At 45.9% G+C, this 72,089-nt stretch overlaps 3 protein-coding genes and 1 long non-coding RNA gene across 8 annotated transcripts; 3 read left to right on the top strand and 1 right to left on the bottom strand.

The window, feature by feature from the left end:
• Window positions 1-17,808: 17,808 nt before the first annotated feature.
• LOC123745171 (uncharacterized) lies at window positions 17,809-26,495 on the top strand. Of its 3 annotated transcripts, none has more exons than XM_069302926.1 (4): window positions 17,809-17,917; window positions 24,065-24,159; window positions 24,743-24,884; window positions 25,779-26,495. In XM_069302926.1, exons 2-4 carry the CDS (start codon window positions 24,113-24,115, stop codon window positions 25,902-25,904), a joined length of 315 nt encoding a protein of 104 aa, XP_069159027.1. In that variant the 5' UTR covers window positions 17,809-17,917; window positions 24,065-24,112; the 3' UTR covers window positions 25,905-26,495. The 3 variants fall into 3 exon arrangements, with proteins under 3 accessions (XP_069159027.1, XP_045581550.1, XP_045581471.1); XM_045725594.2 differs by lacking the exon at window positions 17,809-17,917 and adding an exon at window positions 23,956-24,045 and having other exon boundaries at window positions 24,084-24,159; XM_045725515.2 differs by lacking the exon at window positions 17,809-17,917 and having other exon boundaries at window positions 23,969-24,159.
• On the top strand, window positions 17,857-20,344 carry LOC138349543 (uncharacterized). The gene is made up of 3 exons (XM_069302793.1): window positions 17,857-17,993; window positions 18,577-18,718; window positions 19,669-20,344. Exons 1-3 carry the CDS (start codon window positions 17,947-17,949, stop codon window positions 19,792-19,794), a joined length of 315 nt encoding a protein of 104 aa, XP_069158894.1. The 5' UTR covers window positions 17,857-17,946; the 3' UTR covers window positions 19,795-20,344.
• Window positions 26,496-30,366: 3,871 nt separating the features above from the next.
• LOC123745295 (uncharacterized) lies at window positions 30,367-33,135 on the top strand. 3 transcript variants are annotated; one of them, XM_069303021.1, is made up of 4 exons: window positions 30,367-30,515; window positions 30,554-30,629; window positions 31,213-31,354; window positions 32,345-33,135. In XM_069303021.1, the coding sequence occupies exons 2-4, from the start codon at window positions 30,583-30,585 to the stop codon at window positions 32,468-32,470; spliced, it is 315 nt and encodes a 104-aa protein (XP_069159122.1). In that variant the 5' UTR covers window positions 30,367-30,515; window positions 30,554-30,582; the 3' UTR covers window positions 32,471-33,135. The 3 variants fall into 3 exon arrangements, with proteins under 3 accessions (XP_069159122.1, XP_045581779.1, XP_045581687.1); XM_045725823.2 differs by having other exon boundaries at window positions 30,376-30,477; XM_045725731.2 differs by lacking the exon at window positions 30,367-30,515 and having other exon boundaries at window positions 30,535-30,629.
• A 5,970-nt stretch (window positions 33,136-39,105) lies between these two features.
• Window positions 39,106-42,702, bottom strand: LOC123745395 (uncharacterized). Its single transcript, XR_011222368.1, has 3 exons — window positions 42,574-42,702; window positions 40,857-40,998; window positions 39,106-39,974 (listed from the first exon to the last, which is right to left on the bottom strand). It is a non-coding gene; the product is annotated as an uncharacterized lncRNA (long non-coding RNA).
• Window positions 42,703-72,089: the final 29,387 nt, after the last annotated feature.

Genomic DNA, 72,089 nt, shown 5'->3' with positions numbered 1-72,089 from the left:
TCTGAGCGAGCACCCACAGGTCTGAGCGAGCACCCACAAATCTGAGCGAGCACCCACAGGTATGAGCGAGCACCCACAGGTCTGAGCGAGCACCCACAGGTGTGAACGAGCACCCACAGGTCTGAGCGAGAACCCACAGGTGTGAGCGAGCACCCACAGGTCTAAGCGAGAACCCACAGGTCTGAGCGAGCACCCACAGGTGTGAATAAGCACCCACAGGTGTGAGCGAGCACCCACAGGTCTGAGCGAGCACCCACAGGTCTATGCGAGCACCCACAGGTGTGAGCGAGCACCCACAGGTGTGAGCGAGCACCCACAGGTGTGAACGAGCACCCACAGGTGTGAGCGAGTACCCAATGGTGTGAGCGAACACCCACAGATGTGAGCGAGCACCCACAGGTATGAGCGAGCACCCACAGGTGTGAGCGAGCACAAACAAGTGTGAGCGGGCACCCACAGTTGTGAGCGGGCACCCACAGGTATGAGCGAGCACCCACAGGTCTGAGCGGGCGCCCACAGGTCTGAGCGGGCACCCACAGGTCAGAGCGAGCACCCACAGGTGTGAGCGAGCACCCACAGGTGTGAATAAGCACCCACAGGTCTGAGCGAGCACCCACAGGTGTGAATAAGCACCCACAGGTCTGAGCGAGAACCCACAGGTCTGAGCGAGCACCCACAGGTCTGAGCGAGCACCCACAGGTCTGAGCGAGCTCCTACAGGTCTGAGCGAGCACCCACAAAACTGAGCGAGCACCCACAGGTGTGAGCGAGCACCCACAGGTGTGAGCGAGCACCCACAGGTGTGAGCGAGCACCCACAGGTGTGAGCGAGCACCCACACGTGTGAGCGAGCACCCACAGGTGTGAGCGAGCACCCACAGGTGTGAATAAGCACCCACAGGTCTGAGCGAGCACCCACAGGTGTGAGCGAGCACCCACAGGTGTGAGCGAGCACCCACAGCTCTGAGCGAGCACCCACAGGTGTGACCGAGTCCCCACAGGTGTGAGCGAGTACCCACAGGTGTGAGCGAGCACCCACAGGTCTGAACGAGCACCCACAGGTGTGAGCGAGCACCCACAGGTGTGAGCGAGCACCCACAGGTCTGAGCAAGCACCCACAGGTGTGAGCGAGCACCCACAGGTGTGAGCGAGCACCCACAGGTGTGAGCGAGCACCCACAGGTGTGAGCGAGCACCCACAGGTGTGAGCGAGCACCTACTGGTGTGAGCGAGCACCCACAGGTCTGAGCGAGCACCCACAGGTCTGAGCGAGCACCCACAGGTGTGAATAAGCACCCACAGGTCTGAGCGAGAGCCCACAGGTGTGAGCGAGCACCCACAGGTTTGAGCGAGCACCCACAGGTGTGAGCGAGCACCCACAGGTGTGAGCGAGCACCCACAGGTGTGAGCGAGCACCCACAGGTGTGAGCGAGCACCCACAGGTGTGAGCGAGCACCCACAGGTCTGAGCGATCACCCACAGGTCTAAGCGAGCACCCACAGGTCTGAGCGAGCACCCACAGGTCTGAGCGAGCACCCACAGGTCTGAGCGAGCACCCACAGGTGTGAATAAGCACCCACAGGTGTGAGCGAGCACCCACAGGTGTGAGCGAGCACCTACAGGTGTGAGCGAGCACCCACAGGTATGAGCGAGCACCCACAGGTCTGAGCGGGCACCAACAGGTCTGAGCGGGCACCCACAGGTCAGAGCGAGCACCCACAGGTGTGAGCGAGCACCCACAGGTGTGAATAAGCACCCACAGGTCTGAGCGAGCACCCACAGGTCTGAGCGAGCACCCACAGGTGTGAATAAGCACCCACAGGTCTGAGCGAGAACCCACAGGTCTGAGCGAGCACCCACAGGTCTGAGCGAGCACCCACAGGTCTGAGCGAGCTCCCACAGGTCTGAGCGAGCACCCACAAAACTGAGCGAGCACCCACAGGTGTGAGCGAGCACCCACAGGTGTGAGCGAGCACCCACACGTGTGAGCGAGCACCCACAGGTGTGAGCGAGCACCCACAGGTGTGAATAAGCACCCACAGGTCTGAGCGAGCACCCACAGGTGTGAGCGAGCACCCACAGCTCTGAGCGAGCACCCACAGGTGTGACCGAGTCCCCACAGGTGTGAGCGAGCACCCACAGGTGTGAGCGAGCACCCACAGGTCTGAACGAGCACCCACAGGTGTGAATAAGCACCCACAGGTGTGAGCGAGCACCCACAGGTGTGAGCGAGCACCCACAGGTGTGAGCGAGCACCCACAGGTGTGAGCGAGCACCCACAGGTCTGAGCAAGCACCCACAGGTGTGAGCGACCACCCACAGGTGTGAGCGAGCACCCACAGGTGTGAGCGAGCACCCACAGGTGTGAGCGAGCACCCACAGGTGTGAGCGAGCACCCACAGGTGTGAGCGAGCACCCACAGGTGTGAGCGAGCACCTACTGGTGTGAGCGCGCACCCACAGGTCTGAGCGAGCACCCACAGGTGTGAATAAGCACCCACAGGTCTGAGCGAGAGCCCACAGGTGTGAGCGAGCACCCACAGGTTTGAGCGAGCACCCACAGGTGTGAGCGAGCACCCACAGGTGTGAGCGAGCACCCACAGGTGTGAGCGAGCACCCACAGGTCTGAGCGAGCACCCACAGGTCTGAGCGATCACCCACAGGTCTAAGCGAGCACCCACAGGTCTGAGCGAGCACCCACAGGTCTGAGCGAGCACCCACAGGTCTGAGCGAGCACCCACAGGTGTGAATAAGCACCCACAGGTGTGAGCGAGCACCCACAGGTGTGAGCGAGCACCTACAGGTGTGAGCGAACACCCACAGGTATGAGCGAGCACCCACAGGTGTGAGCGAGCACCCACAGGTGTGAGCGGGCACCCACAGGTGTAAGCGGGCACCCACAGGTCTGAGCAGGCATCCACAGGACAGAGCGAGCACCCACAGTTGTGAGCAAGCACCCACAGGTGTGAATAAGCACCCACAGGTCTGAGCGAGCACCCACAGGTGTGAGCAAGCACCCACAGGTGTGAATATGCACCCACAGGTCTGAGCGAGCACCCACAGGTCTGAGCGAACACCCACAGGTCTGAGCGAGCACCCACAGGTCTGAGCGAGCACCCACAGGTCTGAGCGAGCACCCACAGGTCTGAGCGAGCACCCACAGGTGTGAATAAGCACCCACAGGTGTGAGCGAGCACCAACAGGTGTGAGCGAGCACCTACAGGTGTGAGCGAGCACCCACAGGTATGAGCGAGCACCCACAGGTCTGAGCGGGCACCCACAGGTCTGAGCGGGCACCCACAGGTCAGAGCGAGCACCTACAGTTGTGAGCGAGCACCCACAGGTATGAGCGAGCACCCACAGGTCTGAGCGGGCACCCACAGGTCTGAGCGGGCACCCACAGGTCAGAGCGAGCACCCACAGGTGTGAGCGAGCACCCACAGGTGTGAATAAGTACCCACAGGTCTGAGCGAGCACCCACAGGTCTGAGCGAGCACCCACAGGTGTGAATAAGCACCCACAGGTCTGAGCGAGAACCCACAGGTCTGAGCGAGCACCCACAGATCTGAGCGAGCACCCACAGGTCTGAGCGAGCTCCCACAGGTCTGAGCGAGCACCCACAAAACTGAGCGAGCACCCACAGGTGTGAGCGAGCACCCACAGGTGTGAGCGAGCACCCACACGTGTGAGCGAGCACCCACAGGTGTGAAGCGAGCACCCACAGGTGTGAATAAGCACCCACAGGTCTGAGCGAGCACCCACAGGTGTGAGCGAGCACCCACAGGTGTGAGCGAGCACCCACAGCTCTGAGCGAGCACCCACAGGTGTGACCGAGTCCCCACAGGATGTGAGCGAGCACCCACAGGTGTGAGCGAGCACCCACAGGTCTGAACGAGCACCCACAGGTGTGAATAAGCACCCACAGGTGTGAGCGAGCACCCACAGGTGTGAGCGAGCACTCACAGGTGTGAGCGAGCACCCACAGGTCTGAGCAAGCACCCACAGGTGTGAGCGAGCACCCACAGGTGTGAGCGAGCACCCACAGGTGTGAGCGAGCACCCACAGGTGTGAGCGAGCACCTACTGGTGTGAGCGAGCACCCACAGGTCTGAGCGAGCACCCACAGGTGTGAATAAGCACCCACAGGTCTGAGCGAGAGCCCACAGGTGTGAGCGAGCACCCACAGGTTTGAGCGAGCACCCACAGGTGTGAGCGAGCACCCACAGGTGTGAGCGAGCACCCACAGGTGTGAGCGAGCACCCACAGGTGTGAGCGAGCACCCACAGGTCTGAGCGATCACCCACAGGTCTAAGCGAGCACCCACAGGTCTGAGCGAGCACCCACAGGTCTGAGCGAGCACCCACAGGTCTGAGCGAGCACCCACAGGTGTGAATAAGCACCCACAGGTGTGAGCGAGCACTCACAGGTGTGAGCGAGCACCTACAGGTGTGAGCGAGCACCCACAGGTATGAGCGAGCACCCACAGGTGTGAGCGAGCACCCACAGGTGTGAGCGGGCACCCACAGGTGTAAGCGGGCACCCACAGGTCTGAGCGGGCACCCACAGGTCTGAGCAGGCATCCACAGGTCAGAGCGAGCACCCACAGTTGTGAGCAAGCACCCACAGGTGTGAATAAGCACCCACAGGTCTGAGCGAGCACCCACAGGTGTGAGCAAGCACCCACAGGTGTGAATAAGCACCCACAGGTCTGAGCGAGCACCCACAGGTCTGAGCGAACACCCACAGGTCTGAGCGAGCACCCACAGGTCTGAGCGAGCACCCACAGGTCTGAGCGAGCACCCACAGGTGTGAACGAGCACCCACAGGTGTGAGCGAGCACCCACAGGTGTGAGCGAGCACCCACAGGTGTGAGCGAGCACCCACAGGTGTGAACGAGCACCCACAGGTGTGAGCGAGCACCCAAAGGTGTGAGCGAGCACCCACAGGTGTGAGCGAGCACCCACAGGTGTGAATAAGCACCCATAGGTCTGAGCGAGAGCCCACAGGTGTGAGCGAGCACCCACAGGTGTGAGCGGGCACCCACAGGTCTGAGCGGGCACCCACAGGTCTGAGCGAGCACCCCGAGGTGTGAATAAGCACCCACAGGTGTGAGCGAGCACGCACAGGTGTGAATAAGCACCCACAGGTCTGAGCGAGCACCCACAGGTCTGAGCGAGCACCCACCGGTCTGAGCGAGCACCCTGAGGCATGAATAAGCACCCACAGGTGTGAGCGAGCACGCACAGGTGTGAGCGAGAACCCACTGGTCTGAGCGAGCACCCACAGGTCTGAGCGAGCACCCAGAGGTATGAATAAGCACCCACAGGTGTGAGCGAGCACGCACAGGTGTGAGCGAGAACCCACTGGTCTGAGCGAGCACCCACAGGTGTGAATAAGCACCCACAGGTCTGAGAGAGCACCCACAGGTCTGAGCTAGCACTGTCGGAAAATCCGACACCATTTAATATATCATACATACAGATAATTGTAGCTGTGTTGTATAAACAAGTTAACCATAGAAAACGTAACTTGTAGTGGAATTACCGTCTATAGAAAACGGGATATCATCACCACATACTATTATAATTCACCACCTATTATGGTGGGAATTATTCTTAAATACATTAGTCTTTGGACTTTACCATTATAAAAACATCTCATATAAATTAACTTAATTATCAATATTAAAGTAGAGTAAATGTGACCCTTCTATCACTTATTGACATCTGGACAATGTAGACCAGGCGTCAGTGGGGAAGGAGGGCAGCCATTGTTGTTGTCACCTCCGAGACGCGTGGAGCAAATTCGACTCCTATCATATCTGGACAATGTCGGCCAGTAGCGTCAATAGTATGGAGTGTTAGGCAGCCATTGTTTATACTGAGACCAGAGGCGCAGGGAGCAAATACGGCTCCTGTTAATTTTACTTGGACGTAGTGTTATGGAAACCAAAGGTGTACCATTATCAACACGCTGTCAACAAATCAAGTTAAGTGTTCTTTCCGAAACCCATGTATCTTTCATTTGTGGCTATTAATGTCATTATATAGGGTGACCCGGTTAGAGCACGTGGTAGCCTCAAACTAAAGGTAATTAAGCCAGGTCTTCATTGTTCCATGTACAGTATTTTCTCTGATAGCTTGTCATATATAGGTATCTGGCTTTACAGCTAGCGCCCTTTTGACAGGTCAAGACGAGGAAGCATGCTTTGTACATCAGTTACCAGGGTGATGGAAGCTACCTCAAAGAGGGAAAATGTGGTGTCTACATCCTGGTTATACCTGCTGTACAAATAAGATAAGGAACCTCTTCAATGTATGTAGTCTATTACTGTAGTTTGATTGGCTGCATATATATTTAATTTAATATAAACCCCCCTAATGTGTAGAGGATCGATTTGTGAGATTATGACATTATTGCAGAAATACAGTCCACTTATCATTATACAAATTGCTATCGAAGTATATAAATTAACGTAAATATAAATTCATATAAATTAAATAAATATAAATCTCACAGGTCGGTTCCCACAAGCACCCACAGGTCTGAGCGTATACGGATATATACTGAGACGGGATGGGTATATACCGAGGATTGGTAGCTATATTCCGAGGCAGGGTGAATATATACTGTGGCAGGGTGTATATACCGAGGCAGAGTGAACATATACTGTGGCAAGGTGTATATACCGAGGCAGGGTATATATACCGAGGCAGGGTGTATATACCAAGGCAGGGTGTATATACCGAGGCAGGGTGTATATATACCGAGGCAGGGTGTATATACCGAGGCAGGGTGTATATACCAAGGCAGGGTATATATACCGAGGCAGGGTGTATATATACCGAGGCAGGGTGTATATACCGAGGCAGGGTGTATATACCGAGGCAGGGTGTATATACCGAGGCAGGGTGTATATACCGAGGCAGGGTGTATATACCGAGGCAAGGTGTATATACCGAGGCAGGGTGTATATACCAAGGCAGGGTGTATATATACCGAGGCAGGGTGTATATACCGAGGCAGGGTGTATATACCGAGGCAGGGTGTATATACCGAGGCAGGGTGTATATACCGAGGCAGGGTGTATATATACCGAGGCAGGGTGTATATATACCGAGGCAGGGTGTATATATACCGAGGCAGGGTGTATATACCGAGGCAGGGTGTATATACCGAGGCAGGGTGTATATATACCGAGGCAGGGTGTATATATACCGAGGCAGGGTGTATATACCGAGGCAGGGTGTATATACCGAGGCAGGGTGTATATATACCGAGGCAGGGTGTATATATACCGAGGCAGGGTGTATATACCGAGGCAGGGTGTATATACCGAGGCAGGTTAGGTATATAGTGCAACAGTGTGACCTCTCCTTGTATAATGCAAGAATGACATAAGAGCCGTCATGGTAATACAAAGTTTCCTAGAGTGAAGAATTAAGAAAGAGAAAAAATATCTCAGGATAGTTAAGAACATGCTTGCTTTTACCACACACAAGCACACACTGTGTGTGTTTCACTCCGCCCTGGCATGCAGTGTGTGAAATGTTTTTGTTCCAAAGTGTACGTTGCCTATACGTTCCAAAGTGTATGTTGTGAATACGTTTCAAAGTGTACACGCATTGTGTATTAATTTGCTGCCACTGTACAGTAGTATCCAATCAATATGTATGCTGTCACCGTAAAATAGCCAATAATACGTATTCGTTCACCGTTTCAGCGCCTACAATACGTATATTTTCACCGTAGCATAGCCCGCGAACGTATGCAAATCAGCTCAACCTATCAACGTGGTTCTCGTTGGTCCACAAAAGCGTACATATCCAGCGGTCGGTAGTGACCGTGAAAGCCAAGCTAGCGTTCATACCAGCCCAGCATACCAGCCCAACATACCCGCCCAGCATACCAGCCCAGCATACCAGCCCAGTATACATATTTGAGGTCAGCCCATCATTAGTAATTCTTCGCTGCTCTCGACTAATCCCGACGAAAAGTTCATATACGGTGAAGTGCGCACAAACTGCTTGGTTGACTTGAATATATTGGTCTGAAGCAGCACCAGCCTGTCACCGCCTCACCCTCTTAGCACCTCATTAACACCATGCCAAACCGTCTTCGTATACCCCTGAATAAGATATGAGGCCATACATCGAAGCCGCATTGGTATATACCGAGAGGTGGAGGGTATATAGCGAGAGGTGGAGGGTATATACCGAGAGGTGGAGGGTATATACCGAGAGGTGGAGGGTATATACCGAGAGGTGGAGGGTATATACCGAGAGGTGGTGGGTATATACCGAGAGGTGGAGGGTATATAGCGAGAGGTGGAGGGTATGTAGCGAGAGGTGGAGGGTATATACCGAATAGGTGGAGGGTATGTAGCGAGAGGTGGAGGGTATATACCGAGAGGTGGAGGGTAGATAGCGAGAGGTGGAGGGTATATACCGAGAGGTGGAGGGTATGTAGCGAGAGGTGGAGGGTATATAGCGAGAGGTGGTGGGTATATACCGAGAGGTGGAGGGTATATAGCGATAAGTGGAGGGTATATACCGAGAGGTGGAGGGTAGATAGCGAGAGGTGGAGGGTATATAGCGAGAGGTGGTGGGTATATACCGAGAGGTGGAGGGTAGATAGCAAGAGGTGGAGGGTATATACCGAGAGGTGGTGGGTATATACCGAGAGGTGGAGGGTAGATAGCGAGAGGTGGAGGGTATATACCGAGAGGTGGTGGGTATATACCGAGAGGTGGTGGGTCAAAAGACAGAAATGACCCAAGGGAGGGAAGGCAAGCGAGAGAAGGGAAGGGGAAGAGGAAGGAGAAGAGAATGGGAGATGGGGGAAGGGCAAAGGGAAGGGGAAAGGCGGAAGGGGAAGGGGCTATGGCGTGCATATACCATTACAATATGATTGTTGTGGCGGATTTAAAAAGAACGTGAGTACAATTATCATTGTGTAATAGTGTGTTGAGGACCGGTGGAAATCCCGGTAATAGCTGTATTGTCCCATAGCCCTGCCAGGCTAGGGAAGCAGCTGAGTGACAGCTGTCAGTGGCACGTCCAGGTGACTGGTAGGGCGGTACCTGGAGATGGATGTTGTTCACGGGACCACACTCTAGATATATAAAGTTTATATAAGTGTGTAGACTGACTCGGGTATGTAACCGGTCAGTGTAGAGGTTTACCATATAAATGATCCAGTTGTCGATTCTATATAATCGGTCAGACTGGATTAGTGCTATGGAGTACCAGCATGTAAAATTATTATCATTTGCAGAGGTAGGCAGGCCAGTGTTGCAGGGAGGTCAGTGGGTACCCTGAGGTCTGTGTAGTTAGAGATACATTTATCTGGTGATATAATTTTCATTGATTATGTGAATGCCATTTCTATGTGTTCATTTGCATGTTTTATGTACTGTGTTGTGTGGTGAGTCAGTAGATGTGATTGCTGACTGATTGCCTAATGATGTCATTAGCATGTGGGGTATGCTGACGGCATCATTATGTTGTAGGTTTGTGCAGTGTTATCAGTTTATACGATATTACTGTCCTAGGAGCTGTGTTGAGGGTTTAAGGGACCTCTATGATTATTTAGGGGAATTCACAGTACTTAATGAGAGCAAGCAATTGATTGTTAATTGCCTTGCTGAGGTAAGTGTGTGCTCACAGTAGTCCTTTGCAACGGTTGCAAGATAAGGGGGGGGGGGGGCAGTAATATTGGTATACTCTTGTTGTTGCACAACCGTGTGTCATTACTGTGTGGGCACAGTAATTAACGAGTTGCAGTAGCCGCAACCGTATGTGGGCAGTGCATTTGTGTTGATTATGCATGCCGTAGTAAGTGTGACCTATGTAACACTGGGGTTACTTTGTTTCTTTAAGTTGTGTTGAGGACTTAAGGATTCAGTGAGTTAATAATTGGGGTAATTAACTGGATAAGGGGTGCACACTTATTGTTGAGTGAGTGAGGGCTGTTATGGGAGAACAGTGTTGAGCTTGAGTGAGATACGTCTCGGGTGCAATTAATTGTCCGTGTGACAACTAATTGACCACTCTAGCTAATTATGTAATTAGCCTTCTCATCATGAATTCACGTAGTGGGAGAGGATCTGTCAGTATTTGTGTTAACGGAATTTGCTCGGGACTAATTACCTTTCGGGGGTATAGCAATTAGTGGCTCATGATAATTAGTGGAGTAATTAACGTCTGGAGTCTTGAGGGCTCAGATGACTCGGTAAAGCGAGGTCATGGAGCTAGCATAACTCGTTATATTAATCATATCCTGTCTGAGGACAGTGTATTAATTGCACTCATGTTAATTAGGGTAATTAACTCCTCTTCCGTGAATTCACAGTGTTTGATGAGACCTGCTTAGGCAGTGCGGAGTGAGACGTATTTATGGATGATTAATTATAGGTCCTGGTGACAGTTAATTAATTGTTCGGAGTTAATTAGGGTAATTAACGCTCAGTAAAGTAAATTTTTGACACAGACTGTTGAGAAGCTACCAAGTTTGGGTAGGCTTAGTTATCGTAACTCAATGGGGATGTAATTAGTGGTCCGTTTGACCTTAATTAAGAATTACTGAATACTTGCAAGGAGTCAAGTGTGATGTAATATAAGAGAGTTTTGAGTTATTGTTAACAAGATGACTTGTGTTAAGAGAGACAAGTGTTAATGATTAACGTAGAGTACCATCATGTTGTTGTCTATGAGAGACAATTGGTTGTGATTAACGTAGTACTTTGTTGCTGACTGCTGTGATCAGTCAATTAACGTAATTAATCACATAATCAGTTTGGTAATAGATTAAGGCAATTTCTTTTGTTTATCGTCTGGTGACGAGAGTAGAGTAACTTAGGGATTACTGTAGCTGTGTCCCAGAATCCCATCTTGCCTGACTTTGTTTACTGTTTACAGTGCAACTTCTTGTAGGGAGTTGCAAAGAGTGTTCACACTAGGTTGTGATAGGGGGAGTCACTGTTGGACTACCCGCCTAGATACGTGGGTCTCTCCTGTTGGGCGGGAGGACCCTTAAGCTTGTGATTAGAGTAGCTGTCAGGGAAGCCGCGACACTATTGATTGCATGCTTGTGTCTCCAGTGGGCATCATTGTTCAGTTAGTTCACTTGTTAGCCCGAAGTGTCAGCAGGATGGAGCCTGCTGTCATTTCTCGAGGGGCTGTTGAATAGCTGTGTCGCAATTGCCACTGGATGGACAATAACGTAACCACTCGCTGTGGTGTAACTTAGTCTGTGATATTTTTTTTTATTTGCAATATTGCGTCATCAGTGGGCACACCTGTGTTCAGGTTAGTTCAGTATGCAGCCTCACAGCAAGGGTTGCTATTTAGCTGTTTGTTATCGTGCCACTGGATGGACATTAACGTAACGTAAACTTGGTAATGTAGTAGTTAGTCTCTTGTTATTAATAAATTGTTATGTTATAGAAAACGGTCTTTGAAGTCAACCCTTTAACCATTCTTTTCCACCCATGTTCTGCTTTATACGGTTAAATGTTGATCTGATCTTGATATGACGGCTGTTCTTGGGAATTCGAATTCCAATTCATAGCGCCACATCAAATATAAATATTTGATTGTGAGAGCCCGTCGGTTACCCTTTATTAGTTTTAACGTCCTGTTTAACTAGGAGGAACCAGCGGCCTATTGTGGACAGGTTTTCGCCCCTAGTGGTGGAGGCCTGGCGGTTTGCTCCCGCTTTTCCTTTTTCTATTGGACTCATGCTTAACTACCGTGAGCAGCCTTTAAACTTGTAGTCCACCTCCTAAGGGAGGTAGGCGTAGAAAAAAATCTCACACCAAGAGGTGGAGGGTATATACCGAGAGGTGGATGGAATATATTGAAAGGTGGTTGGTATATACCGAGAGGTGGATGGAATATATTGAAAGGTGGTTGGTATATACCGAGAGGTGGTGGGTATATACCGAGAGGTGGTGGGTATATACCGAGAGGTGGTGGGTATATACCGAGAGGTGGTGGGTATATAGCGATAGGTGGAGGGTATATACCGAGAGGAGGTGAGTATATACCGAGAGGTGGTGGGTATATACCGAGAGGTGGATGGAATATATTGAAAGGTGGTTGGTATATACCGAGAGGTGGTGGGTATATACCGAGAGGTGGTGGGTATATACCGAGAGGTGGTGGGTATATAGCGATAGGTGGAGGGTATATACCGAGAGGAGGTGAGTATATACCGAGAGGTGGTGGGTATATACCGAGAGGTGGATGGAATATATTGAAAGGTGGTTGGTATATACCGAGAGGTGGTGGGTATATACCGAGAGGTGGTGGGTATATACCGAGAGGTGGTGGGTATATAGCGATAGGTGGAGGGTATATACCGAGAGGAGGTGAGTATATACCGAGAGGTGGTGGGTATATACCGAGAGGTGGATGGAATATATTGAAAGGTGGTTGGTATATACCGAGAGGTGGTGGGTATATACCGAGAGGTGGTGGGTATATAGCGATAGGTGGAGGGTATATACCGAGAGGAGGTGAGTATATACCGAGAGGTGGTGGGTATATACCGAGAGGTGGATGGAATATTGAGAGGTGGTGGGTATATAGCGAGAGGTGGAGGGAATATATTGAGAGGTGGAGGGTATATACCGAGAGGTGGCTGGAATATATTGAGATGGAGGGAACATATTGAGAGGTGGTGGATATATACCGAGAGGTGGAGGGTATATACCGAGAGGTGGAGGGAATATATTGAGAGGTGGAGGGTATATACCGAGAGGTGGAGGGTATATACCGAGAGGTGGAGGGTATATATTGAGAGGTGGAGGGTATATACCGAGAGGTGGTGGGTATATAGCGAGAGGTGGAGGGAATATATTGAGAGGTGGAGGGTATATACCAAGAGGTGGAGGGTATATACCGAGAAGTGGAGGGTATATACCGAGAGGTGGAGGGTATATACCGAGAGGTTGAGGGAATATATTGAGAGGTGGAGGGTATATACCAAGAGGTGGAGGGTATATACCGAGAAGTGGAGGGTATATACCGAGAGGTGGAGGGTATATACCGAGAGGTTGAGGGAATATATTGAGAGGTGGTGGGTATATACCGAGAGGTGGTGGGTATATACCGAGAGGTGGAGGGAATATATTCAGAGGTGGAGGGAATATATTGAGAGGTAGAGGGTATATAGCGAGAGGTGGAGGGTATATACCGAGAGGTGGTGGGTATATAGCGAGAGGTGGTGGGTATATAGCGAGAGGTGAAGGGTATATACCGAGAGGTGGAGGGTATATACCGATGCACAGTGGGACTTAATATACAATGCAAGCCTGACATAACAGCCCTTGGATACAAAATTTCCTAGAGCGAAGAATTAAGGGAAACACGAAAAATATATTTGTATATTTAGGAACTAATAAACATCGGATAATTTCGGTTCAGTTAGCCATGATGTGACCGTGACAATGCTAGAACAACGGGCACTCGACCCAGAAGGCCCATATTGGCCCGCACGAGACAGCGCCTAGACTCACATCCTCCCAAACTCACTCACATCCTTAATGAAATGACAAGAACATGATGGAATCAACCGGGTAGTACTTGTCCCCGAGGAGTTCACGGTAGAGGGTTCGATTCCACTGCATTACCTCAATAAATTTATCCACATGCACGTGTGAGGCCTGAGATCGTTCAGAGATGCCAAGTTCACCATTGCATCCGGCAACATTCTCCATAAATCAACAACTCTGATTGCAATCTCAGCACTCACCTAGGTTTTTCTCGAATCCAAACACATCCGTCACACACCTGTTTCATGCTCTACGATGGCAGGTGTGCTGAGTGTAGGCGAGAGAGTGAAGGAACATGTGGTAACCAAGATAATAGTTCCATTTCTTATGATTTAATAACAGATTACAGATCAATGAAGAAAAGATATAGGTTAGATGCAAGTTACATTTGTTGCCATAAAAACTCTAGTCAAAACAGCTTCCTACCCTTGGTATAACCAATTCTCACTTTAGTCGCCACATATTTCCAATCTTGGTATAACCAAGTACCACAATGGCCAACACCTCCTGAGAAATGTGTTGATAAATGTGATTAATGTAAATGATAAATATTACTCTTGCTATAAATTTTGTCCATATAGATCAGTACATTATCATAAGGTCAACACTGACAGGAGGGTGTATCTGGACTAGCTATAAGGCCAACACTGACAGGGGGGTGTATCTGGACTAGCTGTAAGGTCAACACTGACATGAGGGTGTATCTGGACTAACTATAAGGCCAACACTGACATGAGGGTGTATCTGGACTAACTATAAGGTCAACACTGACATGAGGGTGTATCTGGACTAGCTGTAAGGCCAACACTGACATGAGGGTGTATCTGGACTAGCTATAAGGCCAACACTGACATGAGGGTGTATCTGGACTAACTATAAGGCCAACACTGACAGGAGGGTGTATCTGGACTAACTATAAGGTCAACACTGACATGAGGGTGTATCTGGACTAGCTGTAAGGCCAACACTGACATGAGGGTGTATCTGGACTAGCTATAAGGCCAACACTGACAGGAGGGTGTATCTGGACTAACTATAAGGTCAACACTGACATGAGGGTGTATCTGGACTAACTATAAGACCAACACTGACATGAGGGTGTATCTGGACTAACTATAAGGCCAACACTGACATGAGGGTGTATCTGGACTAACTATAAGGCCAACACTGACATGAGGGTGTATCTGGACTAACTATAAGGCCAACACTGACAGGAGGGTGTATCTGGACTAACTATAAGGTCAACACTGACATGAGGGTGTATCTGGACTAGCTGTAAGGCCAACACTGACATGAGGGTGTATCTGGACTAGCTGTAAGGTCAACACTGACATGAGGGTGTATCTGGACTAGCTGTAAGGCCAACACTGACATGAGGGTGTATCTGGACTAGCTGTAAGGCCAACACTGACATGAGGGTGTATCTGGACTAACTATAAGGTCAACACTGACATGAGGGTGTATCTGGACTAGCTGTAAGGCCAACACTGACATGAGGGTGTATCTGGACTAGCTGTAAGGCCAACACTGACATGAGGGTGTATCTGGACTAGCTGTAAGGTCAACACTGAGAGGTGGGTGTATCTGGACTAGCTGTAAGGTCAACACTGACATGAGGGTGTATCTGGACTAACTATAAGGCCAACACTGACAGGAGGGTGTATCTGGACTAACTATAAGGCCAACACTGACATGAGGGTGTATCTGGACTAACTATAAGGCCAACACTGACATGAGGGTGTATCTGGACTAGCTGTAAGGCCAACACTGACATGAGGGTGTATCTGGACTAGCTGTAAGGCCAACACTGACATGAGGGTGTATCTGGATTAGCTGTAAGGTCAACACTGAGAGGTGGGTGTATCTGGACTAGCTATAAGGCCAACACTGACATGAGGGTGTATCTGGACTAACTATAAGGCCAACACTGACATGAGGGTGTATCTGGACTAACTATAAGACCAACACTGACATGAGGGTGTATCTGGACTAACTATAAGACCAACACTGACATGAGGGTGTATCTGGACTAACTATAAGGCCAACACTGACATGAGGGTGTATCTGGACTAACTATAAGGCCAACACTGACATGAGGGTGTATCTGGACTAACTATAAGACCAACACTGACATGAGGGTGTATCTGGACTAACTATAAGGCCAACACTGACATGAGGGTGTATCTGGACTAACTATAAGGCCAACACTGACATGAGGGTGTATCTGGACTAGCTATAAGGCCAACACTGACATGAGGGTGTATCTGGACTAACTATAAGACCAACACTGACATGAGGGTGTATCTGGACTAACTATAAGGCCAACACTGACATGAGGGTGTATCTGGACTAGCTATAAGGCCAACACTGACATGAGGGTGTATATGGACTAACTATAAGGCCAACACTGACATGAGGGTGTATCTGGACTAACTATAAGGCCAACACTGACATGAGGGTGTATCTGGACTAGCTATAAGGCCAACACTGACATGAGGGTGTATCTGGACTAACTATAAGGCCAACACTGACATGAGGGTGTATCTGGACTAACTATAAGGCCAACACTGACATGAGGGTGTATCTGGACTAACTATAAGGCCAACACTGACAGGTGGGTGTATCTGGACTAACTATAAGGCCAACACTGACATGAGGGTGTATCTGGACTAACTATAAGGCCAACACTGACATGAGGGTGTATCTGGACTAGCTATAAGGTCAACACTGACATGAGGGTGTATCTGGACTAACTATAAGACCAACACTGACATGAGGGTGTATCTGGATTAACTATAAGGCCAACACTGACATGAGGGTGTATCTGGACTAACTATAAGGCCAACACTGACATGAGGGTGTATCTGGACTAACTATAAGGCCAACACTGACATGAGGGTGTATCTGGACTAACTATAAGGCCAACACTGACATGAGGGTGTATCTGGACTAACTATAAGGCCAACACTGACATGAGGGTGTATCTGGACTAACTATAAGGCCAACACTAACATGAGGGTGTATCTGGACTAACTATAAGACCAACACTGACATGAGGGTGTATCTGGACTAACTATAAGACCAACACTGACATGAGGGTGTATCTGGACTAACTATAAGGCCAACACTGACAGGTGGGTGTATCTGGACTAACTATAAGGCCAACACTGACAGGTGGGTGTATCTGGACTAACTATAAGGCCAACACTGACATGAGGGTGTATCTGGACTAACTATAAGGCCAACACTGACATGAGGGTGTATCTGGACAAACTATAAGGCCAACACTAACATGAGGGTGTATCTGGACTAACTATAAGGCCAACACTAACATGAGGGTGTATCTGGACTAGCTATATGGCCAACACTGACAGGTGGGTGTATCTGGACTAACTATAAGGCCAACACTGACAGGTGGGTGTATCTGGACTAACTATAAGGCCAACACTGACAGGTGGGTGTATCTGGACTAGCTATATGGCCAACACTGACAGGTGGGTGTATCTGGACTAACTATAAGGCCAACACTGACAGGTGGGTGTATCTGGACTAACTATAAGGCCAACACTGACATGAGGGTGTATCTGGACTAGCTATATGGCCAACACTGACAGGTGGGTGTATCTGGACTAACTATAAGGCCAACACTGACATGAGGGTGTATCTGGACTAACTATAAGGCCAACACTGACATGAGGGTGTATCTGGACTAACTATAAGGCCAACACTGACATGAGGGTGTATCTGGACTAACTATAAGGCCAACACTGACATGAGGGTGTATCTGGACTAACTATAAGGCCAACACTGACATGAGGGTGTATCTGGAATAAAGATGTGAAAAACTTCAACATAAATTATAAAGGGGATGTATTTCGTGTCGTTGAAACACTGATCATCGTGATATTAAATAGAAAGATCTCATCATAATTAAAAAAGGGGTGTATATGTATACTTGAGATGGATGTAAGACTCCTGCTTCAAGACAATCATCTACAAAATAAAGGAATGTCCTTAATCTGCTTATTTCAAGATGGAAGAAAATGAACGTATATATGGAGTTCAATAATGTATTCTAACTTCCAAGTGTTACCACAGACATTTTTTTGTATGTACTGAAATAGTTCTTAGCTTTATTTTATTTCCCGGTATTCCTAATTCCCTCTCGTCGAGTTTTTTATTTTTTTAGTTTTCGTCTAAAAGTCGTGATGTTGGCAACGCAGCGCGAGGTATAAAACGGGCCGGGGTACCGAGCAGGGTTCAGTGAGTGGCGGTGAGAGCGGAAGAGCAGACACAAGGAACCTTCTACCTTGTCCATCATCACAGGTCTTGTACACCATCACAGGTCTTGTACACCATCACAGGTCTTGCACACCAACACAACTCCATCAAAATGCTGCGCGTCGTTCTTGTCGTCTGCCTGGCCGTCTGTGTTCTCAGGTGAGACCAGAGTCATGTTCGGTATTGTACCGACTTCTCTTCTCCTGTCCTGTCTACTGCTGTCCTTCCGTTGATACGAGGAAGGAGTCGGTTAGTGGCCAGAAACCGGCATTAGCAGTGTCTTGCTGTCACTAGTAGCATTGGAGAGAAAGATGAATTTATCGTGTTATATTTTAATAGTGAGTTCTGTTCATGATAGTTGTATTTTGTAGGCAAATTTTCTTATTTTAAATACAGTGGGAAAAAGTTTTTCTGCAAAACGACTTGACTGGCGTCAGTTCTTTGATTACTGTTAGAGATCTTGTAGTAATGGGCGATTAAATGTTGGTGTTTTATTAATATTTCAAGCTTCAATGGGATCTGCTCTCTCACTTCTTATTTTAAGAGTTATTTCTCACTTAGTCTTCTGCCTGTTGTGATGCTCAAGGTCCAGTAATTCTGAATGAGGTCGCTAACTTGCGCTCAACACACCTGCCTCCCCCTTCCCTTCTCCACCATACCTGCCACCCGTCCACCACATGTGTTTCCTGTGACACATATATGTCTCCAGTCAAATACACCAGTCTGTTGTCCACACCTGCAGCCAGGCACCGCCCCAGGGGGAGGAGAAGGTGGTGCACGACTGTACCAAGTGTGACCCCAACAAGTGTGTGGACGTGTCACCATACTGCCGGCCAGGCGTCACCCTCGTCAAGAATGAGTGCGGCTGCCTCGTCTGCCCTGAGGTAATCCTCGCCACATAAACATTATAGTAATAACATCAACAGTAATATCATTAATAATGATAACGTATCACATCAATAATAACAGATGCAAATTTAGCATATATGACGCAGAGATTAAATTTATTTGCCCTTGATTCCCTATTATCGGAGACAGGAAGCCAATTATTGACCGTTCCCAGGATGCATACCAAAACAGTTGCCTAACTCTCGAATACCTAGTTACTACTGGATGAACAAAGAAGCATCAGGTGAAAGGAAACGTGCCCAAACGTCTCTTTCCTGTCGCGGAAATCGGGCCCGGAGCCGTGCGGTGGTGAACCGACTGCCCCTAGCCAGCAACTACAAAAGCTAAAACCACATGCACTCTAAGCACACACACATCAGTACATATACATGTACAATGCTTACATACAAATGCACAGGTGCAAGGGCTTGACGGCTGAGTGGACAGCGCTCGGGATTAGTAGTCCTAGGGTCTGGGGATCGATTCCGGCGGACCCGGAAACAAATGGGCTGAGTTTCTTTCACCCTGATGCACCTGTTCACCTAGCGGTAAATAGGTACCTGGGAGTCAGACAGCTGCTTCCTGTGTGTGTGTGTGTGTGTGTGTGTGTGTGTGTGTGTGTGTGTGTGTGTGTGTGTGTGTGTGTGTGTGTGTCTGTGTGTGGGGGGGGTGTGTGGAAAAAACCCGTTGATTGATTGGCAGTTGAGAGGCGGGCCCAAAGAGCCAGAGCTCAACCCCCGCAAGCACAACTAGTTGAGTACAACTAGGTGAGTACAGGCAGGCACAAACATATGAGCACTCTACAGAAACACACACACACACACACACACACACACACACACACACACACACACACACACACACACACACACACACACACACACACACACACACATGCACTCAAAAGATAAATACAATTTGTTTCACAGACTTACTTTGTCCACAGCTCCACGGAGACCTGACGCATGCCCACCACGACCATTGCATCAACTCCGGCGACAACCACCATGACTTCGATCACGACCACACCGGACACGACGCGTTCTGCTGTGGTCTTGGACACGAAGGGTAAACCACCACTTAGGAAGACTCCTTGGAGGTCCCCAAAGTAATGATCTCCCAGAGAAGAACCTTACTTGGGAACCTCTAGGGAAGAGTTCGAGGACAGGCCCTAGCAGATAACGAATAGAAGACTAACCCTTGGAGAGTTATATCCTCATAGAGTTATATCCTCATAATTATAGAGTTAACCCTTATAGAGTTATATCCTCATAGAGTTATATCCTCATAATTATATCCTCATAGACACCAACCCAGACCAGACTCCCTTAGGTCACTAAGGACAGACCCCTATGTCACCATGGATAGACCCGCAGGTGCCGAAGGACATACGCCTTGTAGAGCCTCCAAAGTAATACCCAGCCAGGAGAGACCTTCATATCGGGACCCCATCAAGAAGACTCGGTAGAGGGAGCCACAGAAAAAGCTCAACAGAAGCTTTTCCTAGTGAGGAGTCCTTACCTATTTTCCTGATTTGTCTTGGGTATTTATCCAGATATAATTTGACAACTACTTGTTATTTCTAAATAAATAAAGATTTATAATTGACATAAGAAACTTGATTTAGCAGCTGTCATTAGACCTAACTTGTGTAATGTTATGTTCTGAAATAAATGTTTAATAAAAAAAGTTACTCGTTTATTATATCTCCAATATTTTACTTGTTGTTTATGAGTTACATGTTAATTAATGTATCAAATTAGTTATGAAAATTCCTATAGAGTAGAAATTTAATCAATATAAATAAAAATGGAAATGTTCGTTTGTTCAAAAGTTCTTCACCGGTTGCTTTGGAATTTTCACACAACGTTCCATTCGCATCCGAGCGGGTTTTTATATGCATACTATATAGATGTCACGTCTGTAACGGGAAAAAACATGCTTTTTGGAAAAACTGTGTTTTTCATGTGAGGAAAATCTTCGAAACCTCTTTACCAATTGCTTTCAAATTTTGACACAACGTTGCATTCGAATAGGCGCGTGTTTCTATATACCTACTATATACATGCCTCACCTTTGACAGGAAAAAAAACATGCGTTTTTTTAAAAACACAACGCCATCAGTTGGAAGAACAATTTTTGCTGCAATCTCCGAAAGTTCTTCACCGATTGCTTTGAAATTTTGAAACAACATTCCATTCGAATAAGCGCGTGTTTTTATATACCTACTATATAGATGCAACACCTATGACAGGTAAAAACAATTTTTTTAAACAGCGCCGTCTGTTGCACGCAAGAGCAACATACGCTATACTAGATATGTTACAATTCTATTTCAATGTTTCCGATAGTATATATAAATTGAATTTTCATAGATTTTGATTTATTTTCATTTTGATTTAATTATTTTGTGTGACATTGCCTTGGAATTGAGCAGTGTTGTTTACCATACCGTTCATTTCATGAGTATAGTTTATTTGTTAATTTTTTCATTGTTTTTCATGTCCTTTTTTTTAAATGTTCTTTTTATTTTCACTGATGGGAACATCAGATCATTTGATGTTCCCAATTTTCTGATGGGGAATATCACATTATTTGGGAATGCATCGAACGAGGGAGTGGGTGATGGTGGGGAGGACGAGGGGACGGGAGAGTTGGTTATGGTGGGGACGAGGGGAAGGGGGAATGGAGAATGTTGGGGAGGACAAGGGGACAGGGGAGTGTGGGATGGTGGGGAGGAATAGAGGACTGGGGAGGGGAGGAATGGTAGGGAGGACGAGGGGACGTGAGAGTGGGAGATGGTGGGGTGGACAACGGGACGGTGGAGTGGGGAGGACGAGGGGATGGTATAATGGGGGAGGGTGGGGAGTACAAGGGGTCGGGGGAGAGGGGAATGGTGGGAAGCACGAGGGGAACGGGGGAGAGGGGAATGGTTGGAAGGATGAGGGGGAAGGGGGAGTGGGGAATAGTTGGGATACACCCACCTGTCAGTGTTGGGCCAACACTGACATGAGGGTGTATCTGGACTAACTATAAGGCCAACACTGACATGAGGGTGTATCTGGACTAACTATAAGGCCAACACTGACATGAGGGTGTATCTGGACTAACTATAAGGCCAACACTGACATGAGGGTGTATCTGGACTAACTATAAGGCCAACACTGACATGAGGGTGTATCTGGACTAACTATAAGGCCAACACTGACATGAGGGTGTATCTGGACTAACTATAAGACCAACACTGACATGAGGGTGTATCTGGACTAACTATAAGACCAACACTGACATGAGGGTGTATCTGGACTAACTATAAGGCCAACACTGACATGAGGGTGTATCTGGACTAACTATAAGGCCAACACTGACATGAGGGTGTATCTGGACTAACTATAAGGCCAACACTGACAGGTGGGTGTATCTGGACTAACTATAAGGCCAACACTGACATGAGGGTGTATCTGGACTAACTATAAGACCAACACTGACATGAGGGTGTATCTGGACTAACTATAAGGCCAACACTGACAGGTGGGTGTATCTGGACTAACTATAAGGCCAACACTGACAGGTGGGTGTATCTGGACTAACTATAAGGCCAACACTGACAGGTGGGTGTATCTGGACTAACTATAAGGCCAACACTGACATGAGGGTGTATCTGGACTAACTATAAGGCCAACACTGACATGAGGGTGTATCTGGACTAACTATAAGACCAACACTGACATGAGGGTGTATCTGGACTAACTATAAGGCCAACACTGACATGAGGGTGTATCTGGACTAACTATAAGGCCAACACTGACATGAGGGTGTATCTGGACTAACTATAAGGCCAACACTGACATGAGGGTGTATCTGGACTAACTATAAGGTAAACACTGACATGAGGGTGTATCTGGACTAACTATAAGGCCAACACTGACATGAGGGTGTATCTGGACTAACTATAAGGCCAACACTGACATGAGGGTGTATCTGGACTAACTATAAGGCCAACACTGACATGAGGGTGTATCTGGACTAACTATAAGGCCAACACTGACATGAGGGTGTATCTGGACTAACTATAAGGCCAACACTGACATGAGGGTGTATCTGGACTAACTATAAGGCCAACACTGACATGAGGGTGTATCTGGACTAACTATAAGGCCAACACTGACATGAGGGTGTATCTGGACTAACTATAAGGCCAACACTGACATGAGGGTGTATCTGGACTAACTATAAGGCCAACACTGACATGAGGGTGTATCTGGACTAACTATAAGGCCAACACTGACATGAGGGTGTATCTGGACTAACTATAAGGCCAACACTGACATGAGGGTGTATCTGGACTAACTATAAGGCCAACACTGACATGAGGGTGTATCTGGACAAACTATAAGGCCAACACTGACATGAGGGTGTATCTGGACTAACTATAAGGCCAACACCGACATGAGGGTGTATCTGGACTAACTATAAGGCCAACACTGACATGAGGGTGTATCTGGACTAACTATAAGACCAACACCGACATGAGGGTGTATCTGGACTAACTATAAGGCCAACACTGACAGGTGGGTGTATCTGGACTAACTATAAGGCCAACACTGACATGAGGGTGTATCTGGACTAACTATAAGGCCAACACTGACATGAGGGTGTATCTGGACTAACTATAAGGCCAACACTGACATGAGGGTGTATCTGGACTAACTATAAGGCCAACACTGACATGAGGGTGTATCTGGACTAACTATAAGGCCAACACTGACATGAGGGTGTATCTGGACTAACTATAAGGTCAACACTGACATGAGGGTGTATCTGGAATAAAGATGTGAAAAACATCAACATAAATTATAAAGGGGATGTATTTCGTGTCGTTGAAACACTGATCATCGTGATATTAAATAGAAAGATCTCATCATAATTAAAAAAGGGGTGTATATGTATACTTGAGATGGATGTAAGACTCCTGCTTCAAGACAATCATCTAAAAAATAAAGGAATGTCCTTAATCTGCTTATTTCAAGATGGAAGAAAATGAACGTATATATGGAGTTCGATAATGTATTCTAACTTCCAAGTGTTACCACAGACATTTTTTTGTATGTACTGAAATAGTTCTTAGCTTTATTTTATTTCCCGGTATTCCTAATTCCCTCTCGTCGAGTTTTTTATTTTCTTAGTTTTCGTCTAAAAGTCGTGGTGTTGGCAACGCAGCGCGAGGTATAAAACGGGCCGGGGTACCGAGCAGGGTTCAGTGAGTGGCGGTGAGAGCGGAAGAGCAGACACAAGGAACCTTCTACCTTGTCCACCATCACAGGTCTTGTACACCATCACAGGTCTTGTACACCATCACAGGTCTTGCACACCAACACAACTCCATCAAAATGCTGCGCGTCGTTCTTGTCGTCTGCCTGGCCGTCTGTGTTCTCAGGTGAGACCAGAGTCATGTTCGGTATTGTACCGACTTCTCTTCTCCTGTCCTGTCTACTGCTGTCCTTCCGTTGATACGAGGAAGGAGTCGGTTAGTGGCCAGAAACAGGCATTAGCAGTGTCTTGCTGTCACTAGTAGCATTGGAGAGAAAGATGAATTTATCGTGTTATATTTTAATAGTGAGTTCTGTTCATGATAGTTGTATTTTGTAGGCAAATTTTCTTATTTTAAATACAGTGGGAAAAAGTTTTTCTGCAAAACGACTTGACTGGCGTCAGTTCTTTGATTACTGTTAGAGATCTTGTAGTAATGGACGATTAAATGTTGGTGTTTTATTAATATTTCAAGCTTCAATGGGATCTGCTCTCTCACTTCTTATTTTAAGAGTTATTTCTCACTTAGTCTTCTGCCTGTTGTGATGCTCAAGGTCCAGTAATTCTGAATGAGGTCGCTAACTTGCGCTCAATACACCTGCCTCCCCCTTCCCTTCTCCACCATACCTGCCACCCGTCCACCACATGTGTTTCCTGTGACACATATATGTCTCCAGTCAAATACACCAGTCTGTTGTTCCCACCTGCAGCCAGGCACCGCCCCAGGGGGAGGAGAAGGTGGTGCACGACTGTACCAAGTGTGACCCCAACAAGTGTGTGGACGTGTCATCATACTGCCGGCCAGGCGTCACCCTCGTCAAGAATGAGTGCGGCTGCCTCGTCTGCCCTGAGGTAATCCCCGCCACATAAACATTATAGTAATAACATCAACAGTAATATCATTAATAATGATAACGTATCACATCAATAATAACAGATGCAAATTTAGCATATATGACGCAGAGATTAAATTTATTTGCCCTTGATTCCCTATTATCGGAGACAGGAAGCCAATTATTGACCGTTCCCAGGATGCATACCAAAACAGTTGCCTAACTCTCGAATACCTAGTTACTACTGGATGAACAAAGAAGCATCAGGTGAAAGGAAACGTGCCCAAACGTCTCTTTCCTGTCGCGGAAATCGAGCCCGGAGCCGTGCGGTGGTGAACGGACTGCGCCTAGCCATCAACTACAAAAGCTAAAACCACATGCACTCTAAGCACACACACATCAGTACATATACATGTACAATGCTTACATACAAATGCACAGGTGCAAGGGCTTGACGGCTGAGTGGACAGCGCTCGGGATTAGTAGTCCTAGGGTCTGGTGATCGATTCCGGCGGACCCGGAAACAAATGGGTTGAGTTTCTTTCACCCTGATGCACCTGTTCACCTAGCGGTAAATAGGTACCTGGGAGTCAGACAGCTGCTTCCTGTGTGTGTGTGTGTGTGTGTGTGTGTGTGTGTGTGTGTGTGTGTGTGTGTGTGTGTGTGTGTGTGTGTCTGTGTGTCTGTGTGTGGGGGGGGTGTGTGGAAAAAACCCGTTGATTGATTGGCAGTTGAGAGGCGGGCCCAAAGAGCCAGAGCTCAACCCCTGCAAGCACAACTAGGTGAGTACAGGCAGGCACATACATATGAGCACTCTACAGAAACACACACACACACACACACACACACACACACACACACGTGCACTCAAAAGATAAATACAATTTGTTTCACAGACTTACTTTGTCCACAGCTCCACGGAGACCTGACGCATGCCCACCACGACCATTGCATCAACTCCGGCGACAACCACCATGACTTCGATCACGACCACACCGGACACGACGCGTTCTGCTGTGGTCTTGGACACGATGGGTAAACCACCACTTAGGAAGACTCCTTGGAGGTCCCCAAAGTAATGATCTCCCAGAGAAGAACCTTACTTGGGAACCTCTAGGGAAGAGTTCGAGGACAGGCCCTAGCAGATAACGAATAGAAGACTAACCCTTGGAGAGTTATATCCTCATAGAGTTATATCCTCATAATTATAGAGTTACCTCATAATTATAGAGTTATATCCTCATAATTATAGAGTTAACCCTTATAGAGTTATATCCTCATAGAGTTATATCCTCATAATTATATCCTCATAGACACCAACCCAGACCAGACTCCCTTAGGTCACTAAGGACAGACCCCTATGTCACCATGGATAGACCCGCAGGTGCCGAAGGACATACGCCTTGTAGAGCCTCCAAAGTAATACCCAGCCAGGAGAGACCTTCATATCGGGACCCTATCAAGAAGACTCGGAAGAGGGAGCCACAGAAAAAGTTCAACAGAAGCTTTTCCTAGTGAGGAGTCCTTACCTATTTTCCTGATTTGTCTTGGGTATTTATCCAGATATAATTTGACAACTACTTGTTATTTCTAAATAAATAAAGATTTATAACTGACATAAGAAACTTGATTTAGCAGCTGTTATTAGACCTAACTTGTGTAATGTTATGTTCTGAAATAAATGTTTAATACAAAAAAGTTACTCGTTTATTATATCTCCAATATTTTACTTGTTGTTTATGAGTTACATGTTAATTAATGTACCAAATTAGTTATGAAAATTCCTATAGAGTAGAAATTTAATCAATATAAATAAAAATGGAAATGTTCGTTTGTTCAAAAGTTCTTCACCGGTTGCTTTGGAATTTTCACACAACGTTCCATTCGCATCCGAGCGGGTTTTTATATGCATACTATATAGATGTCACGTCTGTAACGGGAAAAAACATGCTTTTTGGAAAAACTGTGTTTTTCATGTGAGGAAAATCTTCGAAACCTCTTTACCAATTGCTTTCAAATTTTGACACAACGTTGCATTCGAATAGGCGCGTGTTTCTATATACCTACTATATACATGCCTCACCTTTGACAGGAAAAAAAACATGCGTTTTTTTAAAAACACAACGCCATCAGTTGGAAGAACAATTTTTGCTGCAATCTCCGAAAGTTCTTCACCGATTGCTTTGAAATTTTGAAACAACATTCCATTCGAATAAGCGCGTGTTTTTATATACCTACTATATAGATGCAACACCTATGACAGGTAAAAACAATTTTTTTAAACAGCGCCGTCTGTTGCACGCAAGAGCAACATACGCTATACTAGATATGTTACAATTCTATTTCAATGTTTCCGATAGTATATATAAATTGAATTTTCATAGATTTTGATTTATTTTCATTTTGATTTAATTATTTTGTGTGACATTGCCTTGGAATTGAGCAGTGTTGTTTACCATACCGTTCATTTCATGAGTATAGTTTATTTGTTAATTTTTTCATTGTTTTTCATGTCCTTTTTTTTAAATGTTCTTTTTATTTTCAGTGATGGGAACATCAGATCATTTGATGTTCCCAATTTTCTGATAGGGAATATCACATTATTTGGGAATGCATCGAACGAGGGAGTGGGTGATGGTGGGGAGGACGAGGGGACGGGAGAGTTGGTTATGGTGGGGACGAGGGGAAGGGGGAATGGAGAATGTTGGGGAGGACAAGGGGACAGGGGAGTGTGGGATGGTGGGGAGGAATAGAGGACAGGGGAGGGGAGGAATGGTAGGGAGGACGAGGGGACGTGAGAGTGGGAGATGGTGGGGTGGACAACGGGACTGTGGAGTGGGGAGGACGAGGGGATGGTATAATGGGGGAGGGTGGGGAGTACAAGGGGTCGGGGGAGAGGGGAATGGTGGGAAGCACGAGGGGAACGGGGGAGAGGGGAATGGTTGGAAGGATGAGGGGGAAGGGGGAGTGGGGAATAGTTGGGATACACCCACCTGTCAGTGTTGGGCCAACACTGACAGGTGGGTGTATCTGGACTAACTATAAGGCCAACACTGACATGAGGGTGTATCTGGACTAACTATAAGACCAACACTGACATGAGGGTGTATCTGGACTAACTATAAGACCAACACTGACATGAGGGTGTATCTGGACTAACTATAAGGCCAACACTGACATGAAGGTGTATCTGGACTAACTATAAGACCAACACTGACATGAGGGTGTATCTGGACTAACTATAAGGCCAACACTGACAGGTGGGTGTATCTGGACTAACTATAAGGCCAACACTGACAGGTGGGTGTATCTGGACTAACTATAAGGCCAACACTGACAGGTGGGTGTATCTGGACTAACTATAAGGCCAACACTGACATGAGGGTGTATCTGGACTAACTATAAGGCCAACACTGACATGAGGGTGTATCTGGACTAACTATAAGGCCAACACTGACATGAGGGTGTATCTGGACTAACTATAAGGCCAACACTGACAGGTGGGTGTATCTGGACTATCTATAAGGCCAACACTGACAGGTGGGTGTATGTGGACTAACTATAAGGCCAACACTGACATGAGGGTGTATCTGGACTAACTATAAGGCCAACACTGACATGAGGGTGTATCTGGACTAACTATAAGGCCAACACTGACATGAGGGTGTATCTGGACTAACTATAAGACCAACACTGACATGAGGGTGTATCTGGACTAACTATAAGACCAACACTGACATGAGGGTGTATCTGGACTAACTATAAGTCCAACACTGACATGAGGGTGTATCTGGACTAACTATAAGGCCAACACTGACATGAGGGTGTATCTGGACTAACTATAAGGCCAACACTGACAGGTGGGTGTATCTGGACTATCTATAAGGCCAACACTGACATGAGGGTGTATCTGGACTAACTATAAGGCCAACACTGACATGAGGGTGTATCTGGACTAGCTACAAGGCCAACACTGACATGAGGGTGTATCTGGACTAGCTACAAGGCCAACACTGACATGAGGGTGTATCTGGACTAACTATAAGGCCAACACTGACATGAGGGAGTATCTGGACTAACTATAAGGCCAACACTGACATGAGGGTGTATCTGGACTAACTATAAGGCCAACACTGACATGAGGGTGTATCTGGACTAACTATAAGGCCAACACTGACATGAGGGTGTATCTGGACTAACTATAAGGCCAACACTGACATGAGGGTGTATCTGGACTAACTATAAGGCCAACACTGACAGGTGGGTGTATCTGGACTATCTATAAGGCCAACACTGACAGGTGGGTGTATGTGGACTAACTATAAGGCCAACACTGACATGAGGGTGTATCTGGACTAACTATAAGGCCAACACTGACATGAGGGTGTATCTGGACTAACTATAAGGCCAACACTGACATGAGGGTGTATCTGGACTAACTATAAGACCAACACTGACATGAGGGTGTATCTGGACTAACTATAAGACCAACACTGACATGAGGGTGTATCTGGACTAACTATAAGTCCAACACTGACATGAGGGTGTATCTGGACTAACTATAAGGCCAACACTGACATGAGGGTGTATCTGGACTAACTATAAGGCCAACACTGACAGGTGGGTGTATCTGGACTATCTATAAGGCCAACACTGACATGAGGGTGTATCTGGACTAACTATAAGGCCAACACTGACATGAGGGTGTATCTGGACTAGCTACAAGGCCAACACTGACATGAGGGTGTATCTGGACTAGCTACAAGGCCAACACTGACATGAGGGTGTATCTGGACTAACTATAAGGCCAACACTGACATGAGGGAGTATCTGGACTAACTATAAGGCCAACACTGACATGAGGGTGTATCTGGACTAACTATAAGGCCAACACTGACATGAGGGTGTATCTGGACTAACTATAAGGCCAACACTGACATGAGGGTGTATCTGGACTAACTATAAGGCCAACACTGACATGAGGGTGTATCTGGACTAACTATAAGACCAACACTGACATGAGGGTGTATCTGGACTAACTATAAGGCCAACACTGACATGAGGGTGTATCTGGACTAACTATAAGGCTAACACTGACATGAGGGTGTATCTGGAATAAAGATGTGAAAAACTTCAACATAAATTATAAAGGGGATGTATTTCGTGTCGTTGAAACACTGATCATCGTGATATTAAATAGAAAGATCTCATCATAATTACAAAAGGGGTGTATATGTATACTTGAGATGGATGTAAGACTCCTGCTTCAAGACAATCATCTAAAAAATAAAGGAATGTCCTTAATCTGTTTATTTCAAGATGGAAGAAAATGAACGTATATATGGAGTTCGATAATGTATTCTAACTTCCAAGTGTTACCACAGACATTTTTCTGTATGTACTGAAATAGTTCTTAGCTTTATTTTATTTCCCGGTATTCCTAATTCCCTCTCGTCGAGTTTTTTATTTTTTTAGTTTTCGTCTAAAAGTCGTGATGTTGGCAACGCAGCGCGAGGTATAAAACGGGCCGGGGTACCGAGCAGGGTTCAGTGAGTGGCGGTGAGAGCGGAAGAGCAGACACAAGGAACCTTCTACCTTGTCCACCATCACAGGTCTTGTACACGATCACAGGTCTTGTCCACCATCACAGGTCTTGTACACGATCACAGGTCTTGTCCACCATCACAGGTCTTGCACACCAACACAACTCCATCAAAATGCTGCGCGTCGTTCTTGTCGTCTGCCTGGCCGTCTGTGTTCTCAGGTGAGACCAGAGTCATGTTCGGTGTTGTACCGACTTCTCTTCTCCTGTCCTGTCTACTGCTGTCCTTCCGTTGATACGAGGAAGGAGTCGGTTAGTGGCCAGAAACAGGCATTAGCAGTGTCTTGCTGTCACTAGTAGCATTGGAGAGAAAGACGAATTTATCGTGTTATATTTTAATAGTGAGTTCTGTTCATGATAGTTGTATTTTGTAGACAAATTTTCTTATGTTAAATACAGTGGGAAAAAGTTTTTCTGCAAAACGACTTGACTGGCGTCAGTTCTTTGATTACTGTTAGAGATCTTGTAGTAATGGGCGATTAAATGTTGGTGTTTTATTAATATTTCAAGCTTCAATGCGATCTGCTCTCTCACTTCTTATTTTAAGAGTTATTTCTCACTTAGTCTTCTGCCTGTTGTGATGCTCAAGGTCGAGTAATTCTGAATGAGGTCGCTAACTTGCGCTCAATACACCTGCCTCCCCCTTCCCTTCTCCACCATACCTGCCACCCGTCCACCACATGTGTTTCCTGTGACACATATATGTCTCCAGTCAAATACACCAGTCTGTTGTTCACACCTGCAGCCAGGCACCGCCCCAGGGGGAGAAGAAGGTGGTGCACGACTGTACCAAGTGTGACCCCAACAAGTGTGTGGACGTGTCACAATACTGCCGGCCAGGCGTCACCCGCGTCAAGAATGAGTGCGGCTGCCTCGTCTGCCCTGAGGTAATCCTCGCCACATAAACATTATAGTAATAACATCAACAGTAATATCATTAATAATGATAACGTATCTCATCAATAATAACATGCAAATTTAGCATATATGACGCAGAGATTAAATTTATTTGCCCTTGATTCCCTATTATCGGAGACAGGAAGCCAATTATTGACCGTTCCCAGGATGCATACCAAAACAGTTGCCTAACTCTCGAATACCTAGTTATTACTGGATGAACAAAGAAGCATCAGGTGAAAGGAAACGTGCCCAAACGTCTCTTTCCTGTCGCGGAATCGAGCCCGGAGCCGTGCGGTGGTGAACCGACTGTGCCTAGCCATCAACTACAAAAGCTAAAACCACATGCACTCTAAGCACACACACATCAGTACATATACATGTACAATGCTTACATACAAATGCACAGGTGCAAGGGCTTGACGGCTGAGTGGACAGCGCTCGGGATTAGTAGTCCTAGGGTCTGGGGATCGATTCCGGCGGACCCGGAAACAAATGGGCTGAGTTTCTTTCACCCTGATGCACCTGTTCACCTAGCGGTAAATAGGTACCTGGGAGTCAGACAGCTGCTTCCTGTGTGTGTGTGTGTGTGTGTGTGTGTGTGTGTGTGTGTGTGTGTGTGTGTGTGTGTGTGTGTGTGTGTGTGTGTGTGTGTGTGTGTGTGTGTGTGTGTGTGTGTGTGTGTGTGTGTGTGTGTGTGTGTGTGTGTGTGTGTGTGTGTGTGTGTGTGGGAGTGTGGAAAAAAACCGTTGATTGATTGGCAGTTGAGAGGCGGGCCCAAAGAGCCAGAGCTCAACCCCTGCAAGCACAACTAGGTGAGTACAGGCAGGCACATACATATGAGCACTCTACAGAAACACACACACACACACACACACACACACACACACACACACACACACACACACACACACACACACACACACACGTGCACTCAAAAGATAAATACAATTTGTTTCACAGACTTACTTTGTCCACAGCTCCACGGAGACCTGACGCATGCCCACCACGACCATTGCATCAACTCCGGCGACAACCACCATGACTTCGATCACGACCACACCGGACACGACGCGTTCTGCTGTGGTCTTGGACACGATGGGTAAACCACCACTTAGGAAGACTCCTTGGAGGTCCCCAAAGTAATGATCTCCCAGAGAAGAACCTTACTTGGGAACCTCTAGGGAAGAGTTCGAGGACAGGCCCTAGCAGATAACGAATAGAAGACTAACCCTTGGAGAGTTATATCCTCATAGAGTTATATCCTCATAATTATAGAGTTACCTCATAATTATAGAGTTATATCCTCATAATTATAGAGTTAACCCTTATAGAGTTATATCCTCATAGAGTTATATCCTCATAAAGTTATATCCTCATAGACACCAACCCAGACCAGACTCCCTTAGGTCACTAAGGACAGACCCCTATGTCACCATGGATAGACCCGCAGGTGCCGAAGGACATACGCCTTGTAGAGCCTCCAAAGTAATACCCAGCCAGGAGAGACCTTCATATCGGGACCCCATCAAGAAGACTCGGAAGAGGGAGCCACAGAAAAAGCTCAACAGAAGCTTTTCCTAGTGAGGAGTCCTTACCTATTTTCCTGATTTGTCTTGGGTATTTATACAGATATAATTTGACAACTACTTGTTATTTCTAAATAAATAAAGATTTATAATTGACATAAGAAACTTGATTTAGCAGCTGTTATTAGACCTAACTTGTGTAATGTTATGTTCTGAAATAAATGTTTAATACAAAAAAGTTACTCGTTTATTATATCTCCAATATTTTACTTGTTGTTTATGAGTTACATGTTAATTAATGTATCAAATTAGTTATGAAAACTCCTATAGAGTAGAAATTTAATCAATATAAATAAAAATGGAAATGTTCGTTTGTTCAAAAGTTCTTCACCGGTTGCTTTGGAATTTTCACACAACGTTCCATTCGCATCCGAGCGGGTTTTTATATGCATACTATATAGATGTCACGTCTGTAACGGGAAAAAACATGCTTTTTGGAAAAACTGTGTTTTTCATGTGAGGAAAATCTTCGAAACCTCTTTACCAATTGCTTTCAAATTTTGACACAACGTTGCATTCGAATAGGCGCGTGTTTCTATATACCTACTATATACATGCCTCACCTTTGACAGGAAAAAAAACATGCGTTTTTTTAAAAACACAACGCCATCAGTTGGAAGAACAATTTTTGCTGCAATCTCCGAAAGTTCTTCACCGATTGCTTTGAAATTTTGAAACAACATTCCATTCGAATAAGCGCGTGTTTTTATATACCTACTATATAGATGCAACACCTATGACAGGTAAAAACAATTTTTTTAAACAGCGCCGTCTGTTGCAGGCAAGAGCAACATACGCTATACTAGATATGTTACAATTCTATTTCAATGTTTCCGATAGTATATATAAATTGAATTTTCATAGATTTTGATTTATTTTCATTTTGATTTAATTATTTTGTGTGACATTGCCTTGGAATTGAGCTGTGTTGTTTACCATACCGTTCATTTCATGAGTATAGTTTATTTGTTAATTTTTTCATTGTTTTTCATGTCCTTTTTTTTGAGTGTTCTTTTTATTTTCAGTGATGGGAACATCAGATCATTTGATGTTCCCAATTTTCTGATGGGGAATATCACATTATTTGGGAATGCATCGAACGAGGGAGTGGGTGATGGTGGGGAGGACGAGGGGACGGGAGAGTTGGTTATGGTGGGGACGAGGGGAAGGGGGAATGGAGAATGTTGGGGAGGACAAGGGGACAGGGGGAGGACGAGGGGGGCGTGAGAGTGGGAGATGGTGGGCTGGACAACGGGACGGTGGAGTGGGGAATGGTGGGGAGGACGAGGGGATGGTATAATGGGGGAGGGTGGGGAGTACAAGGGGACGGGGGAGAGGAGAATGGTGGGAAGCATGAGGGGGATGGCGGAGTGGTGAATGGTTGGAAGGATGAGGGGGAAGGGGGAGTGGGGAATAGTTGGAAGGACGAGGGACGAGGGAATGGTGGGGACAACTGAGGGACAGGGGAAGGTTGCTGAGCCACAGCAACGCGTGGCCGGATACAGTTTATATAATATAAAATAATAAAAAAACAATAAAACCAAAATTTGCTTAGACCAAAATGATGCCTTCAAAAATACAAGCCACGATTTACACGATAATTCAATAATATACACCAAACATGAAAACAATTACTTCACTATATTGCAAAGGGAAACTCTATTATCTTGTTCAAGATTTGTCTAGTAATACTCACAACTCTTTCAGTATTGTCCCATAACACCCACAAGCATTCCACAACACTCACAAGCATCCCACAACACTCACAAGCATCCCACCACACTCACAAGCATCCCACAACACTCACAAGCATCCCACCACACTCACAAGCATCCCACCACACTCACAAGCATCCCTCAACACTCACAACCATCCCACCACACTCACAAGCATCCCACAACACTCACAAGCATCCCTCAACACTCACAAGCATCCCACAACACACACAAATACCTCACAACACTCACAAGCATCTCACAACACCCACAAGCATCCCACAACACCCACAAGCATCCCACAACACCCACAACCATCCCACAACACTCACAAGCATCCCACAACACCCACAAGCATCCCACAACACTCACAAGCATCCCTCAACACTCACAACCATTCTTCAACGCCCACAAGCATCCCTCAACACTCACAAGCATCCCACAACACTCGCAAGCATCCCACAACACCCACAACCATCCCACAACACTCACAAGCATCCCTCAACACTCACAAGCATCCCACAACACCCACAAACATCCCACAACACCCACAAGCATCCCACAACACTCACAAGCATCCCACAACACTCACAACCATCCCACAACACACACAAACACCTCACAACACTCACAACCATCCCACAACACTCACAACCATCCCTCAACACCCACAAGCATCCCTCAACACTCACAAGCATCCCACAACACTCACAAGTATCCCACAGCACCCACAAGCATCCCACAACACCCACAAGCATCCCACAACACTCACAAGCATCCCACAACACTCACAAGCATCCCACAACACTCACAAGCATCCCTCAACACTCACAACCATCCTACAACACTCACAAGCATCCCTCAACCATCCTACAACACTCACAAGCATCTCACAACACTCACAACACTCACAAGCATCTCACAACACTCACAAGCATCCCACAACACTCACAAGCATCTCACAACACTCACAAGCATCCCACAACACTCACAAGCATCCTACAACACTCACAAGCATCCCTCAACCATCCTACAACACTCACAAGCATCTCACAACACTCACAACACTCACAAGCATCTCACAACACTCACAAGCATCCCACAACATTCACAACCATCCCACAACACTCACAAACATCTCACAACACTCATAAGTCTCGAGCTTTAGACACACACATGATGAGCACCAGTAACTGGCAGGCTACAAACAACGGTTTCCAGATACTTGAGTACAAGCACGTGATGGACAATGCGTGATAGGCGGATCTAATCATTTGGCAGCCCTTAAAAGACTGGTAGGTGGGTACAAGCACCTGGTATGCCAAGGTTATGGTTATGCCAAGCCTGGTAGGTGGGTACAGGCACTTGGCAGACCAAAACGAAGCCTGGTAGGTGGGTACAGGCACTTGGCAGACCAGAACGAAGCCTGGTAGGTGGGTACCGACCATAACAGAGCTTGAAGGTGGTTATAAACACCTAGCAGGTGTTGGGATGGTTATAAACACCTAGCAGGTGTTATACCAGTACGGGGTCAGTATACCAGAACAATACTGGTGTACAGGACCCCTTAACCACTCGACCATCACGACCGAACAAATGATGGTAGCCGAGGTAGTATAGATTCGAGTCACTTCTGGGGTGTGAGTTTTCAATTGCATATATGCTTGGGGACCATTCAGGCTTGTTCGCATTTGTGTCCCTCACGTGTGCCCCAAAGAATGAGGTGATTTGATAAAATACCATGCCCAAGATTACCATCAAAGTGCTGGCAGGATGATGGGGAATTAACCTCGGCTACCATCATGTTTTGTCCGCTCGTGATGGTCGAGTGGTTAAGGGGTCCTGTACACCAGTTGTAGAGTGCTCCTAGCAGTATGGGTTTGAGTTACTTCTGGGGTGAGAGTTTTCAGTTGCATATATGCCTGGGGACCATTCAGGCTTGTTCGCATATATATATATATATATATATATATATATATATATATATATATATATATATATATATATATATATATATATATATATATATATATATATATATATATATACCTTGAGGTGCTTCTATATATATATATACCTTGGAGGTGCTTATATGGGTAAATCCTTTTTATAGCCAGTTTTAAAAATTTTATTAATTTATAATTTCTCTCTCAGTTGCTGATGGCGATGTCGGAACGTATCGACATACCGACGAGGTAATAAACCAGGATGGTACTCAAGCTGAAAATACTTGAAGGTTCCACGAGTTGTGTGTGTGTGAGGGCTTGAAGCACAGGCCGTGCGTCTGTGAAGAATATATATGTGTATTATTTAAATAGTTTTTTAAATTGGACTCACGGGGTTAGATCATTGATTCTAGCTCATAATTTTCTCCATATTTCTTAGGTTCATAGTCACTTGGGAAGAAAATTGAAAAATTAATACAGAAGTTTTTTTCCCAAGTTTATTATGCCATACACATTGTGGTACCTCACACACGGTATAAAGAGAGCGCATACATACACATTGTAGTACCTCACACACGGTATAAAGAGAGCGCATACATACACATTGTGGTACCTCACACACGGTATAAAGAGAGCGCATACATACACATTGTGGTACCTCACACACGGTATAAAGAGAGCGCATACATACACATTGTGGTACCTCACACACGGTATAAAGAGAGCGCATACATACACATTGTGGTACCTCACACACGGTATAAAGAGAGCGCATACATACACATTGTGGTACCTCACACACGGTATAAAGAGAGCGCATACATACACATTGTGGTACCTCACACACGGTATAAAGAGAGCGCATACATACACATTGTGGTACCTCACACACGGTATAAAGAGAGCGCATACATACACAACAACAAAACAGTAAAAGAGAACATCATTAGGAGCCCTGAGTTAGATACATTAATACAGCACGTTAATGTGATTTCATTGTACATTAAAACAACAATGTTTCAATATCCGCGCGTGTGTGATGAGACAACAGGGTTATCGAGTCTTCATTTTGTAGGTGGAGTTGTATTGTTGTTGAGACGTTCTGAAGGTTATATTCCTGCTGTTATTCCTGCTAGAACATCTTTTAGGCAACGTAAAGCTTTCAAATACAAAAATTTGAACTTTAGTGATTTTGTTCTTTCTGCTTTGTCACTCGATTGAAAGAGATGTCGGCTTGCCTATATATTGAGAGCCCTGGGGCTGACAATTTCCAAGTGGGTATGTAAACGTAAAGAGAATATTCGTCTCTTTCAGAGTCTAGTGTTTGGTGTCTGGAGAGTTCGTCATTTGGAAGTTGGTAGTCTTCTTACTCTTGTAGTACAATTCATAGCCCCTTCGGGGTTGATAGCAATTCTTTAGGACATTTTCCTCACACTTGCGATCCGTAGAAAAGTAGATGTGTATGTGTACTCCCCTAGTTGTGCTTGCGGGAACTGAGCTTTGGCTCTTTGGTCTGTGTGTGTGTGTGTTGTCAACAATGTAATCTTCAGTGGTCTAGTGAAGGATCCCTCGCTGGTCTCCCGCGGGTGTCCTGCTGGAGCTTACCAGCCTTTGTGACCAAGAGCTGGGCAGAACTCGTCGTGAGTGTCGTGGGCACAACACAACCGATAAAGGCATAAAGCAACTCTCTTGCACCCAGCACTGTCGGGTGGGTAAACATTGGACAGAAGACTAGCTTCATTCTAGACTGTCACGCCCCACTCCCATCTTGGTACTATATACCGAGAAGAGACGGTAGGCAGTCTCCAGTGATGCGGTAGTCATTGAGAGATTCACCACCATCATGATCTACCGCATTAAAGTCCGATTTCGGGGGGAAATCAGATTCACCGGGCCCCATATACTTCAGAAAATTGTTGGCATCACGAATGCTGTTCCATTGGACATCCGCAACGATGCCGACAGCGCTGTACTTCTCTTTTCAAGCGAGAAGCTCTGGAGGAACTGTTTGCACCAGAACACCAGGACGCTCTACACAACACCGCCCTCATCATCCCACCTACCCGACACTACCTGGCAGAACGAACCATCTTCGTCAGTCACACCAGTGTCTACATCACCACCCAGGACCACCACACCATACTTGATAGCATCACTCAAGGAGCTCAGCTCTGACTGCAGTTAAAGTCAAGGTCATTAAGAACGACGACAACCCACGGCCTACCCTTAAGGTTACATTCTCAACAGCTGCAGCAGCGACCCAGGCAGTGGGAAAATGGATTCAGATGCTTGGACATTTCCATCACACGTGACACTGTCAAGAACGAGCGTTACTACATCGTACGCCAGTGCTTTAATAAAGTGTTACAAATACGACCACGGCACCAAGAACTGCCCACAAGCAGAGGCAAAGTGCAGCATTTGCACTCAAGAACATCACTTTGTAACGTATGTTTATGTTACGTTGTTGCGTAGATTAGATACACAGTGATTAGTGAGTTTTATATTTATTTAGTAGTCCTGGATACAGCAGTGTCGTAGACGTTGAGACGAAGCCTGGAGCAGAGCAGAGAGCTGAGTGTGGCCGGAGTCGCGGAGCTCTATGTGGGAGAGCGTTGTAGCTGGATGAGGTCGTAGTTTGCTGTCTGTTCTGTGTCCAAGCTGTAGCATCTTGGAGACGATTAGAACTGGTTACGCCGAGTGCTACATTCTTGACTCGAAATTGTACTGTTTGCTATTCTCAAATCACTTGCTTATGTACGGTGACTACACCTCACAAAAAGATAGGAGGGTGGAAAACCGTTAAATGTAAATAGGGATAGGATTATAGCTTGTGTAGTTAGTGCTAATTAGTTATGCTATTAAGATAATGAGATAATGGAGCGAGTATAAGATTTACTCGCTACAACTTCAAAAACTGCCAGTCACCCTGCAAATTGTTTTCTCAATCGTGGAGGAGCTCACACCGCCGTTTCCATGGATTGCCAAGTACGACTTGACGAAATTAAGAAAACGGTAACTGCCAACCCAACAACCAATCAGCCGGCGAGCTTCAATATCCAGACTACATCGTTCCCAGTGTTTCCCCTGCCTCTTATGAAGATCTCAAGCCCCAAGCCAAGATCAATAACATGTGCCAACCCGCGCTGGACAGGCCACCGAACTTTCAAGCCTCTTCTCTCCACATCCAGATCCTCTTCCAAGAATTTAACCGCACCATCCTCCTGCCTCCCACATCCTTCCCAAGCTCCTTGGACACCAAAGCACAGAGCGAATGTCGCGGGAGTGGCCGTGGTCGTCTCAGTTGCTGCCCTCGTTGACACACTGAGAGTGATGGGGAACCTTCACATTTCCCACGATCTGTGGAAGTAGTAAATTAACACGTGAAACATCTCTCTCTCTCTCTCTCTCTCTCTCTCTCTCTCTCTCTCTCTCTCTCTCTCTCTCTCTCTCTCTCTCTCTCTCTCTCTCTCTCTCTCTCTCCCTTTAGTTCATCAGAAAAACAAAGTACAATTGCTATAACAAATTATCCGGTTTGTTAACTCTTCAATAAACAGGAAGGTTTTAGTGTGGCAGGTGAGCTTTGGCGCCTCGGGATGTGATTGGCTCATTAACTATTAATTACTCCTCATGTTGTGCTTAAAATTTCTGAAGATTTATTATATATAGCAAATGCAAAATTAAATTAAAACATAATTGTCTATGAACAACTCTTGAATTGTTTATTGTTATATGTATTTAAAAGAAATTAATTTGTAATGTGTCATGGGTGTGTATTCACCTAGTTGTACTTGCAGAGTTTGCAGCTCTGCTCTTTCGGCCCGCCTCTCAACTGTCAATCAACTGTCACTAACTACTTTTTTTCACACACACACCACACACACACCCAGGAAGCATCCCGTAACAGCTGTCTAACTCCCAGGTATCTATTTACTGCTAAGTAAGGGGCATGAGAGTGAAAGAAACTGCCCATTTTTGTTTCCCGCTAGCGCGGGGAATCGAACCCCGTACCACAGAACTACGTATCCAGTGCTGTCCATTCAGCCACCGGCGGTGTGTGTGTGTGTGTGTGTGTGTGTGTGTGTGTGTGTGTGTGTGTGTGTGTGTGTGTGTGTGTGTGTGTGTGTGTGTGTGTGTATGTGTGTGTATGTGTGTGTGTGTGTGTTTTACGTGTGTGTGTGTGTGTGTGTGTGTGTGTGTGTGTGTGTGTGTGTGTGTGTGTGTGTGTGTGTGTGTACTCACCTTGGAGCAGTATAGACAACAGCCGCAGGCACTTTCTTTGATGAGGTGGTGCGGATATTGGCGATAGGCTTCCAGACAGGGAATTTTGGTGGTGCATGCGTCACAGCCGCTGCGATCCATGGCGTAGCGGGGCCCGGGGGTACTGCCGGGGGGGGGGGGGGTAACTTATTGTGTGTATTATTGCTTTACTACTTATATTGTCTTTTTCATCATTATCATTTAATATTGTTCTATTCTCAATTACTTTATTACATTAATGTGAACGTTACAAGGGAGAAGAAATGAACCGTTATGAACTATATGTAAAAAATATTACAAAACTTTCCACTAGACGAGGAAATTGTGATGATGTACACATTGAAAGAAAAATAAATGTAATAGTGTACAGGAAAATGACCCAACATATTTGTTCAGAAATGTAAATATTTATCTCTGTGGTTACTTTAATATCTGAATCATGTTGCATGTGTTGAAAATTTACAGGTATCTAATTTACATATTCCAGTCTTAACATATTGCCAGTCACAACAACTTTATGTAAAGTACTTCTTAGAACACATTCTCAGTTCGTCCAATCACCATACAAGTTAAAAAAAATTACTTGGCTTATAACAAATCCACAAGGGCCGTGACGAGGATTCGAACCTACGTCCGAGACCATCCCAGATGCTGCCTTAATCGACTGAGTTACGACATGGTATGAAAATCGCAACCAGAAATTCTATCTGTCTCCCAGTGTGGATTTGTTCATTTGATACATCACGCTGTTGTGATTTCTGTGTGTACTTGGCTTATGATTGGGCGAGAGGAGAAAGGTGACATGACTGTTTAGATTCATAAATTTGACCTTCAGCAGGGTTTAATATTTGTGCTAACAGTTTAGATTACAAAGTCCAGAAAATAAGACCTGTCGTAGGTTTTTTTCAGGGATATTCCTGCGCGGGCCCTAAGCCTCTGGCTGGCCCACTAAGTGTTGCTTGTTTCTGTTTTACTTGGGCGGAGTATGAGTATTTATGACTCGTATGGTCGTTTCAGGAAGATTTTGCCATGTGTTTAACAACTTCTTCTGCTCTGTTGAATCTAAGCTGAAATCTTAAACTTAACTGTCGTAGCTAACATATCTGAGGTGAGCTTTAAGGACAAATTTGACCGCGCTGAAAAGTATATATTCATTGTTTTCATGAAAGACAATCATGTATATGAAAACGATTAAGTTTATATATATAAAAAATACCTCTTGCAAAGAATTTCGTAACTAAGCAATGTTTGATGAACAGTAAACAAAGGAACATTATATATTAATTAGATTCTGTGGGAATAATGAACCAAGCGGAGTACAGTAAGGATTCTGGGGCCAGATTCACGAAGCAGTTACGCAAGTACTTACGAACGTGAACATCTTTCCTCAAACTTTGATGGCTTTGGTTACATTTATTAAACAGTTTACAAGCATGAAAACTTCCCAATCAAATGTTGTTATAAACATCCTCCTGGTGGTTCGGAGCTCATAGACTGTTTAATAATTGTAAACAAAGCCGCCAAAGATTGAAAAAAAGATGTACACGTTCGTAAGTGCTTGCATAACTGCTTTGTGAATCTGGCCCCTGACCTTCCTCGAGAGCGTGTGACGTTGTAACACACGACCAGACTCAGCTTGTCGCTGATACAATGGTTTAGAGCAGGGCGACAGTTCAGGCGATAATGAGTTTGGTCTCACCTAAGAACGCAGACGGCCAGGCAGACGACAAGCAACACCCGCAACATTTTGTGTGGTGGTGGTGGTGGACAAGGGAAGTGGCGGCGTATCTGCTCCTCCGCTCGCACCGCAGGTCACTGAAGTCTCTCCGGCACCCCGCCTTGTTTTATACCCCTACCCCCCCCCTTACCTCCTCCCCCCCCCCACAGGAGGAACTCAGCTGCCAGGGGGCGCGGCACTCCCTCCCTCCTGCCGCTGGTGTTGCGGTAAGCCTTCGAGTGCGCCGAAACATGTACTAAAAGTATTAAGTTACGTTTTATATGTGAATAATAATAATTTTAGACTATAACGACATTTTTCGTATCTGTAGTATAAGACAGAATGTCTGTCTGTTCAAAATTGGAGGCCAAACACTTTGGGCTGGTCTCACCCAAAATGACAAGGGGAATGGTCTGGGGTACGGGAGAAACATAGGCTGGTCGGGATCGCCACAATACAGAAGGGAACAGCGTGCCAGGGTCACATTCAGACCCCCACGACGATTGTTGACACAGCCCGCCAGCTACACAGCTAAATATTTTGAAAACAAACTTTAAAATAAAAAAATATAATAGTAATATGCACCATTATTCACTGAGCTCGTTAAAATTAACAGAAACTTCCTGCCCTCAATGCCCGCTAAGCTCCTCTCCTCGGCGACCACCCACACATTAGACAAAAATATTTTGAATAAGACAGACAGACAGACAGACAGACAGACAGACAGACAGACAGACAGACAGACAGACAGACAGACAGACAGACAGACAGACAGACAATCAGAGGCACAGTAAGAGAAACACCATGCAAGAACACCAATGTGAGGTACTCTCACAACCCAATGTACCTTCTTGTATATAAATAAAAAAATAAAAAATAAAAGATAGATGGAGTGAGAGATGGATGGATATATACAGATGAATAGATGGAGAAATAGAGGGATGGATATATGGATGAATAGATGAATAGATAAATAGATAGATGGATGCTTTGATAGATGGACAGATAGGATACATTGAGACAAACCCGGGCAACGCCGGGTGTGTGTGTGTGTGTGTGTGTATATATATATATATATATATATATATATATATATATATATATATATATATATACATATACATATATATATATATATATATATATATATATATATATATATATATATATATATATTGACTACTGTTGACTTAACTATAATTTGTACCAATATATACACTCTCGTCAATCCTAAATGCAATTAATCTTTTCCAAACCATCTGTATATTAATTTGCCCGAGGCAGGAGCCCGGACACGAAGGCCCAGCTCTCGTAAATTAGAAGTGATTTGTGATTGTCTGGCGCGTGTCATAGGGTGGCTCGCCTTCATCCCTATTCTCCTCTTTGAGAAGAATTGGCCTCCTATTCCGAATCCCACTGATTCCTTTGAAATCTGAAATAAGGGCTTGATTGTCCATAGAGTGCTTATATCAGATTTTCCAGCTGGAATCGACATTGAATGGAGATGGATGTCGTTCATTGAATTTCGATTGAACACTACTTGAGCATGTTTTGCCCAGTGGGAGAGAGAGAGAGAATGGGAGGGGTAAAGGAAGAGAGAATGTCAGGGAGTCAGAGAGAACGGGAGGGAGGGTGTGTGAGAGAGAGCAGGAGGAGGAAGAGGTAGAGAGAACGGGAGTGGTAGAGAACAGGTGGGAGAGAGGGACAGAACGGGAAAGAGAGAAATGGAAGAGGGGGAAAGATTGAGAAAAGTAGGGAAGGAAGGACAGGCAACGCAAGGGAGAGAGAACAGAGGGAATATAAGAGAGACAGCCAGAAGAAACAGGCAGACAGACAGGAAAACACAGAGACAGACAGAAGGATCTGGGGTACGGTAATACCTGGTGTCCCAACTAGTAAAGTATAAAAAAAGGGAATATTACTACCACCAGGGGGACGGAGGGTGAAGGAATACCGCATACTGCCTGAACCACCTGAAGATCAGGGTATTTTCTTCCTTTTCAAGTACCCATTTCTGAAATCAGGAACCATCAAAAGAAAAGAAATTTCATTTAATTGAACCTGCTCCACTAAACCTATTTCACCATTCATAATTGAAGTTGTGTTGTGTCAGTAGGAATATTTCACCACTCGAAATTTAAGGTCCGTTGCTCATTCGTATTTGAAGCTGAAGTAATGGTAAGGCAGTAGTCTAAATATATTATGGGTCCTGTAGCGCAGTGGTCTACGTCCTTGGATCATCAACAAAAACCCGGGTTCGGCACTTTTTCTTTCACCTGGTGCCTCTGTTTTAGCAGTAAATTGGTTAATTGGCAGTTAACCCAAGTGGGTCACATCAAGGGTATGGCCAGCCAGTAGTCGACTTAGGGGGAGGAGGAACCAGTAGTCGACCTACGGGGAGGAACCAGTAGTCGATCCAGGGGGGAGGAACCAGTAGTCGACCTAGGGGGGAGGAACCAGTAGTCGACCTAGGGGGAGAAACCAGTAGTCGATCTAGGGGGGAGGAACCAGTAGTCGACCTAGGGGGGAGGAACCAGTAGTCGACCTAGGGGGAGAAACCAGTAGTCGACCTACGGGGAGGAACCAGTAGTCGATCTAGGGGGAAGGAACCAGTAGTCGACCTAGGGGGGAGGAACCAGTAGTCGACCTAGGGGGGAGGAACCAGTAGTCGACCTAGGGGGGAGGAACCAGTAGTCGACCTAGGGGGAGGAACCAGTAGTCGACCTACGGGGAGGAACCAGTAGTCGACCTACGGGGAGGAACCAGTAGTCGATCTAGGGGGGGAGGAACCAGTAGTCGACCTAGGGGGAGGAACCAGTAGTCGACCTAGGGGGAGGAACCAGTAGTCGACCTAGGGGGAGGAACCAGTAGTCGACCTAGGGGGAGGAACCAGTAGTCGACCTACGGGGAGGAACCAGTAGTCGATCTAGGGGGGAGGAACCAGTAGTCGACCTAGGGGGGAGGAACCAGTAGTCGACCTAGGGGGAGAAACCAGTAGTCGACCTAGGGGGAGGAACCAGTAGTCGACCTAGGGGGGAGGAACCAGTAGTCGACCTAGGGGGGAGGAACCAGTAGTCGACCTAGGGGGGAGGAACCAGTAGTCGACCTAGGGGGGAGGAACTAGTAGTCGACCTAGGGGGAGGAACCAGTAGTCGACCTAGGGGGAGAAACCAGTAGTCGACCTAGGGGGGGAGGAACTAGTAGTCGACCTAGGGGGGGGGGAGGAACTAGTAGTCGACCTAGGGGGGGGGACCAGTAGTCGACCTAGGGGGGGGAGGAACTAGTAGTCGACTTAGGGGGGGGGGGACCAGTAGTCGACCTAGGAGGAAGGAACCAGTAGTCGACTTAGGGGGGGGGAACCAGTAGTCGACCTAGGGGGGAGGAACCAGTAGTCGACCTAGGGGGGGGAGGAACCAGTAGTCGACCTAGGGGGGGGGCAGGAACCAGTAGTCGATCTAGGGGGGAGGAACCAGTAGTCGACCTAGGGGGGGGGGGGAGGAACTAGTAGTCGACCTAGGGGGGGGGCAGGAACCAGTAGTCGATCTAGGGGGGAGGAACCAGTAGTCGACCTAGGGGGAGGAACCAGTAGTCGACCTAGGGGGAGGAACCAGTAGTCGACCTAGGGGGAGGAACCAGTAGTCGACCTACGGGGAGGAACCAGTAGTCGATCTAGGGGGGAGGAACCAGTAGTCGACCTAGGGGGGAGGAACCAGTAGTCGACCTAGGGGGAGAAACCAGTAGTCGACCTAGGGGGAGGAACCAGTAGTCGACCTAGGGGGGAGGAACCAGTAGTCGACCTAGGGGGGAGGAACCAGTAGTCGACCTAGGGGGGAGGAACCAGTAGTCGACCTAGGGGGGAGGAACTAGTAGTCGACCTAGGGGGAGGAACCAGTAGTCGACCTAGGGGGAGAAACCAGTAGTCGACCTAGGGGGGGAGGAACTAGTAGTCGACCTAGGGGGGGGGGGAGGAACTAGTAGTCGACCTAGGGGGGGGGACCAGTAGTCGACCTAGGGGGGGAGGAACTAGTAGTCGACTTAGGGGGGGGGGACCAGTAGTCGACCTAGGAGGAAGGAACCAGTAGTCGACTTAGGGGGGGGGGGAACCAGTAGTCGACCTAGGGGGGAGGAACCAGTAGTCGACCTAGGGGGGGGAGGAACCAGTAGTCGACCTAGGGGGGGGGGCAGGAACCAGTAGTCGATCTAGGGGGGAGGAACCAGTAGTCGACCTAGGGGGGGGGAGGAACTAGTAGTCGACCTAGGGGGGGGGCAGGAACCAGTAGTCGATCTAGGGGGGAGGAACCAGTAGTCGACCTAGGGGGGGGGAGGAACTAGTAGTCGACCTAGGGGGGGGGGCAGGAACCAGTAGTCGATCTAGGGGGGAGGAACCAGTAGTCGACCTAGGGGGGGGAGGAACCAGTAGTCGACCTAGGGGGGGGGGGCAGGAACCAGTAGTCGATCTAGGGGGGAGGAACCAGTAGTCGACCTAGGGGGGGAGGAACTAGTAGTCGACCTAGGGGGGGAGGAACCAGTAGTCGACCTAGGGGGGGAGGAACCAGTAGTCGACCTAGGAGGAAGGAACCAGTAGTCGACCTAGGGGGAGGAACCAGTAGTCGACCTAGGGGGGGAGGAACCAGTAGTCGACCTAGGGGGAGGAACCAGTAGTCGACCTAGGGGGGGAGGAACCAGTAGTCGACCTAGGGGGAGGAACCAGTAGTCGACCTAGGGGGGGAGGAACCAGTAGTCGACCTAGGGGGAGGAACCAGTAGTCGACCTAGGGGGGGAGGAACCAGTAGTCGACCTAGGGGGAGGAACCAGTAGTCGACCTAGGGGGAGAAACCAGTAGTCGACCTAGGGGGGGGGAGGAACCAGTAGTCGACCTAGGGGGGGAGGAACCAGTAGTCGACCTAGGGGGAGAAACCAGTAGTCGACCTAGGGGGGGAGGAACCAGTAGTCGACCTAGGGGGAAGGAACCAGTAGTCGACCTAGGGGGGGGAGGAACCAGTAGTCGACCTAGGGGGGAGGAACCAGTAGTCGACCTAGGAGGAAGGAACCAGTAGTCGACCTAGGGGGAGGAACCAGTAGTCGACCTAGGGGGAGGAACCAGTAGTCGACCTAGGGGGAGGAACCAGTAGTCGACCTAGGGGGAGGAACCAGTAGTCGACCTAGGGGGAGGAACCAGTAGTCGACCTACGGGGAGGAACTAGTAGTCGACCTAGGGGGAGGAACCAGTAGTCGACCTAGGGGGAGGAACCAGTAGTCGACCTAGGGGGAGGAACCAGTAGTCGACCTAGGGGAGGAACTAGTAGTCGACCTAGGGGGAGGAACCAGTAGTCGACCTAGGGGGAGGAACCAGTAGTCGACCTAGGGGGAGGAACCAGTAGTCGACCTAGGGGGAGGAACCAGTAGTCGACCTAGGGGGAGGAACCAGTAGTCGACCTACGGGGAGGAACCAGTAGTCGACCTATGGGGGAGGAACCAGTAGTCGACCTAGGGGAGGAGGAACCAGTAGTCGACCTAGGGGGAGGAACCAGTAGTCGACCTATGGGGGAGGAACCAGTAGTCGACCTATGGGGGAGGAACCAGTAGTCGACCTAGGGGAGGAGGAACCAGTAGTCGACCTAGGGGAGGAGGAACCAGTAGTCGACCTATTCGTTTGCCTTGTTCGGGTAGAATGTAGACTCAGTAGTCGCTTCTATATATATTTATTGAGTGAGGCAAACAGGTGTATAACTGGCCAGCCGAGGTCCACCTACTCTGGGTCTGTGAGGATAACTGAGGCTGCTGGGAGCATCGCTGATGCTCCTCTGTCTGGCATGACGTCAGAGGCCTACTCGCCTGTGATTGGTTACATTTCAACTGACAGAATTTGAGTATAACACCGCTCGGACACGCTACCAAGTCGACGTCCCTTGTCGACAAGCTCTGGCTAGCTATATAGTTACAATAATACTGAAAGGACCTCGGTGGCATTCAATAATGGCTTACATGTGAAATTTGCATAATAAAACATTGAAAGAAGATCAGGTGTGCGTAATACAAACAACTCGGCATATATGCACCAAAAAAAAAAATTCATCATAATAGGTGAAAATCATGGTAACAATTCTTTGATTAAACCAGAGTATTAAGAACATGTGTATGTCTACTGATCAGATATGAACAATACAACTCAAGGTATTGCCTAAACAAAATTATTAACATGTGTCAATGGCATGTGCTTGAAAACCATACAAAATTAAACAATTATTACATTAATAGAACAAAGTTCTGACCTAACAACCACAATTGAATTTCAAGATAGATAATTTTTTTTTTTTTCTCTTTTTTTTTTTTTTTTTTTTTCGAAATATACAATATATTTACAAGACCAATGTACAATATATATAATGTGCAATATATTTACAAGCATATACAAGACCTGGATCAAGAAGACTAACATCTGCGTGATAGCAGTCAGGATTCACTGGCCACAATGTGGTTGCTAGAACAATAATAACTCCTATGACAAGCACTGTAAAAATACAAATGGTAGTAGACTTGACAATGGCATCTAATTCATAACAAAATAAAGTTGAGAAAAACTATACATTATATATAATGGTAATAATAAGACACATGTGGTAGAAATACTGCAAATGAGTTTTTTTTTTTTTTTTCAAAACAAACAGAATAACTGCAGAGTGCATTCAATTATAAATTCTGCGGATATCTACACCTAGCTCATCCAGAGCACTATACAACTCTGGCTCTGACTGAAGGTCCGGAACAGATGAAACTTCATGTGACAAACTATCATCTTGAGAGATATCCTCGTTAACATCTAGCCAATGGACATGTGGTGAGTGCACGGTTGAAACGAGAGGTCTAGATCTAAGATTATAATTGCTAGTATGGGGTTGCTGAACATCAAGTGGTCTGTCAACCACAGAAGGTGGTGTCCGAGTAGGAGTATCTGTCTGGGTAAGTTCATTGTCATCTTCCTCATCAGTCTCGTCAACAGTCATTTTAGCTAACTTCATGTGGTCTAAATGTTCATTTATATACTCTCCTGTTAACAAGTTCTTAAGTCTGTATTTGTTACCTTTAATAAGCTCGATTACCTTATATGGACCCAAAAATTTCTTAGTTAACTTGTACATAGGACCAGACCTGTGTTGGTTAAGTATCATTACTACAGATCCAATAGTTATTTTATTGGGTTTAGCTCGTGCATTCCTTGCTAGAGTGAACTCGGCTGTTGCTTTGGACAGTTGTTCTCGTATTTTCTTGAATACTAATTGCATTTGTCTACGCTTCACTTGAACAAAATCATCTACGTTATATAAGGGAGTAGGAGGTACGTTAATCAATTCATTAGGGAGGATCTTATCTGTACCATAAAGAATAGCGTGAGGTGTGTCACCAGTAGAAACATTAATTGAAGAATTTATAGCACACTGAATTAAGGGTATAAAATCATCCCAATTGTTGTTATCAAAATTCAACGTGACTCTCAAGGCATCTAACACTTTCCTGTTAGTACGTTCAGCTAGTCCATTACTTGCCGGATGATAAGGCATGATGCTACATTTTTTGATGTTATATAAATCACACAAGCTAGTTAGAATACTATTACTGAATTCTGGACCATTATCTGAAAGGATTACTTTAGGCATACTATATCTACAAATTATTTGGTCATGGAATGCGCTGGCTATGGTTTCTGCTGTTTTGTTCGGGATAGGAACTAGTTCGCAAAACCGTGAAAAATTATCGACCATTACAAGCAAATGTTTGTTCCCTTTCTCTGTTTCCGCAAAATTTGTCAATAAATCCATCGATATTCGTTCCCAAGGAGCTTTAGTTGCTGGGTACACCTGAATTGGATTAGGTCCTGAAACATGTCCCTTGTGCTGTAAACAAGTTAAACATCTGTCAACATAATGAGCAATCTCCTTAGCCATTTTTGGCCAAAAATATTTCAATCGACCTTGTTGGAGTGTACGATCCTTTCCTGGATGTGCACTTGCAGGAGCATCATGGATAATTTTTAACACAGTTGGTACCAAGACAGCTGGAACAACTAACTGACAACATTTCCTCGGGGCTGTCCCTAGCTTTACTACTCTACACAGTAAATTGTCCAACATAACTAGTTCTTTCAATGGTACTGGCGGTTTATGAATCGGGCGAGTGTCTTGCTTAGTCAAAAATTTAATGACAGGTGCCCATATGGGGTCTTGTCTTTGTTCCGTTTCTACTACTGTAGCATCTAATGCTGGGTAATTTAACTGAATCGCAGCTACGTGTCGAGAAAACGCATCGGCTACAACATTTTGCTTTCCTGGAATATATCCAAATGTGGGATTGAATTCTTGAATTGTGAGCAAATATCTAGCAAACTTTCCAACTGGATTCTTATTTTTGAACAAGGGAATTAATGGTTGGTGATCTGTAAGAACATGAACTGGGTAATTATAAATTGTATCCTTGAAATGTTTAAGTGCCCAAACAACTGCCAAGGCTTCTCGTTCTGTTGCACTATAATTTTTCTCTTCTTTGGATAATGTGCGGCTAGCATAAGCTATTGCGTGATCTCTGTGACCTTCTGTTTGAAGTAATGCAGCACCTAGACCTATGTCACTAGCATCTGTAACCAACGTAAAAGGTTTAGAAAAATCTGGATACCTAAGGACAGGTGACGAAATCAAGGCTGCTTTGAGTTTTTTGAATGACTGATCCTGGGCCTCTCCCCAAACAAAGGGTTCATCTTTTCTTTGCAACTTGTAAAGCGGAGCGGCTATAATAGAGAATCCAGCAATAAATGAACGATAAAATCCTACAAGACCTGTGAACTGTCTTACGGCCTCTGCGGTACGAGGTGTTGGAAAATCATGGGCAGCAATAATTTTTGATTCATTCAATGTAATACCTGAAGGTGTAACTGTATGACCTAGGAAATTAATCTTTTGCTTTAAAAATGAACATTTTGCAAGCTTTATTTTTAAATTAGCTTCAGCGAGCTTTGCAAGTACCTTTTCAAGGTTCTGGAAATGAGTCTGAACATCTTGCGACATGATTATGAGATCATCAAGGTAAACTAGAAGCGTACTTCCTATCAATCTACGAAATAGATTTGTCATGAGCCGTGAAAAGGTTATTGGACTACTACGCAAACCAAACGGCATTCTTTTGAAATGAAAATGACCATTGGGAGTACTAAAGGCTGTCAATTGTTTACTTTCCTCATCAAGGGGGATTTGCCAGAATCCCTGCAACAAATCTAACGTTGAGAATACTTTGTTTCGACCAATACTTTGCAACAAATCATTTAGAACTGGAAGTGGGAAACGATCAGGTATTGTTACTCTGTTAAGCTTGCGATAATCGATTACAGGTCTCCAAGTCCCATCTCGCTTTGGTACAAGAATCAATGGAGCGTTCCATGGCGAATTACTCGATTCAATTACATCACTCTGTAACATTTCTTCTACAAGTCTATCTGCTTCTGCTCTCTGAGAATGGGGAAGTCGGTAAGCTGGTACATAAATAGGCGTAGTTCCTTGTTCAAGGGGAATTTTATGTGTAATAAGAGGAGTGAGACCTAATTTTTCTCCTGGTAGAGCAACAACAGCTCTATTCTTGTTCAAAATTTCCAAAAGCTGAGCCACAGAGTCAGGAAAATCAGTAGGACTGAGGTGTTGCGCTTGCACCTCTGGCTGAGATCCCTGTTCTCCTGGTGTGAGTGTACAAACAGTATGATCCATGGAGACATCATCCACAACTCGCACCGGTAACGAGTAATGGGCAAAATCTACAACATGGGTACCCGACTGGAGATGGATATCGGCATTACTTGTGTTCGCGATAAAAAGTGAGACAGTACCATCCTGCACTGTGTGCCAGGAGGGTTCAACAAATGTACCATTCACTTTACATGTTTCACTTTCCGCAATCACATCCGACAACTCAGGCACTCCCTGAACCTTAACTCTTATTCTGGTGAGAGAATGAGGGTGTAACACAGTGTCAGTAGCCATGGAACCACTGACTTCAGAGATGGAAGCTGCCAGGCGAGCGAGACAACGAGAATCCGTTAGGGCGTCCCCTTCCAGAAAGTCCCGATACTCATTCTCCTTAACAACTGCACAACTACTATGCTTCAATCGAGTGCCTGTTTTCTCGGGTATGCTACCACGACAATGATCTGACAAACCTACGCTTGCAAGGCGGGTGTCAACAAAATTAACATAATCTGATTGAAGGTTGAACTCGTGGCCCTGTCGATACATGCTACACAAGGGTATGACATGGTCTTTGATACTTATGTTCCAACGATGGGGAAACAATGCAATATTTTCATCAATCATGGTGTACAGACCTAAGAGAATGTCTCCAGGAAAATGAATAATGTCAACAACTAAACATGTTATAGACAATGTGACATCATTGAACTTGAGTGGGAGGTCAATTTCACCCTGAACTTTTACCTTATTTCCTGAAATACCACTTAGAAAAGGTATGTGTGACTGTTTTAAAATAGTAGGGTGCATACTTTCAATGTCTCTAAGAGCTGAGGGCTTGACAATATTAATTTTTGCACCTGAGTCAAGAAAAACTTTTAAAACTCTACCATGTACAATGGCTGATACAAGGGGACCATCACTTGAGACTGGACAAGTTACTATTTTTGACTTATGTTGTCTGGGATATCTGTGTCTTGTTTGTGTCAAATTTACTGTGGATCCGTCAACATCTACAACTGGTCTAGAGTCAGTGTCCTCCTCTGTCAAGTGTCCAAATCTATTTTGGGTAGCTACTGAATACACAGGGAGGGCACTAGGATTGGCTAGCTTGAATTGGTTAGCGGATGGCCTTGGGGGTTTCCCGACGACATGGAGTGAACATTCTGAGCTCCAGCATTCTGTGACTGAGCATTATAATTTGAAGTTGCATTATAGCTGGGCTGGGAGTTGTAATTACGAGAGTTCTGATAATGTCTTGGACGCTGTGAGCCTCGCCAAGACTGACCATGGGAGTTACGAGGTGGAGATGTCCTTTGCCTAGCTCTACAATCCGCAGTGTGGTGACCAACTTGTTTATGGTACGTGCAATATGGAAGCCTAGAATGATTAGATTGATGAGGGGGCCGAGAGAATTGTCTAGGAGGTGATGATCTAGGGGCGGACCAACAGTCCCTTGCAAGGTGGTTACTCTTACCACAATGCCAACATGAGGGAGTGGATGGTTGTGGACTATGGCGTTTCGGCATTTTATGAGGCGGCGAATTTGACTGGGGGCTACGAGCATGGGTACGCTTCTGCGACCAAGAGTTTTGAGAATTTGTGGGAGGATGCTGAGAACTTGTAACTACATTTACAGCATCAGAGGGTGGCAACAGTTGAGCACTTCGGGGAGCTAGTTTATCGGCGGCATTGTTAATAGCCTCAAACACTTCACCAATTTCATGTTTAACACCAAAATTTTGTTGCTCAACGATTGGTTTTGTATGCTCGGGGGCAAAATGCATTAAAGTACCAAATGCTATCATTTTGGCCATAGCCTCAGGGGACAGATTATTGTCTTTATCTAACCAAGTTGAATTATTCATAGCAGAAACTAAGGCATACAGATACTGATCGAGACGGCTAGTAAACGCATTAAACGATTCACCAGGCTGCATGGTGGCATTGGCAATTTTCTTGACTAACCTATATGGGTCAAGGTCTCCTTTATTAACAAAGCGACGGCGAAAGAAATCCTTAAATTCAGGCCAAGACTGGAGGCTAACAATGGCTTTCTCATCAACAACAAAACGTGCATCACCTTTGGTTGTGTCCACGGCTGACCGTGCAATTGCTAAGTATTCGGCATCAGTAGGCTTAGAAAAACGTGCAACTGTTTTCGCTTCAACCTTACTAAACCATGATTCTAATAAACGCGATTCCCCAGCAAAAAGAGGAATAGCCATTTCCTGAGCTGATCTCTGGCCATTGGGATGAGCAACTGCTCCTGTTGAGTCTGAAGGGGTTTCAACAGTGGTAGGCATTGTCACAGCCGTGGAAGTAATATTTGAACGCAGATTATAATTAAGTGCACCTGGCATCAGAAATAGTATACACAAAAATAAACACAAAAAAATATCAACTTGGCTAAAGTAAAAATGGCAGAAATAAAATTATTAAATTGGGCTAGGCAAGAAAATAATTAAGAACAAGCAAATTGTAAACTAATTTTAGCAATCTTTCATTAAAAAATGACTGGAATTAGATGTATGTAAATTAATTAAACCAGACTAAGCCCAGCAATTGAGAATATAAAAACTGGAAGTGCAATTGCAAAATTTCATTAAAAAGATTCAACACAACAAGTGGCAATGCAAGAAATATGGATGTAGCACATAAACTGGACACAGGAATGTATATAACTCCTATGGTAAAAGTTTAAATTAAAATGCTTAAAGGATAAATTTCAAGTTAGGTCTGGAGAAATTAAAAAAAATTATATTGCACAAATCCTTAACTGCTACTAAAACAAGGATTTCTTAATTCACTGGAATTTGAATTTACCAATAACACTCTAGGAGAACAATTAAAATTCAATGAAATTACTGTAAGAAGCAGGAATGTTGAAATCACACAGGAAAACTGTGGGGAGTGCAGTACTGAACCAGCTCCAATATTTAACAAGTCACTGAATGGTTAATTCACAGGATATTATGGGAATTATTACATAAGTCACTTTTTAACACTTGGCACGTTGTTCTCAACTAGCAATTACTTATCTCAGGGTTGTAATTTATGAGGATCACCAGTAGCCAAAGTAGGAGAAGCGTCGTGAAGATCTGAAGAGGCCCATGTGAGGCGTGTTTACAAACTGGATGCGACGGCAGCGCTCCTGGCGGCGGTGGCGCGAGACTCAGGGACCCCACACTGTTCAGGCTAGAGGCACGAAGATAAATTCTGACGACGACAATATTGCGACGATGGAATAACCAGTTGATACTTGCGACGATGGCTGACGACGATTGCAGTAGCTTGCACCCTCACGAAGCTTGATACTGTCAGCTTGGGTGGCGGTGGTGGTGGTGGTGGGTGTAATAGGTGGTTCCCACGTGGTGGCGCGAGGTTCAAAAATGGCTGGCGCGGGAAGCTTCCTTCCTCCTCACTGATGAGTGAGCGTTCTCACAGGAAGATATTGACCCTTACTTCTAAAACGTTAGCCTGGAGTAGTGGTTGATGGCAGGACCCCGGTCTGGCACAATATTTGATGCGTGGGTGGCAGGATGGCGGCTTATGGCGGTGGCGGTGGCGGCGGTTTTGGCTGGAACACGAGGCGATGCTGGGTACTGGAACTTTTGCTTCCAGAAAAAAATTTCTGGATCCCACTGCTGCTACCAGTATTCGTTTGCCTTGTTCGGGTAGAATGTAGACTCAGTAGTCGCTTCTATATATATTTATTGAGTGAGGCAAACAGGTGTATAACTGGCCAGCCGAGGTCCACCTACTCTGGGTCTGTGAGGATAACTGAGGCTGCTGGGAGCATCGCTGATGCTCCTCTGTCTGGCATGACGTCAGAGGCCTACTCGCCTGTGATTGGTTACATTTCAACTGACAGAATTTGAGTATAACAGACCTAGGGGAGGAGGAACCAGTAGTCGACCTAAGGGGGAGGAACCAGTAGTCGACCTAGGGGGAGGAACCAGTAGTCGACCTAAGGGGGAGGAACCAGTAGTCGACCTAGGGGTTAGGAACTAGTAGTCGACCTACGGGGAAGAACCAGTAGTCGACCTAGGGGGAGGGGGACCAGGATAAGCTTAACATGCCCCCCGACAACAGGAACCCATAAGCCAGAAGCTGAGTGGGCTCCGGCTCTGATGACAACAAATGCCTCGGGCATCCAAGCTACACTGTTGCTTCATTGATCTGCAATTAATTTTTAAAGCAACACCATGAGAACTCCAGGAAAAGTCTAGGCCGCCTTATGGGCCGCCACACTGGCCTACCTGGTCTTGGTACCAACAATACGATGATTTCCTGTTCTTAAATGTTCAAAGATATTGGTTCAGATTTTTAACTCTTCGCTCTAGGAAACTTTTTATTAGGACGACGGCTGTTATGTCATTCTTGCATTATATGCCACTTGGTATACCAACCCTGCCTCAGTATATACATATTGTAGGTAAAAGTATACATATTTCAGTCTATGGTACGGTGAAATGATACATATTGTTGCCTATGGTACGACAAATGTATACATATTTTAGGCTGTCGTATGGTGAAAGTATACATATTGTTGACTATGTTTCAGTGAAAGTATACATATTACACACTATGGTATGATGATGGTATCCATATTGCAGACTATGGTATGATGATGGTATCCATATTGTTGGCTACAGTGAAAGTATACATATTGCAGACTATAATACGGTGAAATTATACACATTTTTGGCTATGGTACAGTGCAAGCAAACTCTTGTGTGTTGGGCATGTTTCCTTTCACCTGATGCAGCTGTTCCCCAGAGCTGCAAATAGGTACCAAGGAATTAGACCACTCTTGTGGGGCGCACTCTGGGGGAAGGTGATCGGTAGTAGTGCTTAGGGACGGAGGATATAGGTACCTCGATACGTCCAAGCGCAGGCTTCCTGTCACCGCCTGTATTGTTGACGACGGAAACGCCTTTAGGAAAACGATGAGGGTGGTTGAACCTTATGCATGAAACTTTTTTTTTTGTTTAATTTAATACAGAAATGCATTACTAATTGGACGCTTGTTCGTAAACCATGCTAAGACATTGCACTGCCGTCTCGTAGACTCCCGGATGACCATAAACGGTCCAGCTTGACGTGAGTTGCTCGGGCCGGCAACGTTGGCGGCGGTCAGGGCGGGCCGCCAGGAACCTGTTCTCTGGTAAACAACGGAACAGGCCAGTGTTGAAGGGTAACTTTCCAGCAGCAGCAGCAGCAGCAGCAGCAGCAGCAGCAGCAGCAGCAGGTGTCGGCTTTTGCATTACCTTAAGGCATATACATATGTATTATTTATGTTGTGTGTAACGAGTTGGTCGTTTTCTGTAGTTTCATTCTTGTATCTCTGTATTCTCATTCCCCTGTCTTTTCAGTTCTTTGGGGTCCTGTTGATTTCCCGCATATTCACGGAGTGCTATTGAATGCGGATGATAGAACGAGTCAGAGGGTTTCAAACTACTCTGAAGATCTTCATCTTTGCTGGCACAATCAGCGTGGGCTTGGAGGGTAGAGCGACGGTCTCGCTTCATGCAGGTCGGCGTTCAATCCCCGACCGTCCAAGTGGTTGGGCGACCCCAGGACCCGAGGGACCCGAGGGACCCCAAGGACCCGAGGGACCCCAGGGACCCCAGGGACCCGAGGGACCCCAGGGACCCGAGGGACCCGAGGGACCCCAGGGACCCCAGGGACCCCGAGGGAACCCCAGGGACCCCAGTGAAGCATCACCAGCAGGAGTCCATCATCACTCATCACCCGGACGCGGCCTCAATATTGCTGTTAACACTTGACATTTAGCGCCAACACGCCCCTGAGACAGTGACGTCACAACAGACACCACCTGAGACACGGGTGGTCGGGGTACTGGGTCAGTACTGACCTTCCCCACGATGCAACCCACAACAGTTCCCTAATTCTCTGGGACCCATTTGCTGCTAGGTGAACAGAGCCATCAGGTGTAAGGAAACGTGACAGGGGAATGGTCGCTGGGACCATTGGGTCATAATCAGACTTGGGTGATTGCTGCCACAGTATTTATGGACGCCAGAGAGTGTGCTCTTGAGACTGGGGCCATGAGCTACGGCTCTTGGGTCCCGCCTCTTGTATATAATCCTTGTGAAAGAATAAATGAACGTCACGGAACATAAATATATGTTTAGGGGTCTTGGTAGTTTAGTTGGGTTCATTATGGGCTCGCAATCGGGAGTCCTTTATGAGACAGAAATGGTTGGGCACATTTCCTTTCACTTAGGTGTAAATAGATAATCGGGAGTTAGTCAAGTGTTGTGAAGTTGCCTCCTGACGAGGGCCAGTAGTTCGGCCTTGGGGTACCGCGATGCACGCCTAACGTACACACATATTCAAGGCGTTTGTACTCCGAAACACGAATTATTACGAATTACATATACGTGAGGCCATATGTTCAAATTAACTGTTGTAATTTATGTGTAAGTTTAATTTTCACGTTTGTGAGATAGATTATAACTAAAAAAAATGCCTAGCATCATATTTATCAACATTTTTCAATGTTTACACAGTTTTATACATTATTTTCTAATCGAGTTAGTACTGACTTAAGAAATTTCATAGTTTCTCATTTTGCTGACTAGTTTTCTATAAATCCTTATTTCAATGTTTTCTATGATAGTAACGCTGGTGGTTGCTAGGGGCGTTGCTAGGGACGCACAACAATATGGACGACGCACAGGAGACCAGACATAGGGCAGGTTGTTGATAATAGTTACTGCCAGGGAGTAATAACCGTGGCACTGTGACCCGACGGGGTGTCATGCGGTTCAAGACTGAATGGTTCCCAGTAAGTCCTGAGAGTCAATAGGTCACAGTAAGCCCAGTTTCTTCGAAAAAAACTATCTAAGGACTCGTTTCCACAGAGTTGGTGTAAGTGGATCCAAATTCTATAAGGTTTTCAGGATAGAATAGTTCTCTGGCTGCGGATGTAATGCGTCCAATTGCCTTATATTTATAGACGGTGAGGGTCAGCTATTTTACGAAAAAAAGAGACTCTTTGACGAACGTCACAAGATATGTTATCGAGGCTTGGGACAAGTTCGACCTTGAAAAAGTGAAATAACAGCATTTGGGAACCTATGGCAGTATTTGGGAACCTATGGGAACCTATGGCAGTATTTGGGAACCTATGGGAACATATGGGCAGTATTTGGGAACCTATGGAAACATATGGGCAGTATTTGGGAACCTATGGAAACATATGGCAGTATTTGGGAACGTATGGGAAGCTATGGCAGTATATGAGGAGTGTTAGAGAGCAAGTGCATCTCACAAGAACAATATTTACAAACCGGCCGCCACAAGCTCCCACGTGTACTTGTTGTTGATTTAGGGGTCGTGACGGGGATGTGCCCTCCAGTGTCCCCTTGAAGGGTAAAACTCAAAGCCTTATGGTTATATGAACGTCATCTGTTGGCGGAAACGAACGCGCCTTGTGCCGAATAAACACTGATGCTTGTCTGGGGAGCCCCTGGAGTCCCTCAGGGAGGTAAGCACCGGCCCCAGCCACGCACACAGAACACGGAGCACCCAAACAAAGTCACGGCAAGAACATGTCTCCATAAACTCGTACAAAATGGGAAAAAAACTCAAAAACGTCTTCCAGTGACCTCCGACAGAGCAGGAGCCAGCCGCCCCCCACGCCCTGAGGGCACACCAGGAGCCAGTCGGCCCCCACACCCTGGGGGCACACCAGGAGCCAGCCGCCCCCCACACCCTGGGGGCACACCAGGAGCCAGCCGCCCCCCACACCCTGGGGGCACACCAGGAGCCAGCCGCCCCCCACACCCTGGGGGCACACCAGGAGCCAGCCGCCCCCCACACCCTGGGGGGGCACACCAGGAGCCAGCCGCCCCCCACACCCTGGGGGCACACCAGGAGCCAGCCGCCCCCACACCCTGGGGGCACACCAGGAGCCAGCCGACCCCCACACCCTGGGGGCACACCAGGAGCCAGCCGCCCCCCACACCCTGGGGGCACACCAGGAGCCAGCCGCCAGTAGTGGAAACCAGCCCTACGAGGAGCCGTTTTGCTTTTTCCAAGGGCCCTTCGTAGGCTCGATTTTTTTTCGTTACACTTGGCTACAGTCCATTGTAGGCCCGGGTGTTTTTCAATACCGAGGCGAGTGATTGTTCCCTTTCTAGCCCCTAAAATTTCGCTATTAATATTCAGAAGGACCTATTTATCCCCCTTACTTATCTGGGTGCTTTATATTTAGTGTCTAGCCAAAGATCGTTTATTGAGCATTGGAATGAATGAAATCCACCATCTACAATTCGTATGAAACAAAGGGGAGCAACACAGAGCATGAACTATCATGTATCTCAGCGTTCACCCCTGTCACCGAACCTATATTTACCCAGGACTTTTCCTAAATCTAAACTTATCCAATTTATACCAATTGTTTTGTGTTCTGTCTCGTGTTAATACTTTTTATGGCCTATTAATATCCCCCTTTGTTATGTCCATTCATCCACTTGCACATCTCTATCGTGTCACCCCCTAATTCTTCACCTTTCTAAAGAATGTAATTTAAGCTTGGTCAGTCTTTCTTCTACGATAATTAATCGAGCTGTTACGGACTCGTCGCCCTTGTCAGGGGGTCAACCCGTTCTCGCACTTGCTTACGTTAGAGTGGCAGTTCCAGCGCCATCTAAGGGTCCACACCCGAACTCCCCGGGAATAGTACATAATGTGGGCAATGCCATCTGGTGGTGGTTATCTAGTACATGCAAATGGCTAAAGATTCCTGCCTTGGTCAGCCAGAGGTGTCGTTGTGAGTGACCTCTGGTGAGGTGACGCATCAAGACCAGCGCCACCTAGTGTGTGCTACAGAGCACAATGTCAACTCCCCAGTGGGTTAGTGGTGTTTCCTAGTTCACCAATATCGGCAAGGTCATTGATGACGTTTTTGTGTCCACAGAGGTGACGTCTGGGGGCAGCGGTACTGGAGAGGGCAGTTCATCTTGGGCAGTCCACAGTCTCCCTACACGGTCCTGGAAACGACCAAGTAAGCCGCCGTCGATGAAGCAGTGTGGTAGCTGCAAGGGCTTAAGTGTTGAAAAGATCGGCGTGCCTTTGGGACTGGCTTATGGGAGAGACTGACGACAGGGAGGTGCCTGTTGAGTAGTGCTGCTGGAGTAATGGTCCCTAGAGACTGCTGCCAGGGGATCGTTACCCCTGTATTGTGACCCCGCTCAGCGTGTGGCTGAGGTACTCTGCCAGCGAGTAGCTGGAGAGCGGTCGTGGGGGTACAGGCACCTCCTGACACTGTCAGTGGCCTGGCCCACGTACAGGTGAACTCGCCGGTGTTGTTCCCAGTAAGGTTGGATATGCTACTGGACAGTGAAGAAATACTGGGGATTGATGAACTCTGCACGTGAACACGTTTGATATCCTGAGCGAAAGGATTGTACATTGGTGTAGAAATAGCCAATCTGTTCTTTATATATTATTTATGGTGACGGTGTACATTATATATATATATATATATATATATATATATATATATATATATATATATATATATATATATATATATATATATATATATATTGTGACGATAATCTCTTTCAAGAGAGATTGAGCCTGCTTTTCCCTACTTCAAGTTACGTCCCAAAATACAAGAATAAGATGCTACATTCAAGATACGTCACCGGTAGCACAAAACGTTTTGACCAGGAGGCAAAACGTATCCAAGATCCCCCCACTCCACACACCCTCCACACGCCGGCTCGTCATCAAACCAGCTAACTACCCTTCACCAGCTTGCCTGCCCCTGATTGGTGACTTGCCAGCCGCGCACCTGCACACCGCACCTCAGCTCCCCCTACCCGAGTCGACGTCTGAGCCTGACCAGCTATCAACTTCAGAATATTCCTTGTGCTCTTAGCGTTGACATCTCTCTCTGGCATACTAGCTCATTAGCTCGTATACTAAGGGAGGTCTCAGCCAAAGCCGATATTCTCAGCACCATTTCAACATTATTTAATCTATTGTGTTTTTTTTGTATTTATCTTTGTCATTTTATTTCATTAGTCATTTGTCCGAGATTTGCCGTTATTTTCATTTATGTTTAAAGTAAATATATTAAAGTTTCATTGTTCATACTTTGTGTTTTACGTGTTCCTCCCTCTCACTTACCTCAGACAACATGCAAGCAGTCTATCTTTTTTTTGTAAGTGTGACCAGGCATTGACACCTGCCATTGGAGGACTGCCGAACATCAACACTCCAACACTTTCCCGTCACAATATATATATATATATATATATATATATATATATATATATACAACCCATGTATATCTTGTAACCATCAAATGCATAATAAAGCACAAAAAATAAAAAAGGAAGGGGGTGGTAGGAGAAAAGCACACAGAAACTGTATTGGAGGGGATCTAAACATTCCCTCTAATGCGTTATGCGTGGTTTCCTCCGAGGCTATGGGTCCCCCTTCTTCCAGCTAGAGGTGGTACTCCCTTCCATATAATTGAAAAAAAAAAAAAAAAAAAAAAATATATATATATATATATATATATATATATATATATATATATATATATATATTGAACAAAACACATTGACGAAAGGAACAGTGTTTTGTTCATCCATCTCCTTTTTTTATGCACTACCCAGCCACTTTCTTGAAAGCGTGAACCCGGTTGCGACCCATAGTGGCCGTAACACGAGCATAGCAAATAAAATGGTGACGCTACAGTGACGCTACACCCTCCACACAGTGAGTGTGACGCTACACCCTCCACACAGTGAGTGTGACGCTACACCCTCCACACAGTGAGTGTGACGCTACACCCTCCACACAGTGAGTGTGACGCTACACCCTCCACACAGTAGTGTGACGCTACACCCTCCACACAGTGAGTGTGACGCTACACCCTCCACACAGTGTGACGCTACACCCTCCACACAGTGTGACGCTGCACCCTCCACACAGTGAGTGTGACGCTACACCCTCCACACAGTGTGACGCTACACCCTCCACACAGTGTGACGCTGCACCCTCCACACAGTGAGTGTGACGCTACACCCTCCACACAGTGAGTGTGACGCTACACCCTCCACACAGTGTGACGCTACACCCTCCACACAGTGAGTGTGACGCTACACCCTCCACACAGTGAGTGTGACGCTACACCCTCCACACAGTGTGACGCTGCACCCTCCACACAGTGAGTGTGACGCTACACCCTCCACACAGTGAGTGTGACGCTACACCCTCCACACAGTGAGTGTGACGCTACACCCTCCACACAGTGTGACGCTACACCCTCCACACAGTGAGTGTGACGCTACACCCTCCACACAGTGAGTGTGACGCTACACCCTCCACACAGTGTGACGCTACACCCTCCACACAGTGTGACGCTACACCCTCCACACAGTGAGTGTGACGCTACACCCTCCACACAGTGTGACGCTACACCCTCCACACAGTGTGACGCTACACCCTCCACACAGTGAGTGTGACGCTACACCCTCCACACAGTGTGACGCTACACCCTCCACACAGTGTGACGCTACACCCTCCACACAGTGAGTGTGACGCTACACCCTCCACACAGTGTGACGCTACACCCTCCACACAGTGTGACGCTACACCCTCCACACAGTGAGTGTGACGCTACACCCTCCACACAGTGTGACGCTACACCCTCCACACAGTGAGTGTGACGCTACACCCTCCACACAGTGAGTGTGACGCTACACCCTCCACACAGTGAGTGTGACGCTACACCCTCCACACAGTGAGTGTGACGCTACACCCTCCACACAGTGAGTGTGACGCTACACCCTCCACACAGTGAGTGTGACGCTACACCCTCCACACAGTGTGACGCTACACCCTCCACACAGTGTGACGCTGCACCCTCCACACAGTGTGACGCTGCACCCTCCACACAGTGTGACGCTACACCCTCCACACAGTGTGACGCTGCACCCTCCACACAGTGTGACGCTGCACCCTCCACACAGTGAGTGTGACGCTACACCCTCCACACAGTGTGAGGCTACACCCTCCACACAGTGTGACGCTACACCCTCCACACAGTGTGACGCTACACCCTCCACACAGTGAATATTGTCATTCTCATTTATATTATTTCCTGTGACGCAACAATTGCTATTAAATAATAAAACCCATTACCCTCATTTGATCTATATTTCCCCCCTTCCCCATTACGTGTGTATTCCTATAAAAATAAGAAGTCCATTATATCCATAAGTTTCATTATATCCATAAATTTTTTCCCAATAGTTGTTCTCCATTACATGAGTATTTTCTCATTATTTCTATTAAATTTCAATTCCCTCTTTTCAGACATATTTCAAATAACCGTAATATTTCTAAAATACATATTTTTATCCAGTATAACTAGTATCTCGTACGTAGAGAGAGAGAGAGAGAGAGAGAGAGAGAGAGAGAGAGAGAGAGAGAGAGAGAGAGAGAGAGAGAGAGAGAGAGAGAGAGAGAGAGAGAGAGAGAGAGAGAGAGAGAATTGTTCTGATTAAAGTGGATATATAATTGCTTGGTGGGAAATGGAGATGGCAACAAAAGTTTCCGCTAATTGGATCTCAAGGAGAGCCGAGCGCGGAGGCCGGTAATTACCCATTTCATTGTCAAACTGTCTTACCTCGCCCCGGGGTCGAGGTAAGGAAAGAGGAAGTGCTTTTGTGCCCACGGACTCTAGAAGGAAACACCATCAACTGAACCGAATAAGGCGATGAAGGCCAGGGTCCTGGGCCCGCAGGTCCTGGCCTGTACGGCCGGGTAGTGTGTTGAAGACCTGTAGGTCCTGGCCTGTACGGCCGGGTAGTGTGTTGAAGACCTGTAGGTCCTGCCCTGTACGGCCGGGTAGTGTGTTGAAGACCTGTAGGTCCTGCCCTGTACGGCCGGGTAGTGTGTTGAAGACCCGCAGGTCCTGGCCTGTACGGCTAGAACCTTTGTTCATTTGATGCATGACGCTACTGGGGAAGCCTTATCTGTATGGTAGCTATGGCCTGGACAACCAGATATGAACACGGATGATCACACCAAACTGATACTCCTCGTGGGTGAAGCCAGTGTAATCACATGTCACGTGTTGTACAGGTAATTGATGCTAATTCTTCTTCCCCTTAAATTTCACCTGTCAAAAGGCACCCACAATAATAATCGAAACCTATATATATAAAAGTTATATCAGGGGAAATTTTTGTATTTCTTAGATAAGATTGAAATAATATTGACCCTGTTTGGGTGGCTCGCCCATGTATTAAAACCGACATACCTAATCTATATTACAGGCCAGGAATAGTTAGATTTAACAGGTTGTCGGGTACAGAACACTTCCCTTAGTGTAGAGGAAGTTGGGCTGATGATGGGAGCTGTTTACATCCCACAACACCCAGTCTAGAGGGAAATAAATGCGGAGCTTCTTGGAGCTCCAGCGAGACTTGTTTTCGTTAAATTTAATGGCGTCCGGCGCCACTCGCGCATCTGGCGTCCAAACCAGATGTCGTTTTATCAAGTAGTGAAAAGAGAGCTCATATTTAATATATTTTAGTACTGATAATTAAGTTCATTCAGGGGAATGTTTTTATGATGTTTACAGTCCAGAGACTGATGTTTTAAGATGAATTCCCAATATTATTAGCTGGTGAATTTAATGGTGACATATGGCAATGATATCCCTGTTGTCTTCCGAGTTAAATTCCACTGCAATCCTGTTTTCTTTGAGGAAATCCGCAGCAATATTATCTGCCTAATGTATTGATAGTAAATGGTGTCAGTTTTTCCGACATGGGGTCAAATTATAATTCCCAAACCATATGTTCCCAATGAGAACACTTCATGTATAATGTAGACTCCTCAATATATTTTGTCACTTTCCTGTATCCAAGTCCTTGCACCAAAAATCTTTCTGGAGCCTAACCCTTTAACAAGGCAACAATCTGGCTTTGTTTTTCACCACGTACAATGTTGCTCTTAGCCCACACAACACTTTCATTGTGATGATGTAATTCAGGATCCAAGTATGTCGGATACTTACAAACAATAACTTTAGTGTAAATTATTCCCACTTCAGGAGTAACCAAAATAGTATTCTTAAATCCGTCAGTCATTAGATGTTCCACTGCCTCTTCTATCCCAACCGTTATGTAGGGCCGGTGAGCACCCTCTGCGAGAGTATGGTCTTTCAAGATTCTCCCACAGTTGACTTGAAAGGCTCATTGCAGTGCACAGTGCACCTAGTCATGCACAAGGTGCCTCTTCTAACCCTGGATGGAAACTGTCATGTCGGGTGTCCCCCAGGATGCCCACATATTCAGGAATACTTGTATCATGCGGAGGCTGCCGTATGCCCAAGGGACAACTAGATAAAGAGGAATTAAGCATTCATGCCATAGAGTCAGGAAGTACACGGTGGAAGGTGCCAAGCATGTGAGAGGGAACCCCAGCAAGGCGAGAGATAAGCTCTGACCTTTGGGGTCAATCTCAACCGGCGCGATGAAGAATATCAACAGTGATGTAGTCGTGACGTGGTCATGACGTCACTCTTCCGTGTTACTGATTGACTGTCAATTGTGTTAAGTTAGGTGTTTCTCCACGAGTAGATCAGAATCGATTAGTCAGACGTCAAGAGTCTCACTAATGCAATAATAGCCTTGCTGACGCCAATCTAAAGTAAATCAAGCACCCATTGTATTAGTAGTTAAGTTTGTAAACAAACAACTGTTAAGTATTATGCGGTGTTACTATTACTTAAGCCTTCGGCCTCAGGTGTCTTCAATACCGAGTTGCCTATTGTTCACTAAACTATAAATGTGACGAGGACCCTTGGAGTCCCTTAAAGTGTTTCAAACATTGAGGAGATTCCCACGACCAACGTGGACCAGGACCAGGTGAGGCAAGTCTGAGAAGGGACCATCAAGGACTCTTACTCAACCTTGCTCCCAGGTCCTGTACGCTGGCTCTCGTATTTTCTCTGCTGGATTCCGACATCTTCGTGAAGCTTCTGCCACATGTACGTTGGTGATCTCGTACTCGGTGCAGTCGGGAATACAAAGTAGAGAACTCCACACCCTTCTTAAATAATGCTTCATATTCACCAAATTCCTTGGCCAATTGAACGGTTTACTCCAGTTTCTGATGAAAAGTTACTTGATATGTCAAGGGAAATAAGAGCTGTTTCTTGCCATTAATCTGTCCATCTTGCTGTGTGAGGTGTTGTGGCGTCTGTCTGGTGAGATTTTCGTTTTGAGACTGTCGAGTAATTAAAGACCTTGGTTCTGTCTGGCGTCGATCATTTCAATTTTCTGGTCGTTTCCTGTCCCAACTACTCTCACTTTCACTTCTTTCCTGTGTGTTCATTGTCTTCCACTTTTTCCTGATCATTACTACCTGAAATGACATGTAGTCGCGTTGTATGTCATATACTCACTCTCAGACTCTGTAGACATAGCAGAGGTTCGCTCCATTTCCTTGATAAATAAGAGTTCCGATTCACCATGGCGGTTAGCGCAAGTTCACAATTTGCAGAAGCGCTCTCAACACAAGTCCGTCTGTCATAGCAGCTGGGATCGAACCACGACCCTTTAACAAGGCAACAATATGGCCTTGCTTTTCATCATATGTAATGTTCCTCTTAGTCCTCACAACACTTTCATTACCGAGATGAAGAAATTCAGGATCCAAGTATGTCGGATACTTAAAAACAATATTCTTAAATCCGTCAGTCGTTCCGCCTCTTCTGTCCCAACCGTTGTACGAGACCGGTGAAAGCCCTTCTAAAATAACAGTTCATATGCACCAAATTCATTGGTCATTTGTACGTTTAGGAGATCCCCCAATGCTTGGCTGCTTCAGCAGACGAACATGCCGTAGTAATCTTCAGCAGACGAACATGCCGTAGTAATCTTCAGCAGACGAACATGCCGTAGTAATCTTCAGCAGACGAACATGCCGTAGTAATCTTCAGCAGACGAACATGCCGTAGTAATCTTCAGCAGACGAACATGCCGTAGTAATCTTCAGCAGACGAACATGCCGTAGTAATCTTCAGCAGACGAACATGCCGTAGTAATCTTCAGCAGACGAAACATGCCGTAGTAATCTTCAGCAGACGAACATGCCGTAGTAATCTTCAGCAGACGAACATGCCGTAGTAATCTTCAGCAGACGAACATGCCGTAGTAATCTTCAGCAGACAAACATGCCGTAGTAATCTTCAGCAGACGAACATGCCGTAGTAATCTTCAGCAGACAAACATGCCGTAGTAATCTTCAGCAGACGAACATGCCGTAGTAATCTTCAGCAGACAAACATGCCGTAGTAATCTTCAGCAGACGAACATGCCGTAGTAATCTTCAGCAGACGAACATGCCGTAGTAATCTTCAGCAGACGAACATGCCGTAGTAATCTTCAGCAGACGAACATGCCGTAGTAATCTTCAGCAGACGAACATGCCGTAGTAATCTTCAGCAGACGAACATGCCGTAGTAATCTTCAGCAGACGAACATGCCGTAGTAATCTTCAGCAGACGAACATGCCGTAGTAATCTTCAGCAGACGAACATGCCGTAGTAATCTTCAGCAGACGAACATGCCGTAGTAATCAATCAAACTAATTACTGCCCTTCTTACATTTGAATATTTATGCCATACGAAACTTTCCTTAAAATATACTTTTATTAATAAACTAAAAGTATTTATGTAAACAATTAATGTAAACGTTATAACATCCACACGTTTTTAATGTAAATGTACTTTTATATTAAAAATATAATATAAATCATTAAATATTATAATTAATATTTTAATTAAATATATATTTTGCGAGATAATGTCTTGGTGCTCCAAGGGGGAGCAGGTAAGTGCTGGTGTCTAAGAGGCTTTTTGCTTCTCAGTAAATTGCATAAAACGGCAAAGATAGGAAAGATAGGGAGTTTGTAAAGTCCTCATTATCCAAGGATAATGTCTTAGAACGTTGGAAGTTCATTTTTATATTATTATACTTTTAAAGAAAATCTTAACTTCGTATGAAGGAGACAATTCTTGGGAGGATCAGTAACTTTGGCCAAGAGTGTATACTAAGGCAGCTGTCAGCTGAGTGGACAGCGCCTGACAGCTGAGTGGACAGCGCCTGACAGCTGAGTGGACAGCGCTTCGGATTCGTAGTCCTGAAGTTCCGGGTTCAATCCCCGGTGGAGGTGGAGACAAATGTGCAAAAAGTTTCTTTCACCCTGATGCCTTTGTTACCTAGCAGTAAATAGATACCTGGGAGTTAGACAGCTACTACGGGCTGCTTTCTGGGGGTAACAAAAAGGAGGCCCTGGTCGAGGACCGGGCCGCGGGGACTTTAAGCCCCGAAATCATCTCAAGATATCTCAAGATAAGATTCTCGTGATATTGTGTAATATATACTATGCCATAGTCCCATTATATATTTACAAAGCCGCCTACCTCCTGTTCTTCACCTGTCAGTTTGCCCTCACTCCCGTCCATCTGGCTGTCTGTTCGGTTCAGTTTAATCCAAAATGACTGTCTCTGTTAAACCCACTGTCTGTGTTTGGAGTTCAAGTTTAATGAGATAATAAAATAACATCTCAAAAGATAGAGTAACTTGGCCTATTACTGGCGGAGAGAAGGCCTATAAGCTGCTAAATACAAGAGCAAGCAAAAGCAAATCCTAAAGTTTTTTCCAGTTATATCGAACAAAGATTAGGGAAAGGATAAGTCCATTAAAAACTGAGACAGGTCAGATAACGGATAATGACGAAGAGATGAATAGTATTTTTAATAAATATTTTATATCTGTATTTACTAAAGAGGAACTTAACATCATGCCTTCAGCCGAGCAAGTCTATGTTGGTGGGGACGAGGACAGGTTGACTAGTTTAGCAGTAACGAAATGTATAACAAAGGATCTGAAAAACCTTATAGGTAGGAAGAGAGCTTGGTACATAAGGATTAGGAATGGGGAAGTCAGTTTAGAACAAAAATTCTTCCAACTGGTTAGAAATGTTAAAAAACCCACGGTTGAAACAATCAAGGGACCCCACCTCCACTACGTTTTGCAGTAATTGGTTCCACAAATCAACAACCCTGTTACCGAACCAGTATTTACCCAAGTCTTTCCTAAATCTAAACTTATCCAATTTATACCCAGTGTTTCGTGTTCTGTCTTGTGTTGATACTTTTAATACCCTATTAATATTTCCTTTGTTATGTCCATTCATCCACTTGTAAACCTCTATCATAAGGTTATGAGTTAGAGTAACTCCTAACTCTTTGCCTTTCCAGTGAATGCAATTTAAGCTTTGTTAATCTTTCTTCATATGAAATATTTCTAATTTAGGGAATTAACTTTTTTATTAGTCATCCTACGCTGGACACGTTCAAGTGAATTTATATCCATTCTATAATATGGCGACCAAAACTGAACTGCATAATCTTAATGGGGCCTAACCAGAGCAAGATATAGCTGAAGAACAACACCAGGTGTCTTGTTACTAACGCTGCGATTAAATCCCAGTGTTCTATTTGCCTTATGACGAACATTCATACATTGATCCTTTTGTTTTAAATTCTTACTAATCATAACTCCCAGATCCCTTTCGCAATCCGACTTCGGAATCTCAACACTATCTAGCTCGTATCTTGTAACTCTATCATCATTACCTATCCTCAGAACTTTACATTTATCAGCATTAAACTGCATCTGCCAATCTTTTGACCATTTCAAAACCCTATTTAGATCAACTTAAATGATAGTGTGTCTACTTCCGTTTTAATTTCCCTACCGATTTTCGTATCATCGGCAAATTTGCAAATATTGTTACTCAAACCTGAATCTAAATCATTTATATATATTATAAACAACAGAGGTCCCAGGACAGATCCTTCAGGCACTCCACTAACAACATTATCCCACTCTGACTTAACCCCATTTATACCAACTCTCTGTTTCCTTTGGAATAGCCATGCCCTAATCCAGCTTAATATAGCACCCTCAATACCATGAGCCTCTATTTTTTTAATCAGTCTTTCATGTGGTACTGTATCAAAAGCTTTGCTAATGTCACATTGACGTGACATTGACACGTTACTAAAGATGCAACTTAATATTAAAAAAATTAAACTTCTTTACAATATTTAAACTGCCAATGAAACGCTTTAATTATTATAATAAACAGATTAGCAAATATTATTAAAATCTGCATCTTGAAGCATACTGGTATAAATTATTGCTTGCATCAATGTAAGTCGCTTTTGAATTATAAAAGAGCATAACATCTAGTATGTTTTGACATTAATGTTTTAAATAAGATTTACAGTGTGTGATATTCTTCCATAAAAAAATCAAATTATGGTACCATGAGCGCTAACCAGTAGAGGTAACTAAGGTAAATTTAAAATAAAAATCATTTTACTAACTTTTAAAATATTTTAACTGTGGCCGCAAATAAAGGTAATCCTGTAGTACATTTGAATTATTCATAGTACAGTATTAAACTGAGGCTCATTTCAATACAAATACGGGATTTACTAAATGTATTTTGGGGATCCAGGCCCAGTATGTGACCACTGAAGGTTGCACAAACATTCCAGCTTATGCAACATTAGGGGGGCAAGGGCCCATTGCAAGTTGCACAAACGTTCGCGCATCTTTGGGGGGGGGGGGCGGCAAGAGGAGTGAAACCGACTGCAATTCGGTCGTCATCCCCAACTACACAACTCT

The sequence above is a fragment of the Procambarus clarkii genome, chromosome 1 (assembly GCF_040958095.1).
Source record: "Procambarus clarkii isolate CNS0578487 chromosome 1, FALCON_Pclarkii_2.0, whole genome shotgun sequence".
Lineage (NCBI taxonomy): Eukaryota > Metazoa > Arthropoda > Malacostraca > Decapoda > Cambaridae > Procambarus > Procambarus clarkii.
Note: the sequence above shows the minus strand (reverse complement) of the source record. Positions and strands in the feature narration are given on the sequence as shown.

Excerpts from the sequence above, each read along its gene's own strand:
- LOC123745171 (XM_069302926.1), top strand. The coding sequence starts at position 24,113 with ATGCTGCGCGTCGTTCTTGTCGTCTGCCTGGCCGTCTGTGTTCTCAG. Across the intron at positions 24,160-24,742 it reads CTGGCCGTCTGTGTTCTCAG|CCAGGCACCGCCCCAGGGGG; the intron begins GTGAGACCAGAG and ends TCCCACCTGCAG. Across the intron at positions 24,885-25,778 it reads GCTGCCTCGTCTGCCCTGAG|CTCCACGGAGACCTGACGCA; the intron begins GTAATCCCCGCC and ends CTTTGTCCACAG.
- LOC138349543 (XM_069302793.1), top strand. The coding sequence starts at position 17,947 with ATGCTGCGCGTCGTTCTTGTCGTCTGCCTGGCCGTCTGTGTTCTCAG. Across the intron at positions 17,994-18,576 it reads CTGGCCGTCTGTGTTCTCAG|CCAGGCACCGCCCCAGGGGG; the intron begins GTGAGACCAGAG and ends CCACACCTGCAG. Across the intron at positions 18,719-19,668 it reads GCTGCCTCGTCTGCCCTGAG|CTCCACGGAGACCTGACGCA; the intron begins GTAATCCTCGCC and ends CTTTGTCCACAG.
- LOC123745295 (XM_069303021.1), top strand. The coding sequence starts at position 30,583 with ATGCTGCGCGTCGTTCTTGTCGTCTGCCTGGCCGTCTGTGTTCTCAG. Across the intron at positions 30,630-31,212 it reads CTGGCCGTCTGTGTTCTCAG|CCAGGCACCGCCCCAGGGGG; the intron begins GTGAGACCAGAG and ends TCACACCTGCAG. Across the intron at positions 31,355-32,344 it reads GCTGCCTCGTCTGCCCTGAG|CTCCACGGAGACCTGACGCA; the intron begins GTAATCCTCGCC and ends CTTTGTCCACAG.